At 45.3% G+C, this 60,948-nt stretch overlaps 1 protein-coding gene across 3 annotated transcripts; it reads left to right on the top strand.

Moving 5' to 3' along the window:
* Positions 1-426: 426 nt before the first annotated feature.
* On the top strand, positions 427-53,325 carry IP6K1 (inositol hexakisphosphate kinase 1). Of its 3 annotated transcripts, XM_068252926.1 has the most exons (7): positions 539-621; positions 2,371-2,598; positions 29,370-29,708; positions 31,112-31,331; positions 33,447-33,628; positions 33,724-33,899; positions 50,431-53,325. In XM_068252926.1, exons 3-7 carry the CDS (start codon positions 29,486-29,488, stop codon positions 50,860-50,862), a joined length of 1,233 nt encoding a protein of 410 aa, XP_068109027.1. In that variant the 5' UTR covers positions 539-621; positions 2,371-2,598; positions 29,370-29,485; the 3' UTR covers positions 50,863-53,325. The 3 variants fall into 3 exon arrangements, with proteins under 3 accessions (XP_068109026.1, XP_068109027.1, XP_068109025.1); XM_068252925.1 differs by lacking the exon at positions 2,371-2,598 and having other exon boundaries at positions 427-621; XM_068252924.1 differs by lacking the exons at positions 539-621; positions 2,371-2,598 and adding an exon at positions 863-938.
* Positions 53,326-60,948: the final 7,623 nt, after the last annotated feature.

The raw sequence follows: 60,948 nt of genomic DNA, 5'->3' as shown, positions 1-60,948 counted from the left end.
TTGCTTTACTAGAACGACTACACTGACTGTTGGTATATTTAGTTTGGTAGATCTAATAAAATCTGCCAGTGGGTGGCTGACATGACATTTCTCGCGTCACCTGCATTGATGGCAGCAACCATCAGAGGGGGTCTGACGCACACTGATCAGTCACCACTGACAATGAATGCAAGATTCTCTTCCATACTTGCAGTGATGATATTGGCCACCAGGGGGAGTCTGATCCCGCTGACATTCCTCCCTTCGCATGCAGTAATGGAAGTGGCCACCAGGTGGGGGCAGCACGAAACGTCCCGCAGTCTCCGTCTTCAACCAATGAGCAGACAGAAGGTCGCAGAGACTGACAGCGGCAATGGTGGGCGTGGCCACAGGCCGCGACTGACAGGTGGGAAGTCCACTTGAAGGAATGACAGGGATTAGTTCAGCCTCCCCATTGGCGGAAGAGTCGCGCGTTGCCATGACAGCAGCAGCTGGAACCACCTCCTCCCCGGCTGGCCGCCATCTTGTTGTTGATGTGAAGCGGGCCGGAGCGTTGAGAGGAGCCGGTCCGAAGGAGAAACCCGCGGGCAACCGCCCTCCCCCCATTCCCAACCGGGACCCGCGCCTGGGGAGGTCATACAGGTGAGGAGGACAATGAGGGGCTGTCTGAGCCGCGGGGGAGGCCAGTGACTGAGGAAACTCAGAGTGATGGAGGTGACTGAGGCACATGGAGGAGGGGCTACTAGAGGGGGAGGTGACTTGCAGTTGGAGGCGGGGCTTCGCGAGGGGTAAGTAACAGGACCTACTGGAGAGGACTGAGGCACGAGAAGAAGGGGCTACTGGGGAGGACAGACAGAAGGAGGCGGTGCTACTGGAGGGGGAGGGAACTGAGGCACATGGAGCTACTGGAAGAGACAGGCATATGAAGACAGAGAGCAAGGAGACTGAGGCCTGTCAAGGTGGGTATGAGAGAGGAGAATGAGGCTCATGGAAGAGGAACTGCTTGGTGTTGTGGAGGAGGAGGAGCTATGGGCGGGGGGGGCGGCTAGGGCAATTGGAGGAGTTCCTGAAGGGAACTGATGTATAAGGAGGTGGGGGTGAGTGAAGCACATGTGTAATGTGCTACTGAAGTGGATGAGATTAAAGTGTACCTGAGCCAAAGCTTGGTTACACGATTGCATAGTTTAGATTAGAAGCTTGGATCCTAATGAGGCTTTCTTTACTGCCCTCTGTTCCCCTGGTGCCAAACGTGGACACTCCAAAGATTGACAAGGGCTTGTTGGTAATCTAATTGGATCCACGGACCTATTCGAGCACAAGTGCAGCCGTACTGTGCCTAGATGTGGCTGGGCCTGTGCAGTAAGCACAAGTGACTTCGCATTACTGCACAGGTGGGGCTGTACACGAAACTCCCAGGACTACGTCCCCCAGCATGCATCAGTGTGCATATGACCAACCTGGATACTGTCAGAAACTGTGTCCAGCTTGAGAAGATGGTGCTTGTTGTATGGGCTGGGGCCCAGAGGATCAGCAACCTGTAGGTAATGGTGCACACACACGCACCCACACACACACACACTTCGTTTTTTAAAAAGGGAAAAAAACCCACTGCTCAGGTCCCTTTAAGGCCTTGGGGAAAGATCACTGTGAGGTAGACGGAACTGTGAGGCAGGGGTCACACTTACCGGCTTTCATACGCGTTTTCTGCACAGAAAAACTGACTTCAACTGAGAACTCATGTTAATCAATAAGCAAGGTCACACTTTAATGCAGATTTCGCATGCAGAAAAAAAACTGACATCTTGCGCAATTTGTCAGTTTTCTCTATAAATTACATTAGCTGCTGTAAGGCAGGGGTCACACTTGTCTTTCAGTTTTCTGCAAAGTGTAGGAAACTGAAAGACAAGTGTGACCCCCTGCCTGAATTATGGACTACCGTTAAGAAAAGGGGAACTAGAGCACATGGAGCAATGTCCAGTGGAAGAAGGAGACTGAGGTTGTGGTGAAAGGGTTTACTGAAGAGGTGGGCTCTAAGTCATGTGGATTAGGGACACAATTCCTTGGGACACGTTGCTAAAGGGACTATGGGATGTGGAACAGTAGGCTCAGCATTCCAGTTTTTTTTTTTTTTTGGTTTTTTTTGCAGACACATCCCTGACCACCCACCACAGTCCAAGAACAATCTAGCATGTGAACATGGCTAAAAGGGAACCTGAAGGCATATGGAGGCTGCCATGTTTATTTCCTTTAAACTATACCAGTTGCCTGGGTGTCCTGGTGGTGATCGTGGCATCAGTAGTAGGCCTGAATGATAAATCATTTTAAAACTCGAAATTGCGATCATAAAAAAAGATTTCCTAATTGTCAGTGTTTTTTTTTTTTTTTTTTAAGATATCCTGGTGCCCTCCCACTGTGCAGCAGTACAAGCAGGTCCTGCAGCCATTCTCCCACTATGCACAGCTTGCGGCGGCTCAGCGGATCTCATTCCCAGCTACTCACTCTCTCCTTCCTTCCGCCTCCTATGTCTTCATTTGGGTGGGCGACAGACTCCGCAGGCCTGTCAGTCAAGGTTGGCCAGTAAAGGCTTAGGACACACATTCCCAACTTGTGTTGCATCAGGTATGTCTCGCTGCCCCGCTTCCTAAACCCCCCCCCCCACCCTAACCCCACCCCGCACGCTTCTCTCGGCCACTGCTCCGATTGTAGTTCAGCGCTAGAAGAAAATGGCTGCTGATGTCCACAAATGCGGACGTCTGTGACCATTTTGTTGTAGTCCTGCTCTAACTACAAACAGAGCAGAGGCAGTGAGAGAAGAGTGACAGCGCTGGAACGCGTGAAGCTGGTGAGTCAGCCACCGCCCGCACATGCCACTGACGGCACCTATAGCCAGGGCTGTGGAGTTGGAGTCGGAGCAATTTTTGGTACCCGGAGTTGGAGATTTCATAAACTGAGGAGTCAGATGATTTTGTACAAACTCCACAGCCCTGGTAAGTATTAGACTAAGGAGTCAGTCGAGGAGTCGGAGCCATTTTGGGTACCCGGAGTCTGAGTTGGTTTCATAAACTGAGGCGTTGGAGTCGGAAGATTTTTGTACCGACTCCACAGCCCTGCCTATAGCGCATACATATGAATTGTCCACCGGGAGATTTGGGCACAGGATACAGCCGGTATGGCTTATCCTGCTGCTGCACGAGTTCCCAGCGACGTTAAGTACTATTCCCCCTCCAGGCTGCCATGGCTAGGGGGGAATGATGTAATTCGGCTTCCAGCTTTTGCTGGACGCCGAATTACAGTGTTTTAAATGTAACTTCTGTTCTGTCTTCTGGTGGTGCTGAAGTTACTTTTTGTGCGGCGCTATAACCGTAATTCCTATTGTGGCGCCGGCTGCGCCCAAATCTCCTGTGCTGTAATTACAGTGCTCGTCTATAGCGGACTACCTATACTGGGGGCACCTATGCCTGGCTACCTATACTGATGCCCCTATACCTGACTTCCTATACTGAGAGCACCCATGCTTGGCTACCTATAGTGATGCCCCATACACCTGACTTCCTATACTGGGGGCACCTATGCCTGGATACCTATACTGATGTAACTACACCTGACTTCCTATACTAGGGGCACCTATGCCTGGATACCTATACTGATGTAACTACACCTGACTTCCTATACTGGGGGCACCTATACCTGGATACCTATACTGATGCACCTACACCTGACTTCCTATACTGGGGGCACCTATACCTGGATACCTATACTGAAGCACCTACACCTGACTTCCTATACTGGGGCACCTATGCTTGGCTACCTATACTGATGTACCTACACCTGACTTCCTATACTGGGGGCACCTATACCTGGATACCTATACTGATGTACCTACACCTGACTTCCTATACTGGGGGCACCTATACCTGGATACCTATACTGATGTACCTACACCTGACTTCCTATACTGGGGGCACCTATACCTGGATACCTATACTGATGTACCTACACCTGACTTCCTATACTGGGGGGCACCTATACCTGGATACCTATACTGAAGCACCTACACCTGACTTCCTATACTGGGGGCCAAGGCTGTGGAGTCGGTACAAAAATCTTCCGACCCCCAACTCCCACTCTTTGGTTTATAATACCACGACTCCGGGTACACAAAATGGCTCAGACTCCGACTCCTCGACTCCAACTCCTTAGTCTAATACTTAACAGGGCTGTGGATTTTGTACAAAAATCATCAGACTCCTCAGTTTATGAAATCAATGACTCCGACTCCAGGTGCTTGCTACTCAGAATTACTCAGAAGTCCATCCCTGGCTGCACCTGGGGGGTGGGGGCACCTATGCCTGGATACCTATACTGATGCCCCTACACCTGACTTCCTATACTGGGGGCATCTATACCTGGCTGGCTACCTACCTATACTGAGTCTGAGGGCGTTTTTTGTGAAGCTTGATTTGGAAAAAAAAAATCAAAATCGCGATTTCTGCCAAAAATCGTGCAATTAAATCTTTACCTAAAATCGTTCAGCCCTAATCCGTAGCGTCAGACTTCAAATGTACCCGAGGCAAAGTCTGGTACAATAAGACATACCTAAGAAGAGGGAAGCGCCTGGATCCTATAGAGGCTTTCCACTCCGTCCTCCAGTCTCTCGTCGTCACCCAGAGGCTTCCCTCTCCTTAGGTAAGTATGTGGTTCTTAAAGGATACTGCAGCCGAAAGGCTGCGGAGAGATAAAACCTGCAATGTGTAGGGAAAGAAAAGGACATACTCACCGCTCCCCTCGCTCCCTGCCGTCGGGTCCCGCTTGTCAGCCTCAGCTCCCGGTATTGGCCGACTCTCCTGACCCCTGACCCGGACATACTGCGCCGCGCATGCGCAGTATGTCCTGTAATCTTCGCTTCTGGCGTCGCATCATATCGCCAGAAGTACGGACACTCCCCCGCCTCCTGCGTGTGCGCTCCAGCGGCTCCACATGCTAGCTTTATTGTGCAGCCGCTGGAGCGCACACGCAGGAGGCGGGAGAGTGTCCGTACTTCTGGCGTCATGATGCGCCAGAAGCGAAGATTACAGGACATACTGCGCATGCGCGGCGCAGTATGTCCGGGTCAAAAGAGTCGGTCAGTACCGGGAGCTGTGGCTAATGAGCGGGACCCGACGGCGGGGAGCGGTGAGGTGAGTATGTCCTTTTCTTTCCCTACACATTGCAGGTTTTATCTTTCCGCAGCCTTTCGGCTGCAGTATCCTTTAACCTTAGCTTTGGCTCTCTTTCAGTCAGAGCACCTGATCTGCATGCTTGTTCTACGGCAAAAAGTAAGAGGCAGAGGATCAGCTGGACAGCCAGGGGATTTGCATTGTGTAAAAGGAAATAAATGTCAGCCCCAATATCTCTTGCAGCTCAGTTTCCTTTTTAAAGGAATACTTAAGTCACTTAAAAAAATGACTTTCCCAGAGCGTCCCTGGGACAGCACCCCTCCTCTGAGACTTGTCTCCCCTCCCAATTCTGGACAGGAAGCTATTAAACAAACAAATTTGCATAATGGACAGCAGTACATGTATAAATACAAGCCACTTACAATGATCCTCAGTTGTTTTTCCTGTCCCGGACAGGAGCGGATGGAGGGGTCTCTGTGCTCCCATGTCAGGTGGCAGGTGCAGCGTGTGGGGCAGGCAATGACGGGCTGAGCAGGGGACTCAGTGTGCTATGCGCCCAGCGTGGTGGAGGCTTCTCCTTGGAGTGCGGAAGTTTTATGGACGGCAGAGCGCTAACCGGAAGTTCCGGCGGAAGCGCGATGACGTCATGTGCAGGCGTCCCACATGACTGGTCACATGATCAGGCCTGATTGCAGGCCCGCAGCGGTGATCATTACGGCGATTGGCTGCTGGACACAGAGGCAGCTGCTGGCAATTGAGGAGGAGGGTAAGATTTAAAAAAGATCTGTTGTTTGTCCATGACTCAATGCTGTTTGGTGGATCATGGAGGACGCCGCAGGCCTTTCCTCACTGCAATCTGCAGGGACTGGCTCTGAACCCTCTCTGGTGAGACATTGTTGTGCTATTTCTGCGGAATATGCTGTTTAAGTTACACTGAGGGGACTGATAGTTTTTTTTCTTATCTATATATTTCAGCCTAAACTTCCAAAAGCTGACAAAGATAAGGAAAAGGATAAATCATCTCAGTCCACTCTGAGTAAACACTCATCATCCTCCAAAGAAAGACGATGTGCTATCTGCAATAATCGCATATCCTCATCTGCTCCTTCATCTAAGAAATTATGTCAGTATTGTACAGATAAAATTGTCAAGGATGAATCCCCAGTAGTTTTCAAAGACTTAATGGGATGGATGCGCTCGGAGATGTCTTCAGCCATAAAAGAAATTAAGGATTCTGCTATAGCATCATCCTCATCAGCTGTAGCAGATCCTATGGAAGACATCCCCCCTTTGGAGGGCACTTCCCCTATGGAGGGCACTTCGGCTATTCCTGATGTCACTGTCCCTATACCTTCCCTATCTGTTCCTAAGAGAAAGAGGGGAGAGGATTCAGAGGAGTCAGAAAATTCTGGGGAGGAGGGTGAAATATCTTCCTTTGAAGAGATTTCCGCTGAGGATACATCTGATAGGCCAGACAAAGGGCAAAAATTTGCTTTTTCTCCGGACCTAATGAAGAATCTGTTATCTGATATGCATACGGCTATGGGTATTACAGTTGAACAGAGGACTTTGACACCCTTGGATCAGATGTATGAAGGTTTGTCAGATCCCCAGTCCAGTTTTATCCCAGTTCATTCTTCTCTAAAAAATATGATTAAGAAGGAGTGGGATGAACCTGAAAAGAGAGCCTTTTGGCCTCGGTCATTAAATCGTAGATACCCGTTTTGTGCGGAGGACCAGAAATTCTGGGGTACATCTCCCAAGCTTGACCCATCTTTTTCCAGGGTGTCAAAGAAAACAGATTTGCAGTTCGAAAATTTTGGAAACTTAAAGGATCCAATTGACAAAAAAGCGGATAATCTCCTCAGAAGAGCATGGGAGTCCTCATCACTAACTTTTAAACCTGCAGTAGCTTCGACAGCAGTGGGTAGATCCCTGAAATACTGGTTGATGGAAACACAGGACAAGATTGCTTCTGGTGTTCCTAGGGAGGAGATATTAAAGGACTTTCCAAAACTATTCAATTCCACCAATTATCTCACTGATGCAGCAGATGATACGGTGAAGTTGACAGCCAGGACCACGGCTTTAGTAAATTCTGCTAGACGTGGTATATGGGTAAAGACGTGGCAGGGAGATAACTCTTCCCGCTCTAAATTATGTAGTCTACCCTGTGAGGGGGAATTTCTTTTTGGCTCTAAGTTAGAGCAGACTTTGGAAAGAACTGCTGATGCTAAAAAGAATTTTCCTGTTAAAAGGAGGACCTTTCCACCCAAACGCTCCATTCGTTCCTCTAAACCTGAACAAGACCCCAAGACTTCATCGAGAAAGAGATGGGGTCCAAGTAGGCCTCAGAAAGCCAAATCAAATTTTGCCCATACCTCCCAGCAAAATAAACAATGACGTCAGGATCCCGGTGGGGGGAAGACTGGCCCATTTTTACGAGCAGTGGCTCCTTCTTCCTCAAAATCTCTGGTTACAGAAAATTGTGTTAGAAGGGTATGCCATAGAATTTCAGTATGCCCCCCCCTCTAAGGTTCTGGGTAAATCAAAGGCCAAAGACAGAGATTCAAACAATGGCATTACAAAACGAAGTGACTATGTTACTACAAAAAAGAGTTATCAGAGAGGTCCCATCATGCCAGAGGGGTCAGGGATATTATTCACCGGTCTTTCTTGTAAAAAAGCCTCAGGGGGAGTTCCGCTTCATCCTCAATCTGAAAGGGTTGAACAAGGCCGTAAAATATCGAAGATTCAGGATGGACAATATCACCTCTGTTATAAGTCTGTTACAGAAGGATTGCTTCCTGGCATCATTCGATCTCAAGGACGCCTATCTACACATCCCGATAGAGCTACAGTCTCAGCAGTTCCTAAGGTTTGCCATCAGCATTCAGGAAGAGACCACAGGTGCCATTACGCTAAGAAGGGCTATGTCGGTTCTAGGCCTTCTAACCTCCTCCTTCCCTGCAGTCCAGTGGGGACAACTCCATTCAAGAATACTGCAAAATTGGATCCTAAAGAATTGGAACAGAAAGGTGACGTCCTTAGAAAGAAGATTGCTAATTCCTTTCAGAGTAAAGGCAGCTCTCAGCTGGTGGCAGAATCCAGTTCGTCTGTCCGAAGGTCGACCGTGGTTTTCTCCAGTCGAAAAAATCATGACAACAGACGCCAGCTCCTGGGGATGGGGGGCTCATATAGACTCACTACCAGCACAGGGTCAGTGGTCCACTTTGATGAAAGGAAGATCGTCAAACAGCAGAGAGTTACAGGCAGTATGGATGGGCCTACTTCAATTTTGCAATTACATCAGCCACTGTCATGTTCTAGTACGTTCAGACAACGCCAGTGTAGTGGCGTACATCAACAGGCAAGGAGGAACGAAAAGTCATCTTTTATGGTCTCAGACCTCAAAGATCCTATTGTGGGCGGAAAAAAATCTAAAATCCATCAGAGCAGTGCATCTGAGGGGTGTAAACAATTATCTTGCGGATTACCTAAGCAGATCGGCTCTAAAGCAGGACGAGTGGGCCCTGAACTCGGAGGTTTTCCAGGAGATCTGCATGACATGGGCACATCCAGAAGTGGATCTATTTGCAAGGAGGAGCAACGCAAGGTGTCAACTCTTTTGTTCCCTATGGCCCCAGGACAGGCCATGGGCGATTAGATGCCTTTTCGATAGATTGGAGTGTCAGACTAATGTATGCTTTTCCCCCTCTATCCCAGATCCCGAAGGTTCTCAGCAAGATTTGTCGAGACAGGGCTCGATTAATTCTGATAGTTCCATTTTGGCCGAAAAGACCGTGGTTCAGTCTATTACAGAGGTTATCGATCAGTCCTCCGTTGCTTTTACCTCAACGTCCGGATCTATTGCAGCAGGGGCCAGTTTTTCATCCAAATCTTCAGCAGATGCGTCTCTCTGCATGGAACCTGAGTGGAACATTTTGAAGTCTAAGGGGTTTTCAGATGGTCTTTCGGAAACCTTGATTCAAAGTCGAAAGAAAGTGACAAGAGTAATTTATCAGAAGGCCTGGCGAGTCTATAATAGCTGGTGTTTGGAGAGATCTATGAATGTTCTTTCATCGACATCAGTTTTAGAATTCCTGCAGGTAGGGTTTGAAAAGGGACTGAGTATTAGTACATTAAAAGTTCAGACAGCGGCAATCAGTGTTTTCCTACAAAGACTAGCCCAGGAGGAGTTCATTCTTCGTTTTTTTCAGGCAATTAAGAGGTTACGTCCAGTGTTGGTTCCGAGAACCCCGTCTTGGGATCTAAACAGTCTTACAGGCTATGTGTGGTCCTCCCTTTGAGCCAATTGACCAAGTTTCGGAAAAATTGTTATCCTTGAAGATGGCATTTCTTCTTGCAAATACTTCGGCAAGAAGGGTAGGAGAGTTACAGGCTTTGTCAATTAAGCCTCCCTACTGTATTATTTCAGAAGACAAGGTTACTTTGAGGCCAGATATTGCCTTCCTTCCAAAAGTAGTTTCAACTTTTCACAGAACTCAGGAGATATTTCTTCCTTCATTTTGTGAGAAACAGTCTAATGAAAAAGAGAAACAGCTTCATTGTCTGGATGTCAGAAGGTGTCTACTTCAATACTTGGAGAGGTCTAAATCATGGAGGAAGACAGATGCTTTGTTCATCCTGTTGGCTGGAAAGAATAGGGGGCTCCGTGCATCAAAGCCAACTATTGCTAGATGGATAAGACAGGCTATTCTAATGGCATATCAATCACAGGGTAAGGTCCTTCCAACATCTGTCAAAGCTCATTCTACAAGAAGTGTCGCAACCTCATGGGCAGAGAGGGCTGGAGCTTCCATCGAGCAGATTTGTAGAGCGGCTACCTGGTCCAGCCAGAACACATTTGTAAAACATTACAGACTAAATTTATTATCAAGTGGTGATCTAGCCTTTGGTAGAAAAGTTCTACAGGCAGTAGTCCCACCCTAATGAGAATCTTGTTTATCGTCTCAGAGGAGGGGTGCTGTCCCAGGGACGCTCTGGGAAAGACCACACTTACCTTCGGTAAGGTCTTTTCCAGTAGTCCAGGGGACAGCACCCCTACTTCCCACCCTATGTGGGAAACTATTAAGAAGAAATTTTGCAAGCATCGTATGGTGAGTCCGGGTCATCTTTGTTATTACTGAGGATCATTGTAAGTGGCTTGTATTTATACATGTACTGCTGTCCATTATGCAAATTTGTTTGTTTAATAGCTTCCTGTCCAGAATTGGGAGGGGAGACAAGTCTCAGAGGAGGGGTGCTGTCCCCTGGACTACTGGAAAAGACCTTACCGAAGGTAAGTGTGGTCTTTTACTCACCTGGGGCTCCCCTCTGCAGCTGAACGGTGCCCTCGCCGTGTCCCTCTGATGCGGCTGGTCTCGCCGGCGGCCACTTCCGGTTTGGCCGTCACCGGCCGACAGGCTGTGAACGCGGCTGATTATCCGCGTCCCCGGACGCAATAGCGCCTTCTACAATGCTATGTCGAATTTCAGGCCTGGAGGGCCAGATCCTTGCCAGTGTTTAGGATGTACTGAGAAAGAGAGGAATGTGTTCTACCTGATGGACCACACCTTTCCTGATTCAGACCCATTGAGCTGTGTCAAAAATGTGTGAGGACCTTGGCCCTCGTAGGACCAGTTTGACATACCTGGTCTAGCCTTATGCTGGGTACACACTATGAGATTTTCTGGCCAATTTACTGTCAGATCCATTATTTCCAACATGTTCAATCTGATTTCTGATTGATTTCCGAGCATTTTCTGATCGGTTTCCTATTTCAGTCAATGGAAATCGATCGGAAAATGCTTGGAAATCAATCGGACATGTTGGAAATAATCGATCTGACAGTAAATCGGACAGAGAATCTGTGTGTACCCAGCAATACACTCGTTAGATTAGCAGCAGATAGATCTTCAGATAGATTTCTGATCTATCTGATGTGTTTAGGAACATTTTTTACTAGGAACACATTTCCAATAGATTTCAGGGCATTTTTTGCCATCAGATTTCCATTAGGTCCAATGTAAAATGATAAGCAATCTAAACAGATCAATCTAGATTTTCCAGCATGTCAGATCGATTGAAATCGGCCGCTAATCGGCTCAGTGTATGAGCCCCTTTAGTCTTCTGTGATGTCTTTTCAAGCCCAAGCCTGCCCCCTTGTGGCTCTGCTTTGCTGCTTCGAGGATAAATAGCAGGAAAGCAGAGCCACAAGGGGGCAGACTGGTGCTTGAAAAGACATCACAGAAGACTGACTCAGCTATAATCATTCCGGGCAAAGCCAGACTGAATGCTCAGTCGGGAATTCTTATCAGGGCTGAAAACAAGCAGATTTAGCAGAGAAGAATTAAACAAAGAGCAGGGTAGGTGTTTACTGTCATGTTCCCATTGCTATATATGGTAAAATACATGAGGGTGCTTCCTCCCTGGTTCTCTTTAATTCCTTTAACCATAGACCCTAAACAAGCATACAGGTCAGATGTTTCTGACTTGAAGAGCATCTGTAAAGTTTGCGGGTGCCCACACTTTTTCGGATTGTGAGCTACTTTACAAATTAACAAGTCAAAATTATCTACCATTGTACAATTTTAAGAGCACAATGCTATATGCAGAATGGAAAATGTAGTGCGTACCTCGATCTACCTAATGGGCACCCCTGGTCTAAAACATCCCCCGGGGGGTACTTGCCTCGGGAGAGGGAAGTTTCTGGATCCCATCGAGGCTTCCCCCGTCGTCCTCTGTCCCACGGTTGCAGCACTAGAGGTCTCCGAAAGACGGGCATGTAAATATTTACCTTCCCGACTCCAGCACAGGTGCAGTAGTGGCCCTCGGCTCAGGCGGAAATAGCCAAGCCGGATTGTGTCCGCTCCACTACACACGAGTCGCCTGCGCAGTTGAGTGTAACCGATCGGGCTCTATTTCTGCTTGGGTTCATCGGAGAGCTGCTACTGCCCCTGCGCTGGAGCCGAGGGAGGTAAATATTGCAGGCGTTACTGCAATATTTGGGGGGGGGGGGCAGCGCTGGGACCTTAGGATGGAGGAGTCTGACTGGATTAGCTGCATGCTTGTTTCAGATGTGTGATTCAGATGCTGCTGGAGCCAGAAAGATCAGGTAGACTGCCAGGCAACTGGTATTGTTTAAAGGAAATATATATGGCAGCCTCAATATCCCTCTCACTTCAAGTGGCCTTTAACCACTCTGGCGTTCTATTGTTTGCGCCAGGGTGGATGCGCAGCACTATTTTTAAAATTTTTTTTTTTTTTAATCCTGTAGCTAGCCTAGCGTTAGCTATATGATGCCCCCCTCCCTTCCGCATCCCTCCCACCCCTCTGATTGCTGCCGGCGCTATTACCCATGAGGAAATCCCATTCTGAACTGGATTTCCTTTAGGGCTTCCCCCACGCCGCCATGACGACGATCACGTCGTGACGTCAGACGGAGTTCCGATCCACCCCTTAGCGCTGCCTGGCACTAATTGGCCAGGCCGTGCAGGGGGGAGGGGGGGGGGGGCGGCGGCGGAGTGTTACACGGCGGCGAGCGGCGCATTGGCAGCGAGCGACCCCAACACGCAGCAAGCACTTGTGTTTTTTTTTTTAAAAATTATGAAAATCGGCCCAGCGGGGCCTGAGCGGCGCCCTCCGGCGGTCATGGACGAGCTGAGCTCGTCCATACGGCCAAGGAGGTTAAAGGACATCTGAGCTGAAAATAAAAATAAACGGATGAGAAAAACAATTGTATCTATCCTCCTTCTCCTAAAAATGACCTTTTTTAGATATCCCACAGTTTTATTTTATATTTAAATCTAGTTTTTAAAGGGGCACTATGGCGAAAAATTATGTTTTATAGCCACTGTACTATGCCTAGCTGTTTGTAGAGCATAGTAGCTTACATGTAGTGAGGCACAGGGGCTTTTTTTTTTAAACACTGACATCACCTTGTATACATTATCAGTCATGTCGGCAGAAGTACCTTTCCGACGCCACTTAGCCTGTTCCATGTAGTTGTAGGGAGGCAACTTTCCCTGTTGCTGTAACTGACGTTACAGTTTTCCCCTCTCTGCAGCGCTGGAAGGTTTGTTCTAAATTTCAACTGCACAATCGTGCAGTTATAGTGATCCCCCATGAGCCGTAAAGAGTAGCAGCTTATGTGCTGTGAGGGGAGTGGAACGCACCCTCCCTCTTACGTGAGACGCAACTGCATGTGAGGAGGACTGTGGAGGAATGCATCATCATTACTGATGACGCTGCCCGGCAAGGACCCCTGTAGCTGAAGCTGGCATGTGCTGCGCAGACAGAGCGGCAGCTTGCAGAGCAGACACAAGCGCTGTAGCTGTGTCCTGCTAATTGTACAGTAGTTGTGATTGTTTTTTTTGTGGTGAATTTTTTTTTTTACCCAATCGTTTTTTCAGTATTTTTTTCTAAAGCAAATTGCAGGTAGTTATTCAGCCAGAGTAATAAAAAAAAAATGAATAACTACCTGCAATTTGCTTTAGAAAAAAAATACTGAAAAAACGATTGGGTAAAAAAAAAAATTCACTACAAAAAAAAACAATCACAACTACTGTACAATTAGCAGGACACAGCTACAGCGCTTGTGTCTGCTCTGCAAGCTGCCGCTCTGTCTGCGCAGCACATGCCAGCTTCAGCTACAGGGGTCCTTGCCGGGCAGCGTCATCAGTAATGATGATGCATTCCTCCACAGTCCTCCTCACATGCAGTTGCGTCTCACGTAAGAGGGAGGGTGCGTTCCACTCCCCTCACAGCACATAAGCTGCTACTCTTTACGGCTCATGGGGGATCACTATAACTGCACGATCGTGCAGTTGAAATTTAGAACAAACCTTCCAGCGCTGCAGAGAGGGGAAAACTGTAACGTCAGTTACAGCAACAGGGAAAGTTGCCTCCCTACAACTACATGGAACAGGCTAAGTGGCGTCGGAAAGGTACTTCTGCCGACGTGACTGATAATGTATACAAGGTGATGTCAGTGTTTAAAAAAAAAAAGCCCCTGTGCCTCACTACATGTAAGCTACTATGCTCTACAAACAGCTAGGCATAGTACAGTGGCTATAAAACATAATTTTTCGCCATAGTGCCCCTTTAAGTCTATTTCGTTGTCTCTGCTCAATGACACCTTCATTGAAGTATGCTAGAGCTCAAATCTATAAAATATTGACCATTTTTATCTCTTCCCTGCTCCAGGGAGCCATTTACTGACAGGAAAGTATTTTATGGCTGTAATTACGTATCAGAGAGGGTTATACTGTAGTCTGACCCAGGGCTGTGGAGTCGGCGTCGAGGAGTTGAAGCAATTTATTTTGTGTACCTGGAGTCGGTGGTTTCATAAACGTTTGATTTGGGAGTTGGATGATTTTTGTACCAAATCCACAACCCTGGTAAGAATTAGACTAAGGAGTTGGAGTCGGGGCCAGTTTGGGTACCTGGAGTTGGAGTCAGTGCCAGTGTTTTTTTTTTTTTTTTTGTTTTTTTTTAATAAACTGAGGAGTCTGAGTCAGATGATTTTTGTACCGACTCCACAGCCCTGGTCTGACCTGGTCCCAACTCGGATAGAAACGGTCACTTGCATACCTGATGCATACCTGATGTTTAACTCTTTCAAGCAGAGAAAGGAAAAAAAGGAACATAGCCTAGTTATTTGTGTGCTTGGCACTATACATACAGATGTCTATCTCATCATGTCACATGATACCTTGGTTGTTCTTTAGGCCTCTTTTACACCAAGATTTTGCGTTTTGGGGGACGTTAATGTCGCATAACGTGCCCCTAACGCATAGCATGGTGGTGTTGAAGTTGGACGTCAGATTGAGCTGCGTTATGAGGCTCTTGCTGCTATCCTGGGAAGTCCAGATCTTTTCAATGATTTGAATCGGATCATTGAAAAGATCAGGCTCTTTGAACCAAATCTTTGAATCATTTTACTAGGGATGCAGGGGTGCAGCAGAGTGAGAGGTGCAGGAGAATGAGGGCACATTGAGGGTGCTAATGGGGAAGGGAGAGATGCAGCAGGAAGATTGTGCTTGTGCACAGAAGCTGCAGTTCCTGTTTCTTCCAGACATCCACTGTGAACCGAATCCTTCATTGTGGTGATCCAGATGATTCGAATCACAAAAAAGATCCGGATCAAAGATCCGAATTGTTCATGATCTGGACAACACTACAGTGCAGTGAATATTAATTAGCCATGTGGCTAGGAACAATGGTCTCTCCCCTTACTGAGCATGTGCAAACAGTTAAACACAGTTAAAACCACCTAGAAAGCACAGCATGCTGCACTTTCTATGAACTTTCAGCGTTACACTGTAACGCAACGTGGGCACTGTGAACAGCCCATTGATTTTTCATTACTGTGAGTTGGGCTGCGTTACAGGCTGCTCTAACGTGCGCCTGTAACGTCCCACTGTGAAAGCAGCCTAAAGGTTAAGGGGACTGGAGTATAGAAAGGGGTTTCTGAATTTGGAATGTGGCAGAGGTTTGTGGAGGAAAGACTCCTGGAAAGGCAGGAAACTAGGGAAAGCGGAGGAGGTTTTACTATTGGGTAAGGGGGCCTGAGACATATAGGGGATGGGGGGGAATAATGTGGGACAGGAAGCAGGGGGTGGGCTGTGGAGAACACAGTGGAGTAGCTGCTGGATGGAATGGAGTGATTGAAGATCTATTGGAGGGTATAGGTGGCCATACATCTAGTGATTTTATGGCCTGATTGACCTATTTAAAAAATCGGTGCCACGTGTCTACCCAATAGATAATTTGATTGCTTTCGGGCCGAAATTGGTCGAATGCATCGATTATGTTGGAAAATATAGGTTGAAAGTGCTCAGTCAGGTGCGTGGTAATAAACGGGAACACAGGTGATGGATGGGAGGAGCAAAGTGAATATAGATGTGGTGGGTGGGAGTGAAGGGAACATACAGTATATTCTGGCATATAAGACTACTTTTTAACCCTTAAAAATCATCTGAAAAGTCAGGGGTCGTCCTTATACGCAGGGTGTCATTGATGCCGGGTGATGCTCCCTATCCTGTTACCGACAGGCGCACATGTGCGAGATCTGAGAGGCAGAGAAGGAGGTAAATAGGATACAAGGTGGGCCAGAAGGGTTAAACAGGTGTGTTTTATGGGCACAGCACAATCTATTCTTCCATACCTCTCTGATAAACAGGGAGAGCTGACCAATCTGCTTGGAGACAGGTAGAGCTGACCAATCCAACCAGTCAATCTTTTGTATACTGTTATATACTGAGTACCACATACAGTACAGCACCAGTATCTGTTCATACATAGCACCAGTATATGATTTTTTTTTATTTTATTTTTTTAAATTTGGTGTGCATTTGGTAGAGGGGTAATCTTATACGGCGAGTATATTCCAAACTCTATATTTTAACTGGAAAAGTTGGTGGGTTGTCTTATACGCCCAGTCGTCTTATATGCCGGAATATACGGTAGGTGTGGTTGGAGTAGTGAAGAAAGTAAAACCTGTAGTGTGTGGGAGGTATGTTGAGAATACAGGTGTTGTGGGTGGGAGGCATGAAAGGAACACAGGTGAAGTCATTGGGAGAAGTGAAGGGAACTAAGTAGTGGTGGGAGGCGGAAGTGAAAACACAGATGAGGTGTGAAGGGAATGTAGGTGTGGTGGTATATAAACAGGATGCTAAACTAACCAAAGGGATGAATGCTCTCACTGAGGAAGGTGAAACAAACGGAGCTTACAGCTGACCTAATTAACAGGTATAAAACATCCAAGGGCAATGTAAAAGCTTGACAGATGAGCTTTTTATCCCTAGGGCAGTACAAAGGACAAGAGGACATGAACTAAGCATGGAGAAAAGGATGTTTTGCCTGCTGTTTAGAAAGGGGTTCTTCGCAGTGTGGTAAGATGTGGAATAGCTTGGATGTTTTCCTTACCGTGAAGGGCATCCACAGCTACCACTGCTAGATGTGGGAAGGTGATACCTGAATCCTTGCTAGGAGATTGTTTCTGCCCTTGAGGCTTTTCTTCTCTCTGGGTTGTGATGCACGGAGGCTGAAGCGGTTGAACTTGATATAAGTGAGTCCTTTTTTTACCTTTTCTAGTCTAGACAACTACATAATATGAATTTTAAAAGCATGATTTTTATATTTAGCCATCAGAAGGAAGCATAGAAGTTTTGTTGCTAATACCAATCAATAATGTTTAGGGTTTTTGTTTTCTATCGACCGTCCGATTATTAATCGGAACACAGTCCTCTTGAGACGTTGGGCTCTATTCTCAATGACACATGCAGCATTAGATTTTTTTTACTGCTAAATTACCGGCAGCAGTAATTTCCGCATTTTTCCACTTTCAATAAAAATTTCCTGCATGTTTTCCGCATGCGGGTATATTGCGGGAAAAAAAGTGCGGAAACACAAATAAACAGGTGGGAAACGTGCATAAAAATTGCTCCCAAAATGGTTTGAAGTCCAGCAAACACAGCGCTCAAGGCTCCAGACTTCTTTTCAGTCAATGGAAGCGAAATATATCTCCAGGTAGTTGTAGCGGATATAAAATCGGTAGTTAAGGCAGAAATAATCGCATCTTTTTCATTGTGAATTTGGATTTTTTGCAGGAAATTACTGACTTTTGCAGAAATTTTTCAGCAATATTTGCAAACTTTTTCCGCATGTGAAAAATGTTGTCAATGTCCAGATGGTCTCATTTTGGTTGAAAATTTACTGCAAGTGTATGATGTAATGATTGTGAATGGAGCCCTTTGTCATAACGTGCAAGCTCTGACTTGGCACGCTTCACATTGACTTGTGAGCTGTGACAGTGGAAAGGATCATGATTTCAAGGGTTACTCAGATTTGTTTTACATAATACACTTCTTAGGCAGGACAGACACACTATAATTTGGGCAACAGGGGTATTAAACTCTGCTACAGGTATGAGTCACCAATAACTTTAATAACCAGAGTACCTCCCGAGTATCCAAAGTCTGCTCACTGTTCTCCTCCCATTCTCAGCACATGGTCGTCTAAGTATTTGACTGGATCCCTTCATCAAATGCTTTTCCGGACGTTCCCCTAATTCACCCTGCGCAGTTCAGAACTGCTGAACCATAAGTGCACAGTGAAATTACCATAAGTGCTTGTCCAAGACTGCTCTTTTTCGCTGTGCATGTGCAGTTCAAAACTCATGCAGGCGCAGTTCTATGCCACTCGGATGAACTTCCGGGAGGCTGGGGAGATGAGAGGAATGGCACGGACCCCAAGGACAATGAGCAGCATCTGGAAATTCGGGAGAAGGTAATGCAGACATCAAATCAACAAATGTTGATTCAGGTAATACATATGACTAACTGCATCGTTTTGCTGCAAGCTATTAAAATGTTAAAGAAAACCTGTAATATCAAAATGTTCCCCTGGGGGGTACTCACCTTGGGAGGGGGAATCCTCCGGTCCCAATGAGACTTTCCGTCCCTCGGGGGTCTCGCTGCAGCCCTCCGAACAGCGGCAATGTAAATATTTACCTTCCCGGCTCCTGTGCAGGCGCTGTGGCGGCTCTCGGCTCCGAAATAGGCAGAAATACCCGATCGCCATCGGGTCTGCTCTACTGGCGCCTGCGCAGTAGAGCGAACCCGACTGAGATCGGGTATATCTGTCTATTTCTGAGCCGAGAGCCGCCACAGCTCCCCCCTGGAGCCTGGAAAGGTAAATATTAAACAAGCTGTCGGATCTGTCGGGCCACTGTTCGGAGGACTGCAGCGAGACCCCCGTAGGACAGAGGATGGCGTGGGAAGCCTCATTAGGACCCTGAGGTTTCCCCCTCCCGAGGGGAGTACCCCCCAGGGGAACTTTTTGAAGTTGAAGTTTCTTCTTCAGGCATTATACAGAACTGGGTCAGAACTTCACCATGGGAGAAGGTAATCTAACCCAACATGGGCTTCATTCAGTAATTTATCCCTATTCAGGTGTTCCTTAACATGAACCTGTAATAAAAAAAATAAAAAAATGTATGCCATAGTTGAGGGGGAAGTGTCTGGGCATCCTCAACACCACAGTTACCATGCAGGGTACCAAGAGCTTGTCAGATATGTTCTTGTCCCAACAGCTTGTCTGTGTGTGAGTAAGGCCTGCTCTGTAGCACGAGCCTCCGCATGCACGGCTTTTTCCCTGCAGTACGGCCGCGCTAGTACACAGACTGCAGAGCTTCCACAACAGAGAAGGGTTCTGGTGAACAGGTGGGAGCGATGAGGACATGGAAAGCCTTTGGAGCATCAAGAAGCTTGCCTCTATTGTCTAATTTTTAATCGGAAAAATTTGGAATACAACATCTTTCATAAAGTGGGTACGTGCTGTAATAATACTGAGAAACACTGATCTATAGTAAAAGGAGCCTTGTGTTTGGTACTCCTGAGGTAAGCCTATTACAGCAAAGTCACCAGTATCCGGCACTCCTGGAGGATTGCCTGATGCCGGATACAAGAGCTTGCCAGTTGTGTGAGCAACTTGCCGAAAGAGCACAAACATTCCCCCTCTTGCAGGATAAAATACTCACCAAGCTTCCAGTGATGTCCTGTTGCTCCTAGCGGTGTCACCTGACATGCCGGTAGCCATTCACGGATGCCGGAAAGCTGCTAGGAGCTGCGGGACGTTGCTGGAGGCTCAGTAATTTGTGTCTGGCTTAATAGAATCCGGAGACTTCCCTAAATATCTGTTTTTGAACTCAAGCTTTGGCTCGGGTTCCCTTTAAAGATCAGAGTTTAATCCCTTTGGAATGAGGGTTCCCGGTTTGTATATCCACTTTTACTCTTGTTTTTAAAGTGTTTTCCACATCCCCACCAGGAAAGGGGTGATATTGTTTGATGACGTCTTTGAATTTCAAACCATCAGGGGAACCATTATGACAGTCGTTGAAGTGTTTACCCAAAGGGCTTTCCAAATCAGCATCTCGGATTTCGGTGATGTGCTCACCTGTGTGTTTACTCAATCGACAATTCATTGTAGCTGTATATACATCGGCAAACGGACATGTTATCAAGTAGACAACTCGTTTAAAATTACAGTTTACACTGTCACATATATTGTAACTTTTATATCCATTATGATTGGTGAAAATCCTGCTTCTCTGGAAACATTCTCTCGCTTCTTGGATAATGACCCAACCATGTCTTACTTCATCCAACATCAAGACATGCCACTGTTTTTGTAAAGACCTTTGTAGATCATGCCAGTGCGGTTCAAAGTCAGGCAGCCCTCCGTAACATCTTCAAACATGGGTAAAATCCAGTGGGACCCAGTCCTCCTCTGGGCTATGCTTGTATTACTGGAGTTTTTAACTGGGGATGACGCATTCAGGGCTCGATCCTTGTAAAGTTCTCTGCAGATGGACTTTTCTGTGCTTGTCATAACAGATCCAATTGCACCTTTAAACTTGGCTGTAGATCACAGAATTTACTTGTCTGGGATGGAAAATGTAATTCCTGAGGTATGTGGGTCAGTCAGTGAGGATGTCATAAACTATCCAGAAAAATTGGACTGGATTCATAAAAATATTGTCTGCTGTTAAATGATTACGGTTTAACCGCCTCCACTGGGTCCTACAGATGTGGACAAATTTGTTGGTACCCGTAGAGCTCATTGAAAAATGCTCTATGCCTCCTGATAAGGGCCTGAGCCCACTAACCCAGTTGTGCGAAGTTTGTGTCCGCTTTTCAGCATCTGTAACATTGATGTGTTGCTGAAAAGCCCATGTACCCATGCATGCAGTGTTGATGTCTTCAGGTAAATTAAAGCAAGTGTGAAAAGAGAGAAATAATAGTTTACTGTACAAAGATAGATTTTAAAATGGCCTTGGACATATTCGTTGGTATCCTGAGGGCAGCTTTCCACTGGTGTGCCGGTTCCACATGGTGAGGCGATTTTGCATCTGAAAAACAGCAACCGGAAGCATTTTTTTTTCTTCTCCTGCACGTGATTCGAATACAGCCTATTGATTTCAAAAGCAGGTGTAGTTAAATCCTATGTCATGTACAAGCGGACAGAGGCGCCAGAAGGATACAAATTGTTAAAAATAGAGGCAGTGGTGGACTTACCTCCTCCAAGCAGATACAAGATACTGTTGATAATGCTCAACAAAAATATTTATTTACAAACTCCAAAAATGCTCTGCGCTTCACAAGTGTATCCCGCTTCATCACGCTATAGAAGGAGCATAGAACAATAGCAGGTCTATTTCTAAGCCAAGCACCTCTGTGCTGTAAGCCAAGCGCCTAATACACTATATTGGGCTATCAGTGTCTCCTCATTTTTGTGTTTCTATGCCATGTCATGTTTGAGCAAATACAAGCTCAGCATACATTGCACTATGGGCGGTCCACCGTCATTTTTGCCATACCATTTTCACTTGTGATATTGCTTTGAAATGACATAAAGCATAATGATGTACAGCACGTGACTGTATATATAGTACTAGCCCTACTTTGAAGTTGCCTGAGTTCTTTTTCATTAATAATGCAGGACAAACTGCTGGGCAGTTCTCCCTGACAAGAGGAAATAAATCTTATGTTTGACTGCGACAAGCATTCTTAACAGGGAAGAGCTAAGACATTCCAACAGGTCATTACTCTGCATGGGAGCTGGATTAATATAAACGACAGCAGCAGATGCCGGTGAGACTGGGAGTTGTCAGTGAATGACAGGAATGGGCTTTATTATTAGGGAGACTTTTCCCATAATTCATTTTCCGCTAATCAAGTGTCAATTTTGGGCAAATTCACAAATTGTTCTTTTGTAAATAACAGGCTTTATTGTACCCCAATTTAGTGTCCTTACATCATGGAGGTAGTTTTGAGGGACATACTGTGTATTAAAGTAAAGCAACATCTACTAAATAAAAAGTTAGTTTTTTAATAAAGGTTTATCCTTGGATGAAGATGATTTCCTATGTGCAGATGACTTCCTGTCATTTTTGCAGTCTGTGGATTCTGCATCCAGCTTCTCCTGGGTCTGGAAGGAGTGATAAGAGAGCAGCATATGTGAACACTCTTTTCCCTGTCTTCTGATTGGTGGAGCGCGCTTCAGCCTCTTATCTGCTCAGAATGTGCATGACAGAATTATCTCCTCCAGGGGAAGTGATCTGATATACGTGAGAGGAGGCAGCTGCGTCTACCTGTAACCAGCACCAGGCGCTGAATAATTCAGTGGGAACTCGGGTTCCTTTTTCCATTTCTCATTGCTATCCAGGTGTCACCCCGACCCCCATCATACTGTAGCCACCATTTAGCACCACTTGTCACATAAGTGATAGCTGTGCCTTTTCCGTGCTCCAGTCCTCTCCCTGTACCCTGACCCTTTGTTGTACTGCTTCTCCCCCCCCCCCCCCCCCTAAATTTGACTAAATTTGTACTTTAGTCACCTCTGTTTGGAAAAAATAAAGGCAATTTTAGCTTCTTCTATTGTACATCTCACGTTTATTGTCAACTGCCCTGACACGCATATAACTACATAAACAGTTCCCTAATTCCCATACAGACACTAAGATTCTTGTAGCCCCTGACTGTTATTTGTGATCATCTCTGGCACAAAACTGATGACCCACTGGGCCCAATCACTGTTGTCCCTCCATTGGGAACCTCCTACTTATCCACCTCTCCATCTCCACTGAACAGACCATGTCTGTACATCAATTGGACCTTTTTTAAAAAAGCACAATCACAATTTTTAAAATAAACTATCAACTCCGTCCCAAACTAAAGCTGTGAATTCCTACTCGCCGTACTCATGTAATTGTCTTCAACTGTGGGGGTCATGTGACGTCACCCTGAGAGGTCTGTGGCTGTAACCAGGGCTGTGGAGTCGGTCCAAAAATCCATCGACTCCGACACCTCAGTTTAGGATTCCTCCGACTCCACGACTCCGACTCCTCTAATTTGCATATTACAATATTGTTGATTAAAAGTATGTAACATGAAATTCGTCTCTTAACTGCCAACGCTTAGGAATTTTACAAGACAACTGAAGTGAGAAGGATATGTAGACTACTATATTTATTCCCTTTAGACTAAAACTAGTCCTTGGTAAGAGTACTTGTAAAAGGTACAAACCGGAACAAAGAACATCTATCAGGCCCTAGGCACTGTAAGTGTGGGTACATGTAAGAATGATGTGCAGGTACTCTGCAGGGGAATGAGGAGATTGTAAACAGACAACACCTCTGTGTTCAATGTGCACAGCATTCTCAGTGGATTCCCTGCAGCTCTGTGGGGAGTGCATATGTAGATTATAGTACTACTGTGTAACAAAGTAAACCTGAGACAGATGAAATTAAAGTTTTATACATACCTGGGGCTTCCTCCAGCCGCCTTCAGGATAATCAGTCCCTCTATGTCCTCCTCCACCACCTGGATCTTCTGCTATGAGTCCAGGTACTTGATCCAGTCAGGCATAGTGCGCATGCACACACTCCGCCGCCAGGAGCATACTACACCTGTGCAGCACTATTGCGCAGGTGCAGAATGTTCCTGGCTGTGGGAACGGCATGCGGCCGGACAGCGCTGACTGGCTGAATTACCAGGACTCATAGCAGAAGATCCGGGTGGTGGAGGACAGCGAGGGACTGATTAGCCTGAAGGGGGCTGGAGGAAGCCCCAGGTATGTATAAAACTTTACTTTTCATCCGTTTTCAGTTACCCTTTAATTTGTAGTCACCAAACCAAATTTTAATAACATATCACATTATTTGATTTCATCAGCAAAGGGAGTGCATACATTTGCATAAATCAGCATCAATGCAGAATTATTTCCATCTCGTTGACCATCTCTATTAGTGACACAGCTACACATCAGGCTTTATTCTTACAGCATAGATGTTATTTAGTATATATAAGAGATTCCTGTGTACACATCATATATACAGTCACAATCAGATATGTATATCTGACCTTAAAAATACGGGGACTGCTTTATTGAAGCAGCACAAGTAACTAATTTTGACTGGTTTATTTCATTTTTGTGGACTAAGCACAGCTATTACTGTATATATACATTATTTTTAATGACTATTATCTGAGAAATAGAACATTTTATCATATTTTCTATTATAATTACAGTTACAAACTCATTAGGAGTCGGAGTCGGTGCATTTTTTCCCCGACTCCGACTCCAGGCACCCAAAATTGCCCGACTCCACGACTCCGACTCCACAGCCCTGGCTGTAACAGCCCTTTCTACCCTCCAGTCAGCGGTGGTGAAGATGGGGAGTTCAGCACTTCTGGCTTTATTTTCGCATAGTCCCCAGCAGCCAGCGTCCCCCTGACTTGTTTTAGACAACTCGTAGAAGGGCATCGGCTAAGATCGGTCTGCTGCCTAATGCAGCTATGAAGAGCAGTGCAGACAAGCGTTTTTATATTTACCTGTACGGGTGGCTGGACCAGCTACTCTTCTTCCTCCACCTGCAGCAGTACAATCCAGACATCGTCTTCTGATCACATAAGACGTGATCGAGGCTCAGAAGATAGTGTTAACGTTTGTAGCGCCACCTGGTGGTGGAAGAAGTGACTGAAGAGGGTTCCATCACCCCTCTTCCACCACCGGGCGGTGTTGCAATGCTGACACTATCTTCTGAGCCCTGATCACTTGTCCTATCGTGATCAGGAGACGGTCTGGACTGCATTGCCGCGGGCGGATGAAGAGAAGCCGGTCCAGCTGCCTGGACAGGTTAGTAGAAAAACGCTTCTCTGCATAGCCTGCCAGGCTGAAGAAGGCACTCTTCCTCAGCGGCAGGAACAAATCGGCCCTGCAGCCACAAAGTTTATTTTATGTGGCTGCTAAAAGGTTAATAGTCAGCAGTATCTGAGCAAGAGGACAAACCAGCAGCGTCCTCAGCTGACTTGATAAAGTCACAGACTGTGTGTATCTCTTAATATGGCGACAGACAGTGGCCAAGAGCTGTTCCGGACGGCTGTCCATTTTTAAGCCAATAGTGTGCTGCAGATACAGCTTGTGACTAATGTTGGTCATAATTACGTGTTGACATTTTCTTGTCTGCCAGCGTTCTGGCAGATTTGCACTGCTGTACATTTACCAGGAGTGCAACTAAAACCTATTTTTATACTTTGCATGTGTCCCACAACTTCACTGAGAAACTTGGCACTCTGGATGATGGATGAGCATGTTGTCTATTTCCCTGCCCTCCAGAAGCCGCTTGCTCATGCACAGCCCTGTCATTGCTCCACCCCTCCAGTTGAATAGTACAGGCTTCACAGTAATAGCCAAGCCATGTTTTTGTATAGTGCTTATTCCCCACACTGCCACACTAACAATAGAGCTTAATTATTACAGGCTGTATGAGCTATGCAATTTCCCATCAGACGGGTCTAATCGATTATTTCCGACAGGTCCACTCTGATTCCCGGTCATTTTTCTGATCGATTTTGAATAGAAGTTACACACACGCCTCTTCATGTTTTCAACACTGGTTGGACAATGAAATCTACAACGACTGGTTCCTGTGGACAAGAGTCCATTGTTGGGTGAATAAGAATGCTGCCATGTCGCCTCTCGGTGATGTGATGCTGGCAAATTGCTGTCACTGGGAGTTCAGCGGGTTCATATAGAATGCATGTGGCAGGCAGAAGGGGTCAGTAATGCAGAGGGGAACCTGATCCACCTCTGGGTGTCTGCTTGTGAGTTCGCTGGGTTCATGTCGGACGATGAAGGAATCTGATATGAAATGTGATAATGGGAGGGATCCTGTGAAGCTTGGAGCAGATAGAAGCCGTATATCGTGACCAGTCTGTAGAGCTTTCTGTGCATTGCCAGTGAGAGGACAGCTCTCCAAGGGTGAGGACCACAATGTGTCCATCCAAGAAAGAGATGGCCAGCACCTCTACTGCTGACATGGGGGTTTATGGAAGGAACAAAGGTAAAGGTCTTGTGACGGATCTGATACTTGGACAATGGAGACTGAGGCTTTTGATGTATAATGTATACTGAAACCAGCAACGGACCTGAGATGGGTTCTGTATTAGTATAGCCACAGGTCTCCTCACATTTTTTTCTCTATTTTGTGAGATACATGAACAGGCAACTTGTGGCTATATGTGGAGGGGGGGGGGGGGGGGGGAGAATATTATTCTCTCCTTGTCTATCCACCTGTTGCACATAGAAAATGTTCAGCTTGTAGGAAAGTTGCTGGGCTAGTGCTGATCCTTCCTGTTACTGTAGAGAGGCTGCAGTGATGAAAATCTTGAAGTTTCTGAATTTATTTTTTTTTTAAGATGCCAGCCCTGGAGCTATGTTCCTCAATGATCGGGACAGACATGCATTATTCACATCTCCTGTCACTCACTGGCTTAAAGTCTGAAATGTATGCATAGCTTCAGAATGGAGCAGGTGAAAGGTACACCCTCAATAGCTATAACTTAGATTTCCACAATGTTTTTACAAGACTTCCTTGTGAAGATTGGTGAGCCGGAGATACCCTCACTATTTTTTTTTTTCTCACCTGCCCAGGAACACCCGCATTAATGTAGTGAGGGAGACTCTAGTTTAATATGCCACAAGACGTTACATGCAGGGCTGTGGAGTCAGAGTAATTTTTGGTGCTCGGAGTCGGTGGTTTCATAAACTGAGGATTCGGAGATGATTTTTGTACCGACTGCTCAGCCCTGGTTACATGATTATTTTAGAACACCACAAGATATTTAAGACGGTACACTTGTGCAACTGTTATTTTCTCTATTGGGGAACACTGTAAAGTAAACCTGTCTATGGTAGTGTTGTGGTAAGCCTCTGGATGGTCCAGCGGCTCCCTGGATCCTCCTCGAACCCAGCACTGCCGCGTCTTCTTTGTGATCGAACTTTTGTCTGAGTAGGGGCTTTCACATTATGGCGGTACCTGGTGTGCCCACATTTTCAGCACCGTTTTTGCCCAATTCAAGTATATGGAGGCGTAATAGAGGAACGGAGCCAGCTTGATGGCAGTATAAAGGAAGAGGAACCAGTTAACAGCATTGAGGAAAAAGCCGCTTGGTAGAATGGAGGAGTGGTCAGTAGAGATGCCAAGGATTGGAAAGGCAGCAGCTGATGATTTTGATTGGTCTAATTCCAAATTGCATATATTTGCATAAACCTAATATAAAACTGTCAATACCTAATTAGTGTACTAGGTTAGGGCATCACCTTTGACATAGGAGACCAGGGCACAAATCCTGGCTGGAGCCAGCACCTAATTAAGGAGTTCTTGGGCAAGACTCCCTAATGCTTCAGGGTGGCCTACTGAGCAAGCCTTGAGCAGCTGTAGGTCTCAAGTGCTTTGAGTCAGACAGGAGAAAAGCACTACCCAAATGTTAGCAGTTCTTTTAGTGTTTTACATTTCATTGTCTTTGCCCATCGCTAGTAATTATATGTTGGGACTGAGGAGGCACTCCTCAGAAGGGAGAATGAGCCAGCTGTTTCAAAAGCAGAATTCCTCTAGTAGTATAGAGGAGGACCCAGCTAGTAGAATGAGTGAACTGGCAGGGTGAAGGCGGAGCCAGAAGATTTGTGCATGTTCAGCAGAATATACCGTGTGCGGTTTAGGCACTTTAAACTGTACCTGAGATGAACTACTCCTCCAGCACTTGTAAAGCTTCTTGGTCCCTCGCCATCTCTCCAGGTCGCTCCTGCCCCCTGCTGGACAGCCCAGTATTCTGGCCAAGTCCTGCTTCACCACCCATGCCCAGTCGGGAGTGTTCTGCGCCTGCACAGTAGTTACGATTGGAATTTGTACTTCCCTGATGATGGGTCCAGAAGAGCACGTCCCATCATCTACTGCCATAAAGACCAGGTTTGTGAAGTGGGTATTGGATTTATAGCCCAAAATGAGAACCGTTGCTTTTAGGAGTTTAATTGGCTGACCCAGTGAGGTGATCTAGTAAAGGAGAAATGCCATGAAGAGAACCTGTGATTACTACAGGTTTTCTGGTTGTGGGTAGAGCATCATGTCACTGCCCATATGTTCTAGTATAAGTCCCCTAAATCTCACTGTGAGGATCTTAGCTCCTCTTACATGTATGAAGGAAAAGTTGAGTGGTGTGCTGAGGATGAGTCTGTGTGATATAAAGCTGATGAGGGATAAAACATTAGTCCATAGAGGAGTTCAGTCTTGGCTTCCACCACTGTTCAGGTGCTACAAAAAGAAATGACACAGAGGGCCCAATGTAGTGTAGTATGTACTGGTAGATGAATGATTATTAGAGAGTACAAAAGTATACTCACAAACCAGGGTTACTTCCAAGGCAACCACAGTATAGGCAGGTGAGGAGATTAGACCTGTCCCCACTCAGGATTAAAGAGGAACTGTCGTGAACATTTTAAAATTTAAAACACATACAAATAAGAAGTACATTTCTTCCAGAGTAAAATGAGCCATAAATTAATGTTCTCCTATGTTGCTGTCACTTCCAGTAAGTAGTAGAAATCTGACATTCCCAACAGATTTTGGACTAGCCCATCTTCTCATAGGGGGGTTCTCAGGGTTTTCTTTATTTTTAAAAGCACCTAGTGAATGGCAGTTGCTCCGTCCAACTGCCAAAATAGTGTACAGTGAGCAGGAAGGCTGGCCAGCATCTTTGTATCAATCATTTTCAGGGAATGTCTTTATAAAGAATAAAGGCCATGCTGACAATCCACCATGAAGAGATGGATTAACCCAAAATGTCGGTAATGTCAGATTTCTACTACTTACTGTAAGTGACAGCAACATAGGAGAAAAGTAATTTATGGTTCATTTTACTCTGGGAGAAATGTACTTCTTATTTGTATGTGTTTTAAATTTTAAGATTTTCGCGACACTTCCTCTTTAAGAAGTCACACTCTGCAGATAGGAAAAAGGGGCTATACCTCTGTAAACAGAGGCGCCAAAAGAATAAAATAGGCTAAAATGGTTAAATATGCTTTGAAGGCAGTGGTGGACTTACCTCCTAAAAACAGACACAAAACTGTCAATTTCAACAGGCATAAATTTATTGATATACTGTACTCCACAAAGTGTTTGCAACGTGTTTCACAGGTATAGTCCTGCTTCTTCAGGCAATAAAAAAGGGCATATAACAGTAGTAGGTCAGGGATGCGCCAGAGGCCAGAGCCTATTTTATTCTTTTGGGTGCCTCTGTTTACATCGTAAAATACTTGTATCCACCCCACAAGGATACAAATACTGTTCAGACGCTGTTGGTTTATGTATTGCATTTTTCTGTCTTACAGGTCTGAGGAGCGACTCCAGGGTGAAAGACTTGCCAGCCACCTTCTGCCCTTCAGTGCTGCTGCCCGGCCCCTGCGCCCCTCTCCATGCGCCCTCCGAGCGTCGCGCGTGCAACGCAATGTGTGTTTGTCAAACCATGGAAGTGGGGAAGTGCGTCAAGAGCGCGGTGTGTGACCGGGGCCGGGGGGTCCTGCTGGAGCCATTCATCCATCAGGTGGGAGGGCACAGCAGCATGATGCGCTATGACGACCACACTGTGTGCAAACCCCTCATTCCCCGGGAGCAACGCTTCTACGAGTCTCTGCCGCCAGAGATGAAAGAGTTCACTCCAGAATACAAAGGTGAAAATTGCTGAATCTATGTATCCGCTAATAATACTTCTGGTCTCTCTGTTCACTAGAATCATTTCCAGGTTCCTCTGCATGTTCACTGATGTCACTTCCTGTAACCTCCTTACTCACAAGTCTTACCTTTGGTTTCCTCTCCCTATTCAATAATGTCTCCTGTCTGACCAATGATATCTCTTGTCTTCTCCCTGTTCATTTACCACTTTGCATTCCAAGGTTTTTTTCCACTTTAAGAATCCTAACAATTTTGGCATGTCACCTGTCACTATTGATACAGAAATACCTGTTTTTTTTGTTGTTGTTGTTGTTTGTTTTTATTACGGTATTACTTATGCCATCAAGTGTTTGTTTTTTCAATAGTTTTTATTCTTTTTCAAGAAAAAAAAACATAACTTGAAATACAAGATATGTAAGGGCTTATTCACACTAAGGGCGCATTCAGGTTTTTTTTTAAGCGCTGGCGAATTGAATCACCCTAAAATCTCTGGTGCAATGATCCCCTATGAGAATGTTCACATATGAGTGGTTAGATTCCGATCCGCTCACCAAAGCGCTGCCTGTACCATTTTTGGGGTGATTTGCCTGTAATGGAAGGTATAGGGAAATCACAAAGCGCTTGAAAAAGCGCTTTGTATAGCGATTTCCCGAGCGCTTTTTAGAATAAATTAAAAATTGTATTCTTTTCCGGGTCAAAGAGTTCACTTCCTGACTGATGTGACTGACCATTTCACTGAAGTGAAAAAAAAATGGATCGCTTTACAACAAATCGCAACGCTCAGCTAAGCGCTAAAACAAACTGCACAAAATCGCAAAATTTTGGCGTCAGTGATTGTGATTTATGATAAACAAGGCCTTACAGAGAGGAACAAGAGAACATTTACTAATGTTTTAAATACTTTAAAGTGAACCCTGAGGTTAGAGTGATATGGAGGCTGCCATATGTATTTCCTTTTAAACAATACTAGTTGCCCAGCAGCCCTGCTGATCTATTTGGCTGCAGTAGTGAGTGAATAACACCAGAAACAAGCATGTAGCTAATCTTGTCAGACCTGACAATAATGTCAGAAACACCTGATCTGCTGCATGCTTGTTCAGGATCTCTGGCTAAAAGTATTAGAGGCAGAGGATCAGCAGGATAGCCAGGCAACTGGTATTGCTTAATGTTCACATCTAATTCTCTGTGGTAGAAATGCTCCTCTGCAGTAATTAACTTGGAGCTGCTCTATTGACCTCTAGTGCTGGCAAGGAAGCTGTTGGTCCTTGTACTTACTGTATGCATGGTTTTTACATGTAGTTATTTGGCTGTCTTGTGGAGGATGTTGCTGGTGTCCTTCCATCGCTGGCCATTGTCATGTCCCAGGTTGATTTGTAATGTGTGGCCCTTTTCTGTCCTGCAGGCGTTGTTTCTGTCTGCTTTGAAGGGGACAGCGACGGATACATTAATCTTGTGGCGTATCCCTACGTGGAGAATGAAGCCGTAGATAATGAAGAACTTCCAGAAAGGGACCACTTGAGACGCAAACACTCTCGCCGTGGGCTGCACCGCACTAACAGCACGCCCACCAGCACTGACCACAAGGAGGAACGCCCAGTTATGAGTGGAGAGCATTCAGAGAGGTAACATGCGAATGTGACAACACTTGTAGTATGTTGAGGAAATGTCTATAGAGTAGTAAAACTTGGAGCATTGACCTGTTTATTAACCATAATAGTATGAAAATTTTACACTTTAACAATAAGCCCAACAGTAGTGGAACCCATTTAAAGCTTAATCATGGCTTTAAAAATGGAAAAAGATAGACTGGATAGTCTAGTCTTCCTGATCACCATGTGGTCCACCCTTCCAGGGCAGGGTCCCTCTAAGGAAATTCGACAAGGGCTTGTCCCATATGCTTGTTTGATTTTTAATTCTCTGTGTACAAGCGTGACCGTGCTGAGCATGTGCAAGTACGGTCTATGCAATAGCATGAGGCTGCTCATACATGGAAGGGAGCACAGTTGCAAATAAGAAGGTACAAATACGCATTCTCGCATGTCCACAGTATGGAGCGGCCCATCTTCAGTAGTATTCGGGCTTCCGAAGATTGCTGAAGCCTCCAGCAGCGGCAGACGCAAGCCATCTCTGACCCATTGCTCAGAGACTGCTAATGGGGGAGCCAGCGGTGGAACGTGGGGACCGGAAGAGGAACGGGAAGGCTCTATAGGACCCGGAGCCTTCCCTCTCCATAGGAGAGTATCTAGTTTTGTTTTTAATATGCTCTTCAGAGTCTCTTTAAGAAGGCATATTACACTGAGGATTGCTCTTTAGTAGGAGGGCTTGTTGGTCTCTTAAGGTGCCCATACACTTACTCGATTTCCCGCCGATAGACAGCAGATTAGATCACTGTGATCGAATCTGCTGTGAAATCGATGCGCAAACGCTGACCGGTCAACCGATTTTGATCTGAAATCGATCGATCCCATCGTTCTGTCCACGCGGAAAATTTTGCTCGATTGCCGGCAGGTCGTGTGTCGATAACGGCGTGCGAATGTCCGACGACCGACGCTAGTGACAATAAATTACCTGTTCCGCCGGCGCGTGTCCCCGCTGTCCCTTCTGCACGCTGGGCTACGGCTGGCTTCACTTCCTGTTAGGGGAAGTTTAATCAGTAGAGCGTCCTCTACTGTTTAAACTTCCAGAGCAGAGAAGAGATGGCAGAGACCGGGGGACTCACGCCGGCTGGATCAGGTAATATATGCAGGTGGCAGCGGCAACTCCACAGATTGTGAATCGATTCCATAGTGAAATCAATTCAAAATCTGTTTGTAGTGTAGGCAGCCAATAGATCCCTCTTTCATCAGATTCGATCACAGAGGGATCTATCTGCTGGTCGATCTGGTGGCAATCGACCAGTGTATGGCTGCCTTAGGTCTCCTATACTTTCCTAGTGGTTCTGGGTCATCCTGAGCAGCTTGGGTATTCTGCTGAAAGGGTGGCTGAGCGACGAGTTGTCCTGAACAGAGCAGTGCTGGGTAAGAGAGAAGCACAGGACCTGAAGCGTCCAGAGCAGGCAGGCAATGTCTGGAGCAAAATAAAATGGTTATATAGCAGTGCACAGGATGGGGTGTGTGTTTTTGACTGCTGCTGTTGTGACGGCTCAATAGAAATGTCTTTACCCAGCCTAAGTGCCTGTTCAGACTATGCGCGTTCCCAGCCGTTTTCAGGGAACACGTACGGGTACCAAAAAACGCATAGAAACTGCTCCTAATGCTTTTGAATGGGCTAGTTCACATGTATGCGTATGAGACGCATACGTTTCTTATCCGCATTGCTGCATGCAGTTCTGTGCGTCACGCATAGAAACAGACGCAATGAAAGTCTATGGACGCGTATCAAAAACGCGTACTATTGCGTTTTTAGCGTACGTTTCCCTCTGCGGTTCCCATAATTCTTTTTTTTCCCCTGGGTCACGTGTGTGTGTGCGCAAAACGCATTAGAACGCAAGAAAAACGCATGCGTTTTCAACTTGCGTTTCTTTGATTTTATACCCGTGCTTCATACGCTGACAGTCTGAACAGGCCCTAACTGTGTAGATGAGATTGTGCCTGGCTGCATATTGGTGCACCTGGTCGTTCCTGTCTTGCATGTGGACATTTAGGGGTAGTTTGATAGCAAGAGGTGGTGTGTTTTTTTTTTTTGTTTTTTTTTATATATTTTGCATGTATGTGAGTCAATGTGCTTGTTTTTTGCAGTGTCCCAGAGATGAAGAGCCCCAAGTTGGAGCTACTAACTCAGTCAGAGGTGCCCTTCCAGATGCTGGACGGTAATAGCGGAGTCACCTCTGAGCGTATCAGCTACAACCCCTGGAGCCTGCGCTGCCACAAGCAGCAACTCAACCGCATGCGCTCAGAATCAAAGGAGCGCAAGCTGTACAGTATCCTTTTTTTTGTGTGTCCCTTCCTGTCTCTTATCTCTAGTGGTGCAGCCAGCCTCTCCCTCTGTTATGGTCACTTAACTCTGTGCCCCCAGAATTCCTGCTCCTGGAAAACGTTGTGCACCACTTTAAGTTCCCATGTGTGCTGGACCTGAAGATGGGGACACGACAGCATGGTGACGATGCCTCTGAGGAGAAGGCAGCTCGACAGATGCAGAAGTGTGAACAGAGCACATCGGCCACGCTGGGTGTGAGAGTGTGTGGCATGCAGGTACACACATCGTGACTCGTGTGCTGCCAGCTTTTTCTTCATCATAAATGTCCATAAAGGGTCATTGGAATAGGCATTGGTGCAGAGATGTCTGTTGAGCACCTCTGTAGGACAGTAAAGGTAGCCATACATCTTGCAGTTTTGGTGGCCAATTGACCAAGAGACAGATCTGTCTCTGATCAGAGAGAGATCTGTTGGCCGACCTGAACCGCAGACCAATTACCAATCTATTTCAGCATGAAATCTTTTGAGAATCAGCCCCCGTGCATTAATACTTTACCTGTCCGCTGCTGCGTCCACATTATTATTCCTTGTTGGTGCCCCACGTGGTCGCCGGCCTATCGCACGTGGAGCTCATGCGTGTGAAGTCATGTGGGGTGCCAATGAGAAGCATGTGGTCACTCTGGCGACACAGATAAAGTATTCATGTATTAGGGTGGGGCCCATCTAACATGGGGGGAGGGGGGTGGCCAGGGGTTTCTGTTGTGTTCGCCTTTGGCGATTATCACACACTAATCGATTGAGCACTTCAGCTGAGATTTTCAATCATGTCCAATCGATATATGCAACCAATTTTGGCCCTAGATTGGTTGCATCATCGATCAGGCATGCTCTTGGCAGCACCAAGTTTCATCCGTTTCTATAATTATCAAGTCGGCTGCAAAGTTGAGATGTATGGCTACCTTTAGTGACTCTAATGGTTTACTGTACTCTGAAGCGCTGCATGAAATGTCAGTATGCAAGTAAGGGATAATGGTACTTAAAGGGGAACTTCAGCCTAAACAAACATACTGTCATTAAGTTACATTAGTTATGTTAATTAAAGTAGATAGGTAATCCCTTACCCACCCTGTTTTAAAAGAACAGGCAAATGTTTGTGATTTCATGGGGGCAGCCATGTTTTCAGTTGAAAGGAGGCGATATGGAGTATGAGACACAGTTCCAACTGTCCTGTGTCCTGATCACCCCTCCCAGCTGCACACGCTAGGCTTCAAATCTCAAATTCAAAATAAAAAAACACAAATTGCACCAAAACAGCAGAAGGAGAACCTCATCATCAGAAATCCCATCATGCTTTGCACAGCATCAGCGGGCAGTTTTCTTCTGTGTAGCTAAAAATGAGGCTTGGGTAAGAAAAACAAAGTTCTGATGCTGTGAAACTGTTAAAGAAACACCAAGCCTTTTCAGTGCTGCTGAGTAGATTTTTAGTCTGGAGGTTCACTTTAACCATTTCAGCCCGCGGGGATTTTTCAACTGTCAGCGCTTCTCCTTTTCATTTCCCAGTAACTTTATCACTACTTATCACAGCGAAATGATCTATATCTTGTTTTTTCCGTCACCAATTAGGCTTTCTTTGGGTGGTAAATTATGCTAAGAATTATTTTATTCCAAATGTATTATAATAGGAATAAGAAAAAAATGGAAAAAAATCATTATTTTTCAGTTTTCTGCCATTACAGTTTTAAAATAATGCTACCATAATTAAAATCCACACATTTCATTTGGCCCGTTTATTGCAACATTAAAATTATACCCCTAGTGTAATGTATGGTGACAATATTTTATTTGGAAATAAAGGTGCATTTTTTCAGTTTTACATCCATCACTAATTTTTAGCCCATTATTTATTAATTATATGTCCTCTTGACATAAATAATCATTTATTTTTATTCCCCAAAGTCAGTAGGTGTGTTTTACTATTTTGCCACAAGATGTCTCTACTGAGCAAAAATCCCATTAGCGTACAATGTACGCTAATTGGGATACAATGTATCACTACATTGTAACCAGGGAAGTGATGTAGGCTTCCATCGGAAGCCTCCGATCACAGTGGCGGCGGGGAGATTATGAATGGAAACCTTGTTTCCATTCATAAATTTAACGATCGGGCGGTGGAAATCACGGCGGAAAATAGTGCGGCGGCTCCATTTACAGAATAAACAAACAGTGTTTATTCACGGCGGACATGTACGGATTGGCACAGGGGACGTCTTTTCCCTGCAGCTAACCCCCCCCCCCCCCCCTGCTAGCAGCAGCGCAATCGCGGGCATCTGCCCGCATGATCGCTTGCAGACCCCCCCAACTGCAGGGAGGTGACTAGCACGTCCCTGTGGCTCTAGAACCTGCCGCTGCGGACGTGAAGCTCACGTCCGCGCGGCTGAAATAGTTAGAGGAGCTCTCAGCTATACTATATCAGGAAAAAAAACAACATATAAGTAGATAAATACTTGCTCTTCTTACATAACATATGTATTGCACTGTCCACGATTTGATTTTAGTGATTTTTCTACAGTTAAAAAAAAAAAGGGAACTCTTCTTAGCATTTACTCTTTTTTAGCTGTGGCTATTTTGAAGCCAATCCTGATGTCATTTCCTCCCTTACTCTCCTCTGCCTAATTTGCCCGTCCTTCACTATAGAAAGTGCATTGTCTCAGCATGAGAAATATTGGCCAATCAGAGAGGAACAGAGGTGTGGGAGGGAAAAAACAGGAGGGAAACAGGCTTCAGCCAAACGGGCTGCATTAGCTGAGTCTGAGGGGAAGTAGAGAAGCAAAAAAGGACAACCCAGCATGCCCTGCAACTTCCTTTGTGTGTACCAAATAAGAGTCTGGTAAACTGGGGAATGATAATTTTATCAACAAGAAAAGTAATAATGATTTTAACTTTTGAATTGCCTGGTTAGCACCCAGATTACTTGTTTACCTTTTTTTTTTTTTTTACACTTTAAAGCAAAATTGAAGAGAAAATAAACTGATGACATAGACCGTTGTGCCTATAGTCCTAATCGTAAGACTATGGATAGAAGCCAGAACCTCCTTCAATTATCAAACTTTATTGTCCAACGTAGCTTCCAGTGAAGTGCTGTATGATTGGGTGCATCCACCTCTGAACAGTTGCTAATAATGATTGGCTGAGTGCCTTTTCATTCTATCTGTAGCAATAAAGTTTGTTTATGGAGGATAGAAGTCTGGACTTTTACCCATAGTCTATGTATGTATAGGTGGTGCCATCCACATGAATCTGACTAGGGCAGGTCTATCGGGGTATCTTTTAGTGTTCTTCACAGAGATTCACAACGCTAAAGAGGAACTTTAACCCAGGATTGAACTTCATCCTAATCAGTAGCTGATACCCTGTTTACCATGGGAAACCTGTTCTCTAATAGATCATTAGAGGGGGCCTGTATAGCTGATATTGTAGTGAAACCCTCCCACAGTGTGATGTCTTGACCATGGTCCTGACTGTTTGCTGTCTGTGAGCCTCCTTGCATTGTGGGAAATAACTTTCCGCTGAGATCACCTGCCAGCAATAAAGATGTCACCCCCGTGATACATTTCAGAGTGTAGATCAGGGAGAGGAAATACTTTACAATGGGCAAATTACTTAATCATTTATAAATGAATATTGTACAAAAAAAGAAAAAAACAATTTCATTCATTGTTGTTTTTCACTGCAGTTCCTCTTAAGGGCCCACTAGGGCAAATTGTGCCTGATTTCACGCACAGATCCGGAATCTCAGCCTATTGAAATCAATAGGCTGCTTCCAGGGATGTGCTTCCGAGTAATTCAGTAATGAGTTGCTGATTTACTTAGCTGTGATTGCGGGTGACGGGGGGTTAAATTACCCAGCAATCTGCACGATAGTCTGCGATAGCCGCATTGCATGACTCACTGACTCCAAGTTGGAAGGAGGAAGCGCGGTAGTGAGCCATGGAACGCGGCTCACTGTACGCCTATGATGCAGAATGGACCGCAGCCCACCGTCACCCGCGATTACAGCTGAGTAATCAGCAACTCATTACTATTTCAATTCCGAGTAGCTTGCTACTCGGGATTACTCCGAAGTCCTTCTCTGGCCGCATCTGGATATGCATGCATGAAAAAATTCTGTACTGCTTCAGAATCTCATCCGAATCCCCATAGCCATGAATGGCACAGCTACAGGGATTCGGATGTATAATCACAGTGCACAAGTGCCGGCGTCCATCTCAGAGATGGACGGCCGGAGATAGTGAAAACCCACCCTAATAAGTTTTCAGTGAGACTACTACAGTTTCACTACAGAGAAAAGCTAGCCAGGTACTTACAATTGTTACGTCTGAAGGGATCAGGACTCGGTCCCCCTGTAACCATGCGGGGGCAGAGAAGCCTTGCTGTGGGAGGGGCTGGGGCAGTGGCTTATGGGAACAGCTTCTAGAGGTCTGGGTGAGGAGGGGAACAGTGCGGTTGGCTGTCGCTGTCACTAAAGATCCGATGTGTGACATTGTGGGGGGGGGGGGGGGGGGACCTGTACCCATGCTGCCCCGGCTGAGTGTTATCTAGCATATGTATCTAGCTAAACTGTTATTTGCCACCATAGATTTTTAAAAGGACCACTATTGCGACAAATAGTCATAAAATATGTATTTTTTTTGTAGGGGTGGTGATCACATCTAAACTGATTGCATGCTTGTTCTGATAAACACAATTGGTAGACCACAGTAGCATTTTTATAGTTGAGACCTGTGGCAGCAAGAAGTGGATGCATTAAAGCGGACCTGAACTCAGAACTTCCTCTCTGCTCTAATTGATAAGCAGCAGCATATAATCTTTAAAGAAAAACATTTATTTGTTACAGCACATCTGCAGTGTGTCTATTTCCTGCTTTCATGGAAGCAGACATATTATTAACATCCTGTGTTTACAAATGACCTCTCTGCCTAGACAGTCAGCTGATACAGCTGAGAGATCAAAATACAACTTGTGCTTAGCCTCAGATGAGGGGGGATTACACAGGCTAAACCAGGCATGGGCAAACTTGGCCCTCCAGCTGTTAAGGAACTACAAATCCCACAATGCATTTGCCTTTGAGTCATGACTGTGGCTGTCAGACTCCTGCAATGCATTGTGGGACTTGTAGTTCCTCAGCAGCTGGAGGGCCAAGTTTGCCCATGCCTGTGCTAAACTCTCTAAATACATACAGGGTGCATTTCTCTATTTTTCTTCGGTCCTGTACAAGAGTTCAGGCCCAAGTTAAGTGGTTTTTCATGAAAATTCAACCTAGGTGATGTGCTAAAGTTTTTAGTTTTTCAAAGCAATTACTAAATGCCAGCCTTCTCCTTTAAGGTCATCCGAGGTGAAAATAAACTGATGAGAAAAACAATTGTATCTGTCCTCCTCCTAAAAATGATTATTTATTTATTGATTTTTTTTTTTTTGTTTTTGTTTTTTTAGATATCCCACAGTTTTATATCTAAATCTAGTTGTTAAGGTTTTACTTTTTTATTGTCTCTGCTCAATGACACATTCATTGAAGTATGCCAGAGCTAAAATCTATGAACTATTGCCCCTTTTTATCTCTTTCCTGCTCCAAGAAGCCATTTACTGACAGGAAATGTATTTTATGGCTGTAATTACTTATCAGTGAGGGCTATGCCAGACCAAGTCCTAACCCGGACAGAAACTGTCAACTACATGCCTGTTTAACTCTTTCAAGAGAGAAAAGAGAGAAAAAAAAAGGAACACAGCCTAGTTATTTGTGTGCTTGGCACTGTAGATACACGTCTATCTAATCATGTCCCATGTCACCTTGGTTGTCCTTTAAGCAATTCAGTTACAGCTAGCCTCTGACTTACGAACGCCGATATACAAATGTTCCGCCGATTTCGTTGCAATGATTTTGTTTCTTGGCACGAGAGGAGGAAGCAGCTTCAGATCACATTAGGCACCAGGGAAGCTATGTTAGGGTGGGGGGGGGGGGGAAGCACTAATACCACCAGGGAACAGGGCCGACGCTACCACTGAGGCAAAGTGGGCAATTGCTCCAAGGCCTCCATGCGCTGCCGGGCCCCCACGTCTCCCCCTGACTTGTGCTCCCTGCAGAGTTTTGCCAGCATAGAAACTCGCTTGTCCTGGCACACTGCTGTGACCGTGCTCCCCATCTCCATCCCCTCAGACTGCTTCATCTCCATGACCCAGTGCTTGTCATTACACAATAACACTCCTGAGAAGAGTCGCCCCTACGAGGATGAAGAGGCGTGCACGGACTGGAGCAGTGCGCCGTGACAAGTCAGTTGCCCTGCTGACATAAACTGTGCAGGGGCCCGGGGAGATCCATCCTGGAAGGGCGGGGCAAGCTGCCCAGGCTAATTTTGCCCCTGGGCTCCAATGTGGCTTGAAGCTTGTCCTGCCAGGACAGCTATATTGGGTGGAGGGGGGGGGGGCACTAACCACCACCAGGAAAGCTATATTGGGGTGGGAGCTAGGAAGCTGTATGGGAAGGTAGGAGAGAAACTAGAACAACCAATACTGTCTTGTTCATTAACCAGGGACTATATCTATTCCAACTTAAAGTGGAACTGAAGAGAGAGGTATATGGAGGCTGTCATGTTTATTTCCTTTTAATCAATACCAGTTGCCTGGCAGCCCTGCTGGTCTATTTCTCTGCAGTAGTATCTGATTAAAACCAGAAACAAGCATGCAGCTAGTCTTGTCAGATCAGACTTATAAGTCTGAACCACTGAAACACCTGGTCTGCTGCATGCTTGTTCAGGGGCTATGGCTAATAGTATTAGAGGCAGAGGATCAGCAGGGCTGCCAGGCAACTGGTATTGTCTAAAAGGAAATAAACATGACAGCCTCCATATACCTCTCTCTTCAGTTCCCCTTTAAGAATGGATTCAAGTTAAGAATGAACACCCTCAAGTTATCATCCTCCATAGAGAATCATTACAGATGATTATTGCTGGTTTCTAGGTGGTTCTGCCACACTTCCCAGCATTCTTCACCTTTCTGTATGACATCATTCCGCCTTCTTCCCCATCCTCCATTACAGCTGAGCAGAGCAACTACAAGAAGCTGACTTTTTTCAGAGAGGTCTCTGCGACTTGCAAGATCACGATTTCTCCAATGCATAGAAGATGAGAGATTGCTGGATACAGGTTTAACACTTTGAGCCCAGGAGTTATATTAGAATATCAGAAGAGGAAGAACATAGTTTTGGTATGTATATTTCTGAACGGATTGTGCTGTATCTGCTTGTTGAGATGTTATTGCAGGCTTGTTACCGTTGCATATCACTGAACTGATGTGTTTGTTTGATCTATTTTTGCCTTGCAGAAAAAGACTTGATAGAAGTTGCTGTCCGATTATTGATGCCAATAAGCCGCGTAGTAATGCAGCTCATCTGCTAGTAAGGACCCAGCACCTCTATGGATCTCTATGGTGCTGTTCTTGTGAGCAGCATGGAGTTTTGGTTGTAGGTATGCCTATGCTCAACTTTTAATAATATATCATGCTGCAATTTCTTTATTTTCTTTTTTTTTTGTAGGCCTCCTACATATTTGTATTGATTTTATTTTTTGAAAGAGGTTTTTTTTTTTTTTTTTTTTTTATAGACTCCGTTTTGCTGCATATTAGTGTATTTTTTGTTCTTGAGACGGTGCTGCTTTTATGTGTTTAACGCGTTTGTAATGTTTTTTTTTTTTTTCCTCACAGGGCTCTTGAAAGTGTAGAATCCATAGCGGGGGAGGCCCCACCAGCATTTCCCTCATATAAATCCCACACAAAGAATGTCTCTGCTCCCTAATGCTCCTAAGGCGTGAGAGAGAGTGAATGGAGCAGCAGAAGGAAGCTGGCCAACGTCCGATATCTGGAAAGTCCACAGAGGCTCGGGCCTTGGGCGGCAGCAGTCCCAGGGGCAGCAGAACAATACAGGATGGCTTGCTGCATATGAACAAGGAGGCTGAAAATGGGGAGCAACATATGAAAAAGGGAAACTGGTGCCCAAAAGAGCTGTTCATGAAAGAGGGGCTACAGTACATGGCTGAAACACAGGGAAGAGGGGGCTGCACATGGAATGGGAGAGGTACTTCTGCATATGAGAAGGAGAGCAACAACATACTTGGCCTAGGGGAACAGAAACTATCCGGCCTTGAAGCTGGCACCAAACAAACATTACATAATCTGATACTGGTATATGTGTGTGTATTATATGCTATGTAAGCTGGAGCAGAAAAGTGGATGATCCTCTGTGGCTGCATCACATTGTCACACTCTACATGTCACCATGCAATATACCCCACACACCTGCCTGCATCAATTTTACCAAAAGGTTCATTTGTAACAGTAGTCTCCACTCAATATAATATTGCTGACTTCAGTTAAGAATGTGAATGACCCTTTATTCTATAGCAGAGGGTTTATAATACCCACAGTTACTGCGATAGAACAAATTGTCAGTCACCATCATGACAGCTATGTAATGATATGGCTCAGTACATGGATGCAATAGCAGGTTGTTTGCAGTTTAGATTTGCTGGATCACTTATGTTCTTTAATGTACTCCTCGGTCTCCAATATCTTTTTCAGACACTGTAAAAGCAGACCAAGGCGCCAAAAGGATACAATATTCTAAAATGTTTAAAATGAGAGGAGGCAGAGGTGGACTTACCTTCTCCAAGCAGACACACACGAGTGTTGTGTATATTGAAAACAAAAATGTATTTATATACTCTAGAAAGTGCAACGCGTTTCGTGGGCATGTTCCGCTTCATCAGGCATTAGAAATGGAGCATAAAACTCACATAGGTCTGGTACAAAGCTCAGTGCCTCTGACACTTGTTCCTGAGTCCACCCCTGGTGGAAGGGTGTTGCCCCTTATTTCCTATCTACAGTGAGCGACTTCTTAATCCTGAGTGGGGACAGGTCTAATCTCCTCACCTGCTGATATAGTGGTTACCGGGACAGTAACCCATGTTTGTGAGTATAAATAGATACTTACTTGTCATATCCACATAACAGTACATACTACGCTATATTGGGCTTTCGGTGTCTCTATTCTGTGTTCTTTTCAGACACGGTTTGCAAACGTTTTCACAGCTTCCACAGGTCTGCACATACCATAGAACCTAGGTTCTCAACATGCGGTACGCGTACCCCAGGGGGTACTTCTGATGCTTCCAGGGGGTACTCGGGCTTGATACACTTAACCAAGAATAACCAATTTTGAGTTTTAGAAAATTATAAATCTTATTTAAACAACACCAAATTAGTATTTTAGCTACTTAAAAGCAATAGTAAATACTTGGAAGTTGTTTAGAACCATTATCATGCACTACGATTCAATATATATTTAAGGGGTACTTGTCATAATGGTTACTATGCTAGGGGGTACTTGGTGAGTACAAGGGTTTTAAAGAGGGTACAGACCAATAAAATGTTGAGAAACACTGCCATAGAACACACCATGACAGATCAAGAAGGAATCTATGCTTGCAATTCCTCAGGAAGGGTAGTGTGGGTCTGAACATCTAGGGCCCTGCCGGCAGCCATGCACGACTGCAGATTAGTTGCTCCACTACCTGTTCATGGGTGTTTCTTCATGAGGTTTCCTAGTTCATTTGACACATTTTTAGGCTGGGTTCACACATAAAAGGTGTCCAGACCTGCCAGTTTTTGACAGTTGGCATCAGTTTGTATGTGTTTCTATGACTTGGTTCACACATAAAAGGTGTACATTTCCGGACCAGTCAGGTAAAACGGATGTAAAATTGTCTGGACCGGAAATGTACAGATGTATGTGCGAACCAAGCCTGAGTCCTGTTGCAACCTTTGTGCCATGTTGTTTGGTGCACATTTTCATATGTTCGCGTGTTGCTACTGTTCAGTGACCTGATAAAAACCCCTTATGTTCTCCAAAACAACCAGCTTCACTGTTTGTGGTTTTAATTCTTTGCTTGTCAAAAAAAATAAATAACTATAAATATATATTGTTATTGTTGTGATACTTTTATCAATTTGATCATATGTAATAAGGAATCCAACATTGCTGTTATGTTTTGCTGCATCTTTGCTATGTTGTCATTTGTCTTAATATTTCTGACAATAAAGAGACGTTTTGGGGTAATATTTTATGTATTTTTTTTTTTATTTTTTTTTTTAGAAAATAAATTGAATGTTTTTTTTAAAGGTAAACTATAAACGTGAGGGCAGTGAAAGGCTACGTTTTATGTTAATGTTGTGTGCGTTTTTGGTGTTTTTGCGTGATTTTCATGCCTCTGTGGTTCGCACATATGCGTTTTCCATGTGTTTTTAAATTTCCATGTAATCAAATTACGTGAAAGACAACAGGAAGTGGCAATGCAGCAAAAAAATATTTTTGGGAAAAAAATACATATAAAAAAGCATGGAAAACGCATTAAAGTGCTATGCATCTGCATCACCGTAGGCAGCATTCCCGCATAATATGCAACAAAACCAGCGCTTTTAAAACGCAAAGTAAACGCATATGCGTTTTTATATGCTTATGCAATAGGTAGCTTGCCTGGTTCAGGTCTACAGCAAGGGGTGTGATCTCGTGAAAGCACCAATAAAATGCGAGAGACTCTTTCTGCCCTCTAGATGTTTAATGTGTGGGGATTCTGAACTGTACCCTGAGTAGCCGCAGTACCATGGCTGTTTCTGAAGGTAGTGTAGCCCTCATAGGATCCATAGAAAATATGTCAGTGGCAAACACATTTAGTTTTAGTAAGATTTGGTGGGACCAGCATCGACCAAGCCCCTAGACTCCCTCTGGCGGTTCCGCCGTCTAACAGTCTCCTAGCGGCATTCAAGCGGAGATGCGCGCATGATCTCCTGCAAAACCCCGCCCCAGGACTTGACGCCAAATGGCATTAGGCGGTCCTGGGGCAGCCGCCGCGATCACGCCCATCGGCGTGATGCGCTTGTTGTGTAGGTAAATAATATCTAAAGGTGGCCATATATCTGTAGACTTGGCGGCTGATCGACCACCAGATTCGGTTATAGAGTCTGCTTAAAATCTGTGCCGCAAGGGCATGCCCAATGAACAAGTCTACAGATTTCAGGCCGAAATTGGTAGCATATTTCGATCCGACATGCTGGAAAATATTGGGCCAACGTGCTCGATCAGGTGCGCAGTGGTAACAGCGCGGGATAATCAAAAACAACAAATGTGACGGAAATCCATGGACACCCCCCCCCCCCCCCCCAATGTCTGTACACTCCTAGGACCCCCACCGGTGCCCTTGCATATTAATACTTGTGCGCCTCTGTCCCCGCACTCTTGTTCCTTATTCGTGCTCCAGTTGTATTCCGGTGTATTGTACATGGGACCCATGTGTGACATCACAAGTGCGGAGACAGCGGCATACAGGTAAGATATTAATGCACGGACACTGGGGAGTACATGTACATTTGGGGGGATGCAGCCAGGGACAATGAGGTGATATCACAGGGCCGAATGCCAAAAGATTTCATGCTGAAATGGATCGGGAATTGGCCTGCGGTTTATGGTTGCCAACAGATCTCTCTCCGACCAGAGAGAGATCTGCCTCTTGGTCGATAGGCCACAAAAATCGCTTTGTGTATGACCACCTTAATACTTATCTAGTCACTTATTATTTAAAGATCTATAGTGTAATAACATTGTTTTACTGTACATACTGATGCACCTATTGTGTGACACTGTTTATCAATGTTTTTCTGCCACTTGTTGTCTGATCATATTTGTTTATTGCAAACACACGCCTTTGTTGTGCATTATCTTTCCTTTCCCAGCTATTCTGCACTGTGATGTGTTAATGCAGCACACACAGACTTGTCTGCCTCTGTTTACATTTCTCCTGCCAGCTAGTCTGCGCTCTGGTTCTTCAAACATAAAGCTAGGCATGCATTATACAGTTTGTGGTAGATCAAGTAAATGATCAATCTTTTCCTGATACTGATTGCCTGGTCTACCACCTTCCACCAGCAGATATTATGCCTGGTACACATTATGCAATTTCCTGTCAGATGGGTCGAATCGACTTTTTCCAACAGGTTCAATCTCATTTCCGATCACTTTTTTTTATCACGTCTATAAAAAATCGATCAGAAAAATTATCGGAAATCGGATCGGACCTGTCAGAAATAATAAATTCGACCCGTCTGACGGAAAAATTGCATTGCTTGGCATGTACAAGGCATTAGACAGCATTTTAGCACAAGGCTATACAGTACAACAATTCAGTGTGAACCTAGAAGTATGTTGGTCGCATACTGCTTCCACTTTGGTCACAAAAATACTCCCTTCAAAATGCCCATACAGAGTTGATATTTTAGGATGCTGACAGTCAGGGGACTTTTGTGAGTGTGTACAGATGCCCCCGACATGCTGGAAATTGCATGCCTTCCTTTCTTCATATTGAACGTTGGGTGTTAGCACACAGTTTGTCACGTTCCACTTCCCTTTCCATAGAGCAGTACCAGGGTCCAAACAGCACATTTATATGGCTCTTGTTGCAAGACTACATTTCAAGTAACAAAAATGCATAAAAAGCTTCACTTTTTTATGTATGTAAAAACTCAAAATAATATCTTAACCTTACATTATTCAAGTTATAGTCCTGCCTCTTAAATCAGTTATTGAATCTCTAGCTCTCCCTCCCAGATTTTTCAGTGTTAGTACCGGTAAATGGGATTAGGAGACTATGCCATTACTGTTTCTGTAATGAAGAAAAGTCCCCTGGGGAGTACTTACCCCCCCCCCCCCCCCCAGCCCCGAAACCACAGCTGACAATTTGTTGTACTGTGGCGCCGGCGCTGTAGCACCTGCAATATTTACCTTCCCGGCTCCAGCGCAGGAGCAGCAGTGGCTCTTGGCTCGGGATCAGGCGGAAATAGCCGATCCCAGTCGGGTCCGCTCTATTGCGCAGGTGACTTGCGTCTGCGCAGTATAGTGGACCCGACTGGGATTGGCTGCTTCCATCTAATCCCGGGGCGAGAGCAGCTACTGCGTCTGCGCTGGAGCCGGGAAGGTGAATATTTACATGCCTGCAGTTCGGGGATTTCTAGCGCTGCCACCGTGGGACAAAGGATGACAGGGAAAGTCTCATTAGGATCCAGAGGCTTCCACCTCCCAGGGTAAATATCCCCCCCCCCCCCCCCCCCCCCCAAGGTGTTGTTTTGTTTTTCTTTTGTTACAGGTTTTTCTTTAAAGGAAAACGGAAATCACTTAAAAAAAAAAAAGTTTCACTTACCTGGGGCTTGTGCCAGCCCCCTTCAGCTGCTCTGTGCCCGCGCCGTCACAGAACGATCCTCCGATCTCTTGCCATGGCTAAGTTTTGTTCTCGCAACTTGCAAGTCGATGGCCACTGCATACTAGCTGTGTTTCTGGGAGAGTCCTGTGCAGTACGAGAAAACCTCATACAGCGCAGGACGCTCCCGGTGACTCCATTGCTTACCTGTCCTCACCCTTTCCTATCCTGCCAGCCAGTGTCTATCCCACTGCTAACCATTTGCATGCAACCTTGTTGTCACCTACCCTCCCACACACTGTGTCCTCCACCAACTAAATCCTCGTATACATGCTAGACTGTTCTTGGGCCAGATGGCTAGTCTGGGCCATCTTGGGCAAGAATGTAGCGTGTACAGGTGTTGCTTAATGCTCCCGCATGCCAAGTTCACTGTCCCCCCCCCCCCCCCCCCCTCCTTGCAAAGCCCACACAAGCTGCTCTGTCATCTTTGACACAGTCGTCTCTTCTTCATACAGACAAATGCATTGTTTGGTTCATGCTTCCCAACATGTCTGTACAGCATCTGCGCCCTGCAATCCTGGCGGTGACACAAACTGAGGTGTGTTGTCGCCCCCCCCCCCCCCCACCCCCAACCATATCACTTATCTTCCTTGGCTTTGTATTCCCCTCTAGACATCCTGCAATTCAACAATGTTTTCTATTTGGCTCTTATTCTATCTTTCACTGTTCCTAATCTGTAATTTATCATGAAACCCCATTGTGACCACATAGTATGAATAGCTTTGTGATCTTTTTGTAGTACACATTAAACAAAGTCTATATCTGGTGATCAGGTTTAAAAAAAAAAAAAAAAAAAAAGCAATGAGATAAGCATCCTGTCAACAGTATTTGAAAAAACAATTAAAGTGTACCTGAGACAAAATCATTGTCAGCAGTTATACTTATCTGGGGCTTCTTCTAGCCCAGGGGTATAATGCTGGGCATACACGGCTCGTTTTTGCCACTCAATTCTCCCATTCGATCTTTTCACCGCTCAATTCTGCAGTCTATTCTCTTCTGCTCTTTTTTTTTTTTTTTTTTTTTTATTATATCTTTTTCCATTCACTTCTATCAGAAATCAAATGGGGAAAGAATCGAGCGGGAGATCGGACATGTCAAAAATTATCTCTCGAGCCATCTAAATGGCTCAAAAACGAACAGTGTATTCCCAGCATTAAACTCAAATATAAAGTGGGCCAATATTGAACACTGGGACCAAGTCGCGGGCCAACCTCAATGTCTACTGGTCACCTTCCTCCCTTATAAAGTTCCCTGGTGTCAAATGCTTCCCGTTCAACCCCTATACAGTTCCCTGGTGTCTAGTGGTCTTCCCTCCCCTATACAGTTCCCTGATGTCTAGAGGCCCCTCCCCTATACAGTTCCCTGATGTCTAGAGGCCCCTCCCCTATACAGTTCCCTGGTGTCTGGATGATCTCACCCTCCCCTACATAGTTCCCTAGTGTTTAGTGCTTTCCCCCTAACTCCCCATATGGCTTCCCTGGTGTTCTAGGGTTCTTCACCTCCAATATACCTTCCCTAGTGATCTAGAGTGGGCCAAACATAATTCAAAGTGGGGAAACCACATAAGGGCCAAATCTAATGGCTCTGAGGGCCAGATTTGGCCTGTGGGCCGGAGTTTGACATGTATGTTCTAGCCCCTTGTGGACCATGGACTCTCTCGCCGTCCTCCCAGGCTGCTCTGATCGTCTGCTGGCTGGCCCAGTCGCTGGGAGCGCGTTTTTTGATACATCAACCACGCTGTTTTCTTTATTGAATGTTTTGAAAGAACAGAGTGTGTTGCCCATAGTAACACATGCTAGGCAGACATATTTTTTCTTGTTTTGTTAAAGAGAACCTGTAACAAAAGTTCTCCTGGGGGGTACTCACCTGGGGAGGGGGAAGCCTCAGGGTCCCAATGAGGCTTCCTTCCCTCCTGTAGCTGCAGGCAGTCCAGCGCTGGCTCCTCGAAGTGTCCCAGAATCCTCTCTCGACAAGTCTGACAAGCGCTGATTTATTTACCTTTCCTGGCTCCAGCGGGGGGCGCTGTTGCGGCTCTCCGCACGGAGATAGGCGAAAATAGCTGATCTCTGCCGGGTCCGCACTACTGCACAGGCACAGGAGACTTGCGCCTGCGCAGTAGAGCGGCCTGACAGCGATTTGGCTATTTCCGCCTATCTCCGAGCTGAGAGCCGATACTGCCTCTGCGCTGGAGCCGGGAAGGTAAATATTTACATCCCCGCGGTTTGGGGAGCTTTATCGCCGCCGCCGTGGGACCGAGGAGGACGGGGGAAGCCTCAATAGGATCCGGAGGCTTCCCCCACCCGAGGTGAGTACTCCCTAGGGAAGGTTTTTTCCGTTACAGGTTTTCTTTAAAGTGACTGGGAAACGCATTTGAAAAAAAAAATGAAGCAAATACCTATGGAGAGGGAAGGCTCCAGGTTGTATAGAGCCTTCCGTCTCCTCCCTCGGTGCTCTCTATCCTGTGCTGGCTACCCCCCCCCCCCCCCCATTTCAATCCCTCGCCGAAAGGGTATTTGGAAGTCTTCGGGAGCCGTGTCCTCCCGAAGACGTGCGGCTCCATACTGCACAGGCGTGAGCGTGCATGAGAGCATGCTTGTGCAGGTGCAGTACAGGGCCGCCCTTCTTCCGGAGCACTCGGGCTCCCTGAAGACTTCAGAAGCCTCCTTCGGCCGGGTAAAGCAGTATTTGACTAATTTAGTCAAATACTGCTACCGGGCAAGCTAGCACCGGAACGAGGGGACCAGGAGAGGAGTGGGAAGGCTCTACAGGACCCAGAGCCTTCCCTCTCCTTGGGTAAGTATCTGTCTCATTTTTTTATATGTGGTTCCTATTCACTTTAAAGAGGCACCATATTGACATATACTGACTGACATGGTAAAATATAGTAAATTATCCTGGACATCCACTTTTATGTTAATTATTCTGATTTCAGCATCAGAAACACTTCCTATATCTATATATTGTTGTGCATTGGTATGTAGCCCTGCCCTCCCAGTGATGCTTAGCCTAGGCTGTTTAACTATGCAGAATTCTCAAAGTTCCTGTCCCCAGCCCCAGAGCATTATGGGAGACCAAAGTGTACAAACCTTATACAAACATTTTGTAGAGCGGTACCTGACAGGACTAGATACAATACAATAACATTTCTATAGCGCTTTTCTCCCATAGGACTCAAAGCGCTTAGGCTCTCTCAGATTCAGTAATTGGTAGTGGGATGAAGTCGCCACCCTTGATACATTTTAGAATGTAAATTGGGGAGAGGATGGCAAAGCACGGATTAAATTTATAAATGAATATTGTAAAAAAAAATAGGCAATTTTATTCATTAAATTATTTTCACTACTGTTGCTCTTTAACAAATATAATATATGGATCTAGGAAATGTATTTTTATTATTTTTATGTGTGCGACCATGGTACTGGGAAGTTGTCTTAAGTTTCTTTGTATTTTCACCACAGGTTTTCCAGATGAATACGGGCCATTACCTGTGTCTGAACAAGTACTATGGCCGTGGGCTGACCGCAGAAGGCTTCAGACAAGCACTCTACCAATATCTACATAATGGCATTCAGCTGCGAGTGGACTTGTTTGAGCCCATCCTCGGCAAGCTGCGACGATTAATCTCTGTGCTGGAAACGCAAGCATCATACCGCTTCTATTCCAGCTCTCTTCTGATCATCTACGATGGGGTGGATCGCACTAGGGCTGGAGAACCCCTTGTCCAGGATCTTCCACCCAAGGTGGATGTACGCATGATAGACTTTGCTCATAGCACCTACAAGGGCTTCCGTGATGACCCAACAGTGCACGATGGTCCAGACAATGGTTATGTGTTGGGCCTGCAAAACCTGATCAGTATTCTGGAGGTTATTCGAGAGGAGAACCAGTAGCAGGAAGTGATGTCCCTGTACTCACTCTGCAGCAAAGTGAGTTATGACACAGCTTGGAGAGAAGAGCCTGAGAAACGCACAATGCAGATCTCCTATGGCCTGTTCATTCTTCATTCATCATCCGTGCTCTGGTGACACCCCCAAAACACCTACAGACAGAGCAGGTGACTTTCACCTCATATCTTTGCACTGACCATTGTGGCTTGGCGGCCATTTTGTCTCTGGCCACTCAGAAGTGGAAAATTGGTCACTGTGAGCAGGAGAACCTGCCATTAGTGTATATTGGAGCTCACAGTGTTTTTACTGACTCACAAAATTATTATAATTTTTTTTTGCCTTTTATGGTTTCCAGAACTGATTGAGTGAATCAACTTCACAGATTTTCCGACAGGAAGCAACGTCAACAATTCCTAATCCTCCATCATAGTTGTGTTATGATGATGTGAAGAGACGCCACATAGTAATATCGGGTGTTTTCCCTTCCTTGTGCTGAGAGACGTTTGCACTCGTGGCCTCATTCCGCTTTGAAAGAAATGTATATATTTATATTCCTATAAAATATACGTATATAAAAGACACTCAAGTATATATGTCAGAGGAAATCTATATATTAGAGCTATATTAGACCCACTCGTCTGTGTGCAGTGCCTGTCATCTTTCTTTTGGAAAGGATGGGCCTTAAACGTGAATTCTTTTCATGTATCGGATATCTTTGTGGCCTGGTTTACAGCGCACAGGGCGGAGGTTAGATTTGGCGCCACCCTTGGCATATTCATTATAAATGTGGTCACAGACCAGCCAATGAGCGCATGATGCAGCGAGTGGAGGTTCTGAACCACAATGTAGCATGTGTGTTTCAAACATACATTTCGCGTCTGTCATGTTCACTGAATTAGCTTTATTTTTTTATTTCTATGGTGACTCGAGCATCACACAACTGATATCAAAGCCAAATTCTGCACCTCGACCTCGTGTGCTTCTATTCTGCTGCTACAGACAGGAGGGGGGCGCTGCAGCTGCGTCTCTGTCCTGTACAATCAAAGCAAACTCCATTTTGTTGTGTGTTGTCTCTCTAATGTTTCGATTGTACCACTATACTGCAAGAGGGAAACGTTAAAGTGAACTGGTCTCCAGTGCACACTGCTGAGGCGGTGAGCTGAGTCTTTCCTCACATAGGTGTTCTGGTTTAGCGCGAGTGTACATCCCTAGCATCGTGTTCTGTGATTGGGCACAGCCTACAGTGTTGTGCTCTGGAGAAGGAGACACGATAATGCAAACTTGCAGAGATTTCTTCCTACGGAAGACAGGGCAGAGTATTCAGTGAACCTCTACCACAACTTCTGATGATAGCATTTCCATCCAGCTCTGATCTCCTGCCATCCGTACAGGGACAGCTGGCCATTGCCTCACCTCAGGTTAGTGGCCCAGCGGAGGCTCTGCCTCCTGCAGCTTATAAGTGTGCAGAAAAATTACCTGTCATGATGTAGAATACCTGTGTGAGGGGCCTTAAAAGGGAGCTGCCAGTTGACTAGCTTTGGCTGAGTAAAGATGCCAGACTGCGAATTGTCATTGCACAGAACGAATATGCTGCTCCACAGTCAATCAGCAGCTTCTGTGTAAGGCTCCACATTTTGGTGTGTGACGGGTTCTGATATGGGCCTGGTCACATTTTTGCACATAGAAAAAGGCATGCGTTCTAGCAGCACACGCTTCTTAGTGATTTAGCTTTGAGATGCGTTATTGCATGTGTTTTCCAGCAGGCAGACTTCCTGCTTGCGTGTGAAGCCGCGTACAAACATGCTTGCACACACTGGGCCATTTTACCCTATGGGAAGTGCACTTGCAGATTAAAAAAAAAAAACTAAGGCATTTTAAAGTAAACCTGTGAGGTTTTAAAAAAAAAAAAAAAATGGATACTTACCTAGAGAGAGGAAAGCCTCTGGTCCCTCCGTGGTCCTCTGCCTGTTCCAGAGCGGAGACCCCTGAAGCACAGGGCCACACTGTACCTGCGCAGTAGTACAGACCCGCTCTGGCTTCAGCAGAAAAAGAGCAGACCAATAGAGTCTGTGCTGCTGCACAGGCGGCTCATGCATGCACAGAAGTACGGATCGGGTTTGGCTTTTCTGCTAAAGCCTGGGCAAATCCTTGCTACTGTGCGGACGTGAGCACAGAGGCTTCCCTGTATTAATTAACCTCCTTTGTGGAAATCCCAAGTCAGGTTCGGGATGGAAATCCACATCTCAGGAGCTGCTGCAGATCTTTCTGATATGTTTTTTGTTTTGTTTTTTCCTTTCTTTCTTGTTTTTAGGGTCTAATGGCTTGTGAAAAAAAATGCTCGGCTTTTAGACCCCAAATCTGAAAATAATCATAATGCCAGGGAGGTTAAGGGAACTATCCATTTGGGGCACTTTTTTCTTACAGGTACACTTTAAAGGAACCTTCAGCACTCATTAAAAATGAAATTGTGACTTACCTGGGGCTTTCTCCAGCCCACCGTAGGCCGCAAGGCTCCCCAGCATCCTCCTGGCTCCTCTCCTGGTCCCGGCTAGTGGCTCTGTTATGGTACGACTTCGGCCTGAACTCGTCAGGCCTGCTTCCTGCTTTGCCTATCCAAGTCAGTGCATGCGCGGTCCAATATTAGAGAACCGCACATGCGCAGGACTCTCACTCCGGCCGGCGTGATGACGTGCATCGGCAAAGCGGGAAGCAGGCCTGACCATAACGGAGCCGCTAGCCGGGAGAGGAGCCAAGACGATGCCGGGGGACCTTGCGGCCTACGGTGGGCTGGAGGAAGCCCCAGGTAAGTCGCAATTTCATTTTTAATGAGTGCTCAGGGTCCCTTTAAGAAAACATTTGCCACACCAAAGTGCACCTGTCTGAAAATATGATTTTTAAAGACTCGTACACAGAGGGAGCAAAATGGTCGAAATGAACAACTCCTCGTTCAGAAATTTAGAAAACAAGTGACAGCTAAAATGAACAACCCACAACAATACTTGGGCATTTCCGGCCACTGCTATGACTGATCCCTTCGGGAGATAATCGTTCATAGTCAGCAGTGTGTATAAAGCTATGAACGGTTATTAAACTATGTGTCCGCAAAGTCTATGGCACTTTGCCTAGATCCAGCATCGTTTAACGATCTGATCACTCCGTTTGTAGTCTCCTAATGTCGTTCTCATTGCGCAGACATCTTCCATGATAGATTGTGGAACGATCCTTCATTGGTTATTTCACACTACTCTGTGTATGTAGCTTAATGCAGCATAGAGGCCTGAAGTGTGACTGGGCCACTGCATTTCTGCAAGGGGGGGGGGGGGGGGGGCTGTTGTCCAATAGAGGTAGCAGTTGTAGTTTTATTTCAGGAACTGTAGCCAACTTCTAACTATTCAAACCAAAGGGAAGCTTCGCCTGTGCGTCAGTATGCGTCTCGTTATAGAGAAGTGATGGAGAGATTGCGGGGCATTTGTTTTGCTTTATCACTCCATGCAGCGCTGTCTCTCCCCCCTCCCTCTAATAATGTCATGTGTGAGAATATTGCCACCAGCAGTGCACAGATGCATGACATGTTTATCTGTGCAGCACTTAATGCAATAGATGAGTCCGATACACTTCTATTCGCCTGCCCAGTTGTGCAGGAGTGGACCTTGGTGTCTGGGGGTCAGGGAAATGGGCAGACTCGCAGATCTTGAGGAGCTAACTGAACCTCGTTATGGGACTTGTAATTCTTTGGCAGCTTAAACATGTTCGATCATCAAGCTCAAAACTAAATGAAATTGTCATGACCCCCAGTGTGCTCAGTGCACTGAAATGCAGTATTTTATGGTGGTTGTTGTTTTCTTTTTACCTGCTGGGGACAGTACATGTACTGGTGGCCAACATTGTTTATTGTTAGGATGGCACTGCACTATATTTTGTCAATCCGTGCTATTCCAGCAGATGGAATGGGTTTCTATAAGACGTGCTGTAGTATAGTACACAGAGATCCGTGTCTGAGCTGTACAGCAATCGCACCTGTACACAGAAGGCATGGCGTCTTTAGAAGGATATGAACTATTATATGATACATATATCTGTTCTGTGTATTTATATAAATATATATATGAACTAGTAGCGGGTAATGAAACATGCAAGTCCTGTGCAGGCCGCTGCACCGTCAGTCTGAAAAGCCATATGAAGTACTTTGTATGTCACTTACAACAAGGTCATTGTCATTTTATTCTACGATGTGAGTTGTGTAATTATTTTACAGTAAATGATACATTTAGCTGTGCTGAGTTTTGCGATTGGGGATATTCCCACTAACCTGGCACTGCTTTCAAAGGAAGTGCTTGGCCCACACCTGTGTAAAAGGATTATTGCGTGTCGGGCAAGAGCATTGTCCCAGTATTTTATATCAATGTATCTGTTAGGTGGGCCAGTCCATTCAGAATTTCAGATATAGGCAGGGGTGTTATCACTTGCTGGATTTTTTTCATCAGGAAGAGACAATAGCCTGAGCTTAAACTAAACACTCAATTTTTGATCGTTTATGCAGGATAGATTAAAAAATAACTTATTATAAATCGCTTGATAACTGACTGGAGAACAGAGACTAATAAAGTTAATTGGCAACTGACTACAAACTACCAAACTAGCACAGTAAAGGAACCCTATAGGGTTCTCTGATGGTCAGCATTGGATTCAAACTAAACCCTTCCCTTCCTCATGCTAGATCCAAAACCGTGACCCTCAACCAAGAAAAACACTACATGTTTCAACTCCTAAAATGGAGCTAAAAGTGCACAACATGAATCGGTAGCAAATGTATACAATACCTGTATCTCTAGCCATGTGACTAAATTGTATATAGTTTGCTACTGTTTTATGTTATGTACTTTTAGCTTGCACTTTATTTTACCCCTGATGAAGCCACCATTTTAGGAGGAGAATCGTGTAGGGCTTTGCATGATTGATGGTCACTGTTTTGTATCTAGCATAAGGAAGGGAAGGGGTTGATTTGAATCCAGTGCTATCCTTCATAGAATCCTATAGGGTCACTTTACTGTGCTAGTTAGGTAGTTTGTATTCGGTCACCAATTAAAGAGAACCCGAGGTGTGTTTAAAGAATGTTATCTGCATACAGAGGCTGGATCTGCCTATACAGCCCAGCCTCTGTTGCTATCCCAAACCCCACTAAGGTCCCCCTGCACTCTGCAATCCCTCATAAATCACAGCCGTGCTGTGAGGCTGTGTTTACATCTGTAGTGTCAGTCTCAGCTACTCCCCCGCCTCCTGCATAGCTCCGGTCCCTGCCCCCGTCCCTTCCCTCCAATCAGCAGGGAGGGAAAGGATGCAGGCGGGGACTGGAGTTCTGCAGGAGGCGGGGAGAGCAGCAGACTGACACTATAGAGATAAACACAGCCAGCTCTGACAAGCTGTTTGTCAGCAGCGTGGCTGTGATTTATGAGGGATTGCAGAGTGCAGGGGGACCTTAGAGGGGTTTGGGATAGCAACAGAGGCTGGGCTGTATAGGCAGATCCAGCCTCTGTATGCAGATAATATTCTTCAAACCCACCTCGGGTTCTCTTTAATGTTGCTCATCTCTGCTCTTTAGTCAGTTTTTAAGTGATTAGTTATTTTTTTAAATCTATTGTTATTAAAGGTCAAAAATGGTGTGTTTGGTTGGATTCTTCTGTCATAAGAATCCCAGTGGTGAGCTCCTTGCATATTAATTCCTGGCTCTGTTCCTACCCACATTGGAGCTTTGGATGTTCCCTCCCTCTTTAGGGAAGTTAATGAGCTGAACGTTAATCCTTTCCTAGAAAGGTTCTTCAATAGTATTTTTACACAATATTTGTACACAAGTGAGAGGTCCGTAGCTGTAATTGAGAACACGTGGCCAATTGTAGGATGGCCTCTGCTTGTAGAGAATATAGAAAGGGTATGTTCAGTCCAAACATCACATAGATTTATATACCCTTCTGTCTCACAGTAACTATATAGTGCTATTTATTCTTCCCTGTGATCTTGGTGGGAGGGTCAGCCTTCCACAGCTGGGAAACATTGTGACATTATCCTATGTATCTAAACCATGTTACTGATTGTGTTCCTCTCATTTCTAAATGTTACTGGTTTACTTTTTTTTTTTTTAAATTAAACAATATTCAAACTCTGTTTCTTGTACAGTGATTCCAGTTATTATTCACGGCTGGAATGGTGTATTATGGGCCGTGAGAGTCTTCTGACAACCAGCGCAGATGTGGATATGTGTCTGAAGGGAGACTGTGATAGATTGTATGTTTGTCTGAAGAGTTGCATTTTAATGGTGTGTATGAAGGTTGCGTGGCTTGGAGCATGGTGCAAGAAAATTACATAGTTGCATAGTTTGGTTTAAAGAAATCTGTCAATCAAGTTCAACCTTTAAAGGGAACCCAATGTGAGATGGATATGGAGGCTGAAATGTTTATTTCCTTTTAAATAATACACAATTGCCTGGCTGTCCTGATAATCTTTTTTTAATAATTGAAACCATAGAGCCTGAACTAACATGCAGATCAGATTGCTCCGACTCCTCAACTGACTCCACAGCCCTGAGTAGCAGACAGTGAAAGTATGCCCAGACAGGTAAGAGGAAATCCAATAATGCACTAGGAACATTATTTGTAGTGGGAAGTCTGTGGAACCAAAAAAGTATCAACATTCCTAAAGGAATACAGAGGAGAAATCCTCAGAGGTTTGGTCATCCATATGCCCCAGCACCTGAGCAATCCCTTACCGTGGTGGTGGTTTTCTTCTGAGTGGTTCTGTCAGTTAGTAATTTGGTAAAGGCCACGACCAGAGGAAAGTTGACGACTTTGGAACTTGGATCTAGTTGGCCATGCATATAAAGTAGCTCAGTGCCACTGCTCTGTCCACACTACGCCAGGAGCATGGACAGATCAGTGGCACTGAGTGCATGTGTGGTAAACTAGATCCATTTCAATGGTCGCCAAGTCTCCTCTGGTAGTGGCCTTTACCGGACCCAATTACTAGCTGACTGAGCTGCTCGGAAGAAAACCGCTACTGCGGCAAGTGGTTGCTCATGTACCGGGACCTATAGATGGCCTGTTTCCCTGTGGTTTTCTGCCTTGGTACACAGAGCTAAGTTCAAGGAATATGGAAACTTGCCAGTAGCTCATTAAGCAAGGATTATTACAGTTTAAAGGTGTGGGCAGAAAACTGACCAAATGGTGGTCAAAGAATTAGCAGCGAGATGGTTGGTTTTGAATGGATATTCCATTCCAGCAGTTTAGAAAAAGGATAGAAGTGAAACAGCATGATGGCAAGAGAGGCTGGAATTTATAGAAGGGAGTGTGCACAAGTCAGCCTATTCTCTTCAGACGTGCAGATACTGATATGATCAGCAATACTGTATAAACACTTGAACGTCTGTGACAGTAGCGCACATACAGTTGTGTTCAAAATTATTCAACCCCCACTGAAATTGAGTGTTTTGGCCAGTTTGACATTGATTTTGATCATTTCAGTCATCTTGTTTACAATTAAATCAAAGAGGCACTTGTAAGTCATACAAACATAACATAACATTTATAATGAAATAACCACAAATTACTTTTCTGTGCTCACATCCTTATCAGTTTTATTCAACCCCCAAGTGACATTCAATCTTAGTACAACGTCCTTTTCCAGTTATAACCGCTTTTAAACGTGAAGCATAGCTTGACACGAGTGTCTTGCAGCGATCTACAGGTAGCTTAGCCCATTCACATGGGCAAAAGCCTCCAGTTCAGTCACATTCTTAGGCTTGCGCGCTGCAACTGCTTTCTTTAGGTCCCACCAGAGGTTCTCAATCGGATTTAAGTCTGGTGACTGCGATGGCCACTCCAAAATGTTCCAGCCTTTAATCTGCAACTATGCTCTAGTGGACTTGGAGGTATGTTTGGGATCATTTTCCTGTTGAAAGGTCCAACGTCTCCCAAGCCTCAGGTTTGTGACAGACTGCATCATATTTTCATCCAATATCTCCTGGTACTGAAGAGAATTCATGGTATCTTGCACACGCTGAAGCTTCCCTGTACCTGCAGAAGCAAAACAGCCCCAAAGCATGATTGACCCCCCCCCCGCCATGCTTCACAGTAGGCAAGGTGTTCTTTTCCTCGTAGGCCTTGTTCTTCCTCCTCCAAACATAGCGTTGATCCGTGGGCCCAAACAGTTCTAATTTTGTTTCATCAGTCCACAGAACACTATCCCAAAACTTTTGTGGTTTGTCCACATGACTTTTGGCATACTGCAGTCGACTCTTCTTATTCTTTGGAGACAGCAAGGGGGTGCGCCTGGGAGTTCTGGCATGGAGGCCTTCATTACGCAGTGTGCGCCTTATTGTCTGAGCTGAAACTTCAGTACCTGCATCTGACAAATCTTTTTTCAGTTCCTCAGCAGTCACACGGGGACTTTTCTCCACTTTGCGCTTCAGGTAGCGCACAGCAGTCTGTCAGCATCTTCTTTCTGCCGCGACCAGGTAGCGTTTCAACAGTGCCCTTTGCCTTGAATTTGCGAATGATGCTTCCTTTGTCTCTTGGTATGTTTAACATCTTTGCAATCTTCTTATAGCCATTGCCGTTCCTGTGAAGAGAAATCACCTCTTCTCGTGTCTTCCTGGACCATTCTCTTGACGTCACCATGTTTGTAAACACAAAAGTAAATGTCTAGAAGGAGCTGAGTATCACAGTCATTTGAAATCTGCCTCAGGGCCCTATTCCACCAGCGCGTTTGCGCTGGCTGAATTGCAAAAACGCAAACTGCTAGCGATTTTACAATCGCTACGGTTTGCTTTTTAACATAGGAATCGCGGTAGGTCATTTCCACTACCGCGATTCGTTTTTGTCAGGAACGCGAACGCGCGGCGGAGCGATATTTGCCGCGATTTTGCTATGCAGTGCATAGCATAGCAAAATCGTGGCGGTGAACGTCGGGGAATCGCCGGTAATTGCGATTCAGCAATCGCTAGCGTTCACACTGATTGCAAGTGGAAAAGGGCCCTAATTGGTGCTTATTATGCTTGATTGCTGCTCGTTAACATCCACAGGTGTTTTCAATACCTGATTGAAAACACTTGAATCAACCTCTGTTCTTAAGGCCTCTTTTCCATGGACTGCTGCTAGGCAGTGAAATGACTCAAACGCTTACAATTGCTGACTGCTGCCTGGTAACTGCTCACTGCTGCCTAACTGCTTGCTGAGCACACAGCTCAACAGTCCATGGAAAGGAGGCCTAAGAGTGGTAGTCTTTAAGGGGTTGAATAATTGTGTCAATGAAGAAATCACACAAAAAAATTTTAATACTGTATTACAAAAACAATTGATGCCATTTTAGTTGCATTTCATTCTTTAAAAAGTCCTTGTAAGATTTCATTCATGGGGGTTGAATAATTTTGAACACAACTGTACACAATATAAAATTTCCATCAGTTTTAAAAGCACTTGTAATGACAGGCATACAACATAAATATGATGAAGAGTATACATGCCCAGTACAGGGGTCAACAGCTTTCATGGTGTGGCGTGTAGCCGAGGACAATAAGCCCCCTGTAGATCACTTCCTTTATAGACACAATAAAGGTAATTACCTTACACCCGTAAAGAGGAACGCTCTCTGCCACAGTCATGCCGCCCGGCCCACCGTCAACACCTTCATGGAAAACTAACCATAAGCATCTCATAGAGGGAATGACCAATCCGCTGAAAGAGAGGGTCGGGAAGAGCTCCGGATAGCAACACCAGCTCTTGCCAGCAGAAAGGTGAATTTCAATTGAATCAGAAATTTAAGGTGGTTTCTCTTGACAGGTCTGGGGTTGTCTTCACCAGGAACTCTTCCCCTTTGAGTGCCAATGGTACTTTAAATGGAGATTTTCCATTTAAAGTAGATCTGAAGTGACAGGGACGTGTTGCGATAAACATTGGTACACATAGTTCTAGTCCCATTAACCTCCCTAGCGTTAAGGACGAGCCTGACTCGTCCATAAAAAAATTGCTAGGAATGGCATCGATGAATCAGGCTCGTCCAGCAATAACATTTATTCAACTGCAGCGGTGCTGACATGTGGGA

Source organism: Hyperolius riggenbachi, chromosome 9, assembly GCF_040937935.1.
Source record: "Hyperolius riggenbachi isolate aHypRig1 chromosome 9, aHypRig1.pri, whole genome shotgun sequence".
In the NCBI taxonomy this organism is placed as follows: domain Eukaryota; kingdom Metazoa; phylum Chordata; class Amphibia; order Anura; family Hyperoliidae; genus Hyperolius; species Hyperolius riggenbachi.
Note: the sequence above shows the minus strand (reverse complement) of the source record. Positions and strands in the feature narration are given on the sequence as shown.

Bases quoted from the DNA above. Each gene is read 5' to 3' on its own strand.
- IP6K1 (XM_068252924.1), top strand. From the start codon at position 902: ATGAAGACAGAGAGCAAGGAGACTGAGGCCTGTCAAG. The intron at 29,709-31,111 runs GTGAAAATTGCT...TCTGTCCTGCAG, and splicing joins GTTCACTCCAGAATACAAAG to GCGTTGTTTCTGTCTGCTTT. The intron at 31,332-33,446 runs GTAACATGCGAA...TGTTTTTTGCAG, and splicing joins AGTGGAGAGCATTCAGAGAG to TGTCCCAGAGATGAAGAGCC.